This window comes from Schistocerca serialis, chromosome 3, assembly GCF_023864345.2.
Source record: "Schistocerca serialis cubense isolate TAMUIC-IGC-003099 chromosome 3, iqSchSeri2.2, whole genome shotgun sequence".
NCBI classification, from domain to species: Eukaryota; Metazoa; Arthropoda; class Insecta; order Orthoptera; family Acrididae; genus Schistocerca; species Schistocerca serialis.
Window position 1 is genome coordinate 333,400,213 of NC_064640.1, and position 72,089 is coordinate 333,472,301.

At 40.8% G+C, this 72,089-nt stretch overlaps 1 protein-coding gene across 1 annotated transcript; it reads right to left on the reverse strand.

Moving 5' to 3' along the window:
* Positions 1 to 10,208: 10,208 nt before the first annotated feature.
* Positions 10,209 to 47,598, reverse strand: LOC126470813 (cell surface glycoprotein 1-like). Its single transcript, XM_050098825.1, has 2 exons — positions 47,380 to 47,598; positions 10,209 to 10,946 (listed from the first exon to the last, which is right to left on the reverse strand). Exons 1-2 carry the CDS (start codon positions 47,596 to 47,598, stop codon positions 10,209 to 10,211), a joined length of 957 nt encoding a protein of 318 aa, XP_049954782.1.
* Positions 47,599 to 72,089: the final 24,491 nt, after the last annotated feature.

Sequence of the window (72,089 nt, forward strand, 5' to 3'; positions counted from 1 at the left end):
CCGCTTCATCATGTCCCATACATATTCAGTTGGTGAGAGAACTTGTGGTACTGCTCTCCAAGACAATTGTTGTACAACACGAAGAGCGCGTTGCGTAGCTGCTGCCGTATGTGGATGTGCGTTGTCCTGCTGAAAAAGCACATCATCTTTCTGCCGCAGAGCTAGAAGGAGCACGGGGATAATTATCCTTGCAATTTATCGGGTACTGGTTATTTTACCTAGCAGGGACACCGAGTATGAGCGAAAGATGTAAGTGCTGACCTCCCACATCACGGACCCGAGGATGGGACTTGGGTGTCATGAGCGAATTCTTCTGGAATAAGCAGCTCGACAGGTCTACGCCATACTGCCACACACTTGTACGTCCATCCCTCGCATACAGACAAAACCAGCTCTCATCACTGAAGACAACACAGCACCATTCCACTCTACAGTCAACAATTTTACCCCTCCAGAGTAGCCATACTTGGCGGTGTCGTGGTGTCAGTGGTAGTCTGGCCAGAGGCACACGTGATCTTAACCTTGTGGTGCAGTTGTCCATCGCTGTGGACAGTTGACAATGTCGCTTCTTTGACGGTTCTGACCAGGATGAAGGTTTCAAATGCGCGCAAGGCACCGCAGCAGTAGGTTGTATTCGCTCGATTGGATTGAGTGCAATTGTAGCCACAGGACCGACTAAAAACGCGAAAGAAGAGATATTAACTACCATCCACTGCAGTGGACAACTCCACAACAGTGTTAATCCCGCAGCAATTGGGTAGTTACCAACGATCCCTTTTGATACACCAGGTTCAACATATGCCCGGATTTCATCTGTGGATGATGTTCGGTCGGTCACCACGTCTTGCACAATGCGTCGATACCGACGTGTGTCTATACTACGCGGACGTCCAGAACTTTGTCTACAGTTGTGAAAGTGTTTCACATACCACTGCTGAAAGCAGCAGCACACCGCCGATACCTGTACCTAACATGCGCTCCAATGTATCGATACGCACATTCAGGTTCCCGCTGGCCCACAATGCGACTGCGTTCAAATGGCTGCAACTGTTCATCAGAAGTACGTTCTCGTCGATGGGGCCTGGTTGCATACTTGAATGAATGTTTCAAACACTATCCATCTCTGATTCAGCATAGTTACTGCCTGCGAAGCAAAGGCGGCGGATGCACAGACTAGCCTCCTGAGCGCCATCTCATCGCCGATGACCATGACAAATGGATCACTGACCCTACAACCCCTCAGTATGCACATTCCCGGTGCACCTGAACACAGTCCTTGTGGGTGTTGTACTTTTTCCAGCTGTGTGAGTTATAATTACTTCAGTGTAGAGCACCTTAATTTTAAATATTTGATCATTTTGTCAGTCATTACATTTATGTTGTTCATTTTTTTTAAAAATGTAAATAAAAAGACATCTGTCTCAAAGCAGACCAGGGCTGCTTTTTAGCTTCGGCGCTCCGGGCTTCCAAGGGGCTTAGTACACCACTGGTAAAAAAATAAAAACTTCCTCTGCTTCGCCTTTAACTTCTCTTTCTAACGAGGAGTGCTGACAGAAATATGGCTTAGAGTCAATTAATACTTAAAACACTGTAGTCATGTACGGAACTTCAGTCATCTCTGGTTTATGAAACTTCCGTAACAATGGTACTGGCATTTTTTCATCTGATTTATCGCATAATTTGAATAACAAGTGACAGTTAACGGAAAACGCTGCTTCCATTTCAACATGCAATGGAACTGGTGTTCTGCACCTTTGGTATTAATACGTCTTGGCTGCTAATCCAGAGGGTTGCAGTTAATAATACATGGTTGGCCCCAAATACGGATGCACATAAAACACACCACATTAGCATGCGTAATACTGTGTAAGAACGGCATTGACATTCAATACAGGTCTTAAAGGGAATCTTATACCATTCTTCTTGCAAAATAGTGACGAGTTCAGGTAACGATGGTGGAGGCTGATAGAGGCTACACACGCTTCCCTTCAAAGTAGACCACAAAGGCTCAATAATACTCAGATCTGATAACTGTTGTGGCCAGTGGAGAAGCGACTATTCATCGTCGTGCTCACAAAACCTGTCCTGGACGAAGCGAGCTGTGTGAGCAGAGGGCCTGTCATCTCGGAACGCAGCATCACCACTGGGGAACAAACATTGTACCACGGATTGGACCGGATCAACAAAAAAGCTCACATAATAATTGAGAGTAATGCTGCGTTACAGATTAGCCATGGGATGCGTCGAATACCACGATATCGCTGAAGAAACCATCACCGTATTCCCGTCACGTTCCACTCGTGACAGCAAGCAGTCTGCATCATAATCTTCGGACTGCGTACGCCAGACGTAAACTAGGCCAGACACTGGAAACAATGTGAAATAAAACTCATCCGACCAAATGACTTCCCTTCACTGCTGAATAGTCCAAGTTTTATAGCTTCGGCACCCCGTTTGCCTGTTCCGGAATTTTCATCACTATCGGGTTGTTTTGGAATTCTAGCTGTCCTGCAGTTCCCCGTTCATGAACCTCCCTTCGTGTTGTTTTGGTGTTGACAAGATTTGCGAGTGCAACATTCAGTTCTGCTGTGATGTGCGCAGCTGTCGTCCCTTTATTTCATGTCAAAATCCTCTTCAATGATCGTCTGTCAGAATCATTCAACACATATCTTCGTCCTAATTGTGATTTTCGGATGACGTTTTTCCGCTTTCCCTCTATGTGGCATAAATCTTAGAACGCCAAATACTTCGGCTGCGCTGGCTATAGAAGCACCCAATATACGAGCACCAATGATTTTCTTACGTTTGAATTCATTTAGCTCCCACATAATGCACTCTCAGCTACACGGTACAATGTTGTTACAATGACTGACTCTTTCAACACGTTGAGGGCACTGCAAATGTGCCATTCGTGGTCAAATACAACTGTGTCACCCGCAGGATTGGCTAAGAACCGTATTTATGTTCAAGCATACATTTCTTGCTGTGTTTCCATATTTTTGTCGATACCCTGTTTACAAAATGTTCAAATATTCAAATGTGTGTGAATTCCTAAGGAACCAAACTGCTGAGGTCATCAGTCCCTAGACTAATAACAATACTTACACTAACTTATGCTAAGATCAGCGCACGCACACACACACACACACACACACACACACACACACACACTTGCCCGAGGGAGGACTCGAACCTCCGGCGGGATGGGCCGCGCAAACCGTGATGCCACTGCACGGCCGCTATTTACAGTATTCTTTCAGGTAAGACAGTCAACTCGACTGCTACCCTAATGGTTAGGCTTACCTAACATGGAATTTGCCCGATTTTTAGCTTTTTTTTTAAATTTCATATTATCCCATTTTCTTTTTATAAACCGTATCTCAGTCACATACATATGTGTGTGCGTGTGCGTGTGTGCTTATGTGTGGATGTGTGTATGTCCGAATTAACAGAAGTGGTTCTTGGCAATGCTTATTTTCCGAAATCCTCTTAAAAACGAAGTTTTGTGAAAACTTGTGTGCTTTTTACTTTTACATCACTAGACTATTTAAACACTCTGAATGAACAATACGAATATCTATTACAGTCATATGCAAGTTGTGTCACGTGAAAACTTATCTGACTATACATAGGAAAGGGACTACTCGCAGTCCATTATGTGCGTCCTTTTTTTCCCCGTTATTATCTTTCTTGCGTCTAAGGGATGGCCCGACACTGAGTACCACTCCTTGATGGATACACATTACTCTAATTAAAAAACGAGTGTTAGTACATTAAAATACGATAAAATATGGCTTTCTTAGTTATGACCTCACAATCATATTGCAGTGATGGCGGTTTCATTTGCGACTGTCGCAATGTTCATGTTGCTGATGTAGTTGACAATCTTGACATTGGTTCTGCTGTTGGTCAGCCAGCTCTGTATAAAGTAAGTGTGTGGAATGAAGATGAGATAAAGATAGTGTCATTTGGGTGTGAGAAGACCTCTGACTGTAGTAGTATGGGTAACATTAGGGCAAGCACTTACGAGGGCTGCCGTAATCCAACAAGGTGCTTCTGGGCTCATGATGGGATTTGGATGCTGTACGATGGAATATGCTACCCATTATTTCGCCAGACTGGAATTATATTAGGGTATCTACGCAAGAGTAAGATATGAGAGTGGTTATGGGAGTATATGACGGTGGAATTTAAATGTAGAATTTAAATGGCCTAGGGAACGGGCGGCAACTGCGACTTGTTGGACTGTACAGAATCACTCAGTTGGGTCGCTGGTTTTAAAGAAGGTTCAAATAAAAGAGAGAAACACATTTATCGTTGTGAGTTCTTAGGGTGGAGCAGTGTTTCGATGGAAAGGATGGATACACATAGTGTCGCGCGTAGTGCCTGCGGTACTGTTGTCACCTTGTGGCGTTCGCTACGTCTGCTCCTAAAAAATGGCATCATAGGCTGCCATCTATGCGTTTGAGAATAATACCTGCTAAGAGCCCTTTAAGAATGAAGTCGCTCCTGCTTAAATCCGTCTCAACTTGTGATCTCCTCCATGAACTGACGTCATTAATACAATAGACTCTCTAAGCATCTGCAGATTGAAGCCCTTGATTTCTGAAGTTTTTGTTAGCAGTTCTGGTGATGGTCGAGATTGGCAGAGTTACAGAAGCACGAAAAGAAAAAAGATACATTTATGCAGCTACCCGAGGATTTGCTAGATGCCCTCATGACAGGTGAGTGGTGGGTGGTCAGTGGCTGTGAGGGCGTGGACGGGCCCGTGAGGAGCTCCGTGACACCACAGACTTTACTTCTCTTCGCAAGTGGTTTAGAAGGTACATTGCATTGTGAATTCAGGACAATTGGCACTCGTTTATCCATTTGACTTAAATGAATATCGCGCTACCTGAACATCCATCTGAAGACATCTGCATATACATCTACATATGTACTCCACAGGCCACGGTACGGTGCGTGGCGGAGGTTAGGCTATACTATTGCTAGTCATTCAATGATGTTGCATCCGCCCTTAAAACTTTGAACGTTCTTAGCTCTCTAACTAAAATTGATAGAATATTGATTTAAATTATTCTTTGTGCAGTTAAAAATGTCGTGTGACTAGGGTCTCCAGTCGGGTAGACCGTTCGCGGGGTGCAATTATTTCTATTTGACGCCACTTCAGCAACTTGCGCGTCGATGGGGATGAAATGATGATGATTACGACAACACAACACCCAGTCCCTATGCGGAAAAAATCTCCGACACAGCCGGGATTCGAACCCGGGCCTTAGGATTGACATTGTGTCGCGCTGACCACTTTTTTGTATCAGCTGCCAAAAGAAAATCAACAAATTAGTTCAAACACAAACAATTATTCAATTCTGAACGGGAAGACTAATCCATTATCCCACCCATCTTGTCAATTTCTTATGGACATGTGGAAGAGAAAAAGTGACAAAACAAAGCTACAAGGGAGGGGACTCAAGCTCAGGGAAGAAACAGGGATCATAGGGGAGCTTAACCAACACCCTGACTGTTAAACACAGGAAAAAGCGTATTTGCAAAAAACGTTCGATGTCGTGGCAACCGCTGCCATTTCCAAAGCTCAGTTGTCAGATAATGGTGAACAACGTAGGAATCTGAGTCATTCCCGCCTTCAACGACATAGTGAACATAGTAACCCAAGAGCCAGATAATCGTGTTCGTTTTCGTCTGAAGAAAAAAGGATATGTCCGAATGTAAGAGAATGTCGTCTGGGAAAGCGGTTTCAGGCCCTAGAGCAAGGAAAGCTAATAGACGGCGGACCTAGAGCCAATGATCCCGTCCGCAAGCAACAAGCCTGTGAAGTAAGGTGTCAGTTTGATGACATTCCTCACACTGATCAGTCGGACGAAGGCCAACACCTGAAAGACGATCACCAGTAGGTATCAGAGGGTGACCGACCTCATACCATGTCGAAGCAATCTCCATCGACACCGTTTTCCAAGACGTCGACGGGGAAGCAAGTTCAACAGAAGAAAGGGGACATGGTGTACCCCAACGGGATAATACCATGTTGGTGTTAATATGCGTCATAGAAAGTATATCAGCACCTAGGATACCAATAACTAGAAAGTATTCACGAATGTGCCGCAATTTAGGATTAATCCGTCCAACATCAACAGGAGGGGTCAGACAGATCGGACGGAGAAGGGAAAGTAAACGAGAAGTAACCGAATGCGGAGCCCGCGTACAGGTTAAAACACTGCGGCAGGCAAATAAGATGGATGTCTTCATTTTGATATCGGAAAGACCCAGTCCTCCAAGCTTTCGAGGCCTGGCCACTACTTCATACCGGACACGAAAGATATGGCGGCGCCAAAGGAATCGACCAAACTGCTGTTTCAGTCTGCGGGCCATCATCACGGGAAGCGGGAAGACCTGCACAACGCAATAGACTTCACTGAAGACATAGGTTTCTAAAAGCCGTACCTTGTGAAGGAGGCTAAGGGAACGGCGGTCATGTTCAAGGATCGACCCGTGAACACGACTCGTAACCTCACGCCAATTTAGTGTCACCATTTTGATCGAATTGCGATCCACTAAGATCCCTAAGGTCTTATGGCGATTGACGACCGTCGCCAAGGAATGACGACATGATCGAAGCCTCTCAACGGCAGCAACGTGCATTTACGTTCATTAATGCGAGTACCAGCAACACGACAAAATGAATCAAAGGTATCTTTAAGCCTCGGTATGTTCTCGGCATGTCGTACTAAAACCATGACGTCATCGGCATATGCACGGACCGAAAAAAGTTCCCCCAATATTTTCCAGCCACGTAATTGCATGGCGAGGCGGCGAAGTAAGGGCTCTAAGAACAAGACAAAAAGGCACATGGATATGGGGCTTCCCTGGGGTAAACCCCGTCTGATCCATATCCGGGGGGGGGGGGGGGGGAGGGAGGAGTGACCGTTCACAATCACCGAGACACTGATCACTGATACCGGTGAAAAGGCGAGTTAAGACCCGACGAGCATCATTATTATAGCCGACAAAATCATGGCTGACACGATCAAACGCTTTTTGGAAATTAAGAAAAAGGTTGGTTGGCTGGTTTAAAAGAGGGCGAAAGGACCAAACTACGGGGTCATCGATCTCTCGTTCCTAATAAAACAATGCCACAAGTGTGTGAATAAAGTAGACAAGACATGTATCACAGAAAGGAAAGACCACAAGAAAGAAGGAAAGGCAACACTAAAACGAACAAAAGAGGACAAGAGAACAACAGAGAGATGCAAGAAACATTTAGTAGAGAGTAAAACAAGGAGTCAGATTACAGTTTTTGGTCGACCACGAAAATATAAAGGAAAAGCCAGCCACCCTGCAACACATTAAAATCTCCTCCGTAAAAGCACAAGGGTGGAGGACACAGAGGGACAAAGTACATGCGCTAAAACTAAGATCGAATGATAAAACCCACACTCACGGATGTAGCGTAAAACAAAAGCAGCCGATCAAGCGTTGTCTCCTAAAATCAATGATAACGAGACCGGCAACCGAAGATGAAGTCGCAGGGCAGCCAAAGGAGGACAGAGCAGAAGAATATGGGCCACTGTCAACCGGCCACCGCACCGACACTGAGGTGGGTCGTAACGGCGCAGGAGCCGGCCGAAGTGGCCGTGCGGTTAAAGGCGCTGCAGTCTGGAACCGCAAGATCGCTACGGTCGCAAGTTCGAATCCTGCCTCGGGCATGGATGTTTGTGATGTCCTTAGGTTAGTTAGGTTTAACTAGTTCTAAGTTCTAGGGGACTGATGACCTCAGCAGTTGAGTCCCATAGTGCTCAGAGCCATTTAACGGCGCAGGAGGTAGCCGTGGGCCGCCCAGGCATGGCCAATGTGGAGCCAGCAGAGAACCACGGAGTCCCTGCGAGAGGTCCTCGTCGAGGACTTCCACTCATTCATTCGTGGTCCGTGGTCCACTTAATGACTCGCAGTTTGATTTGAGTACTGAGATTTAGCCATTCCGTCTCCCAAAGCTGAAAAACCATGCGGCGTAATAATAAACGCAGATCATTTGCGGGGATGCCCATCTCCAGAAGTGGTTTCCGTGTAGCCTGTTTGGCCAGCCTGTGAGCAAGTTCATTTCCTGAGATTCCGACGTGACCAGGGTCCAGACGAACACCACTGACCGACTGGACCCTTCCAGGTCATAGATGGACTCCTGCATGGACGGTACCAAAGGATGACGAGGGTAGCACTGGTCGATAGTTTCCGGGCTGCTCAAGGTGTCAGTACATAAAAGAGAAAACTCCCCAGGGCATGAACGGAGATACTGAAGTGCACGAGAAATGGCCACGACCTCTGCAGAGAATACACTGCAGCCATCTGGTAAGGAATGCTGTTCAATATGGCCGCCGTCAAGAGGAAGTAAGGCCCCCTGGGATATTAGCGAATTCGAGGACAGAAGTCAGTATCATTCGTCCAGGCACACAGCTTTGGTGGGTGCAATAATGGTATCAAGCAGTTTAGAGAGACGGATATTAATTGCCCGAGCGACAATTTTATATTCGAAGTTAAGGAGAGTAATAGGGTGGAGGGAATCAATCGCAGGACGGTCTGTGGATATTAGGAGGAGGGCCAGTTTACCTTCCTGAAAAGGAGCAGGAAATGAGACTCCCCGCATCACTTCATTTACCATTGACGTTAAGATGTCACCAATGAGTGGCCAAAATTGAACATAAAACTCCTTAGGAATACCGGCTAATCCAGGCGATTTGCGGGACTGAGATCCTGTAAAAACATCATATACGAGTATATCATCCTCGTGAAGGGACGCAGAAAGGCGTCATTTAATCTATGAATGATGACGCGATTCAGTAAGGATGTAAAGTCGTCGAGAGTTTTCAGCCGAGACATGGATATCGAACAGGTCAGTAAAATAGGTGTAAATAAAGTCGGAAATGTCACGGTGAGAAGTGAACATGCAGCCGCCAGTGGTAGTGAGGGATGCAAGGCACAAACGTTTCCGGCGCGCCCGTGAACGGAGTAGATGGTATAGTGAAGTCAATTCGTCTTGTAAAAGGGAACGTGGTTGAGACCTCGTCCGCAGTCCCTCCATTTGAATGCGTTTCAGCTGCAGCAATTTGGCTTTGATGCGCTGTATATCAATAACCCGTAGGGGAGCATGCGTAGCCCTATCGTACAGTTGACGTAAGACTGAGTAGTAAAATTCTTGCGTTCGTCGATCGTCTGGCACCTTCGCAGCTCCAAAACGCGTGGGAGCCCTACGGATTGGTGGTTTAACATGCAGTGTCCACCATGCTACAATAGACGAGTACCGGTCCATAGTACGAGAACAACCAACCCGTACGTCCTCCAGGACGATACCAAGAGAGGTATCTTGCAAATAGGCTATACGGAGCATCCACGGAGGACGAAACAATTTTACGGGTTGCGGCTCGTAATTAAAAGTGACAGCTACGGCGCAATGATCAGTAAAACAGGCTGGTATCACATCAACATCCAGAAGTAGCCCACACAACGAATCGGAAAGGTAAAAGCGATCGAGGCGACTGCTAGACGTGCGAGTAAAGTATGTATGTCGAACAAGTGTAGGATAGCGAGAAACCCACACATCACGCAGGCGCAAAGAGCGCACCACGTCGTCGAGGTCTTTACTGAAATTAAAATTAGGAGACTGATCCACCGGCGGTAGAACACAATTGAAGTCTCCACCTAAGATAATCTTTGTTGGGGATTTACAAAGCAGGTAAATGATTTCTTCTTTGTAGAAACTCGAATTTGGGGTAGTACGACCTGTGCCAGAAGGGGCATTAGGGAGGAGTAAACTGAGATCACAAAACGAGCACCCGATCCCCCTTCCACTGTAGAGTACTGCGAAATCCATCATCGGAATGTCTTCCCTATAAAACAAGGCTGTGCCCGTAGAAAGTTCGGAAGCTACATTAAAAAAGAATGAGAACCCAGGAATGGAAAATTGGTCGAATAAGACTTCCTGTAAAAAAACAACATCTGCCCCAAATTGATATATAAACCATCGCAAAGCGGCGAGCCGAAGCTCAGGACATATTTTGTTAATATTCAGAGTAAGAAATGTGTATGCTTGCATGGAACTTCAACCCAGAAAGAAGAACAAAGAACGGTAGAGATCCGTCAGTTGACGGAGCAACATACGAGTAACCACACGAGAATCGTTCACCGAACCAGAGAGGGAAGAACTACGAAACAGAACCCTTATCTTCCCACTGCTTTTTCTTCGGCCGTGACGCTGCGCTCTGTGGCTGTTTACGGGTTCTACTGCGACTCCGCGGCGCCGACGCTGCCGCGTTCGCTGGCGTGGGAGCATCATGTAGGTATTCCGTTTCAGATTGCGAGGGAGAGGCCTCTACATCCAACTCGTCCGCAGGCATAGGTTCAAGGAGGGACGGTCCGTGAATAACAACGGGATCCACTGGCACTTCAGAATCAATCAGTTGTTTCATGGGAGAAGGCTGTGACCCAGAGGGGGCGACAGAAGTCGCAGAAGGGGGATAGGAAACAGAGTCGACAGGATAAATGTCCGAGAACACCGGAGAAGAAACGTGGGAACCGGAAGCAGGTTCTTTCACGGGCGTCTCCGAAGGGGCGTCCTGGACAACAGGAACAACGGAAGATGTAAAGGTGTCAGGGATCTTCTGCACAGGCGTGAAAGCACCTGTGGCGTCCTCATCCACGATTTCAGACTCAGAAAGGGAGTCCTTTACTAGAGGCCCATCGGAAGGGCGAGCCAATGGTGAAGGTTCATCTGCCGCATCATCCTGTGTTCGGCGACGCTTCTTGTGAGAAATCATGGCGGGCATATCGAAATTAACGGCATCAACATCCCGACGCGGGTACAGCGGGGGAAAATCACGGGCGTTGTCGGTCAACGGATCACTGCGTCCCTCAGTAACAGGGAGCGATTCAGTCTGAGATACCTGCGGGAGATCAGCTAAGGCCAATTTTTTTACGGTGTTCGTATGTAGGTTTTAGTACCACCACAGGCCGCAGACAGTTAGTAGGGAAATGACCGGTTTGGTTACAATTATATGTTCCTTCTTGGTCACTGTATGTAATATGGATCCTATAACCATATACCTGTAGATGAGAAGGAATATGTTTTTTGCCCACCATTTCCAGCGACCGAATACCACTATAGACCTGTAACTGGTGCTGAGCAGACCAGCGTTTCTTTCGAAAATGACGTATTTCCCAATAAAGAAGCAAAACGGGCCTCAGAAAACAGTTGTCTACCTCGGGCGGAAGGTTAAACACCCGGACATTCGTATACATCACTTCTGCATTTGCCAAGAGAACCATACTAGTGGAACCATCACGGTGCATAAAGGGTACCTGAGAACTGTGGCAGGAAAGTATCCTATCAACCTGGAGCGTGTCCTGAAACTTAACAAAAACACCTATAATTCGCTGTCATAATATGCAGTATGCACCTGACCAGTACTGACTTTAATTGCTTCGAGTAACCAGTTATGTATCTCCAAAGAACCGGGCTGGACGTGACGCATGGATTTGGCGAAGGTGGAGCTGACAGTACCTGCATGGGGAGTTTTCGTGGGATCGATGGTGGACATCACGGCGGGAGACGACGCCGCGACAGGAAGGGCCGCACGAACACCAAACACTAGCAGACACGACACTAAACGGACACAAGGAAAACACGGAGCGCTACGGCAGAGACGGAACTAATAGCACAACCTAGTAGTCCGACACGCGAAGCGGGAAAGTGACCACTCAGCTATCGGGGGCTGACATTTGTGAAGTTGAATTATATACATGAGCTACGTAATAGAAAAAAATTATGTTTTATTTAAAAAAACCGTAACTCATCGCTGTAACGATCTGGAAAATAACTGAATACACTTTGTAGCTAACTTTACAGAGTGAATAACTTTCCTTACAATTATCTACCTAAATAAATATTGCATTCCCTTATTATTTTGTACGTTACAGATAAGAACACCTAATCTGAAACTCCCTTTCTGTGCCACTGTCGTCCACAGCTTGAAACGAGTTCCATTCTTCAATCTGTGGCAAGAAAAGAAATGCTTTAGTGGGAGAATTTATTGTTTGTATGAAAGACGCAAAACATCTTTTTTTTCAAAACGTCCGTACCTTACAATAAAAAACGTAGATGTAAGGGTTGAAGATTACTGTAGTGGAGAACAGACTTACAACCTAAAACCTAGGTCTTACAAAATTAAATTTTGGTGAATGAAGCCTAAAACGCGTTTCGTTTAGTGTATACCACATACAAAGTACCACCATGAACCTGCAGTTCCGTTAATTAAAATTGTAAATAAACTATTTTCATAACTCTGCAGAAAGAGAAGCGATTCTTACGTTTACCTTATCTACATAAATATTCCTTTCGCTCATGAGTCTGCAGATATAGAGAAAAACATATTATCTGAAACACCCTGCAGAAAAGAACTGACTTTGTTGCATACTTCACAGTACTGAACGCTTGCTTTCGAGACAGACAAGTAATCCACCAAGAAAACCTATATATTACACAGGTGATAGCACTCACTCTCAAATTTGATTTACGGCAGTTAGATTCAATTAATTAGTACAGAGACACTAAATCCTTCATTCATAACCAAGTGCAGTGTAGGAGAAAGCCACATTTAATATACAGGTGGAAGTTTCTAGACGCATGTTTGTGTGTTGTCCTATTTAGGTACCGAGTCGTACTGCTGTAGTACGTTTGATGACGGTTGTAGAACATAAAATGTGAAATGAGTACTCAATCTGAAGCGAAAGAGGCACTACATCCTCAACATGTGCCCATCCTAGACTGTAATTGCTGTAGCTACAGGCCCACAAGAGCTTGCACAATCTATGGTACCCAGAATAGTTCGCTTGTTTATGTTATTCAACAGCCTCGTGAAACGTTTAACCTCTATTTCTCGAAAACACTTGACAAGTGCTTCATACTGGGAGAGCCTATGTGTGTACTTCAACCGTGTGGAATTCGAGCAAAATCAATGACTTGTGTGTATATGCATCACTTATCAGTGCTGAGATTCATGGAACCGTGATTACTCGAACAGTTGTTAGGAAACTCAGCTTCCATTTCCCAGCATTTACGCCTAAGACACATATCTCACCATGAAACCCCTGTCGATGCTGTACGTTGCTTAAGGTGACGACTGTGGAACTTTTGAAAATCAATTCAATCACGCAGGAGAGCCACCTGCAGTAGAGTAACCCAAACTAACAATAGGTAAACAAAATGTGACAGACAGACTGCAGAAAAAACAACAGATCAAGACAAGGACAGACAACCTTGATTACAAGAAGGCATAACCTGAAGCCTTGATGACAACGAGGACAAGAGCAGCAGAGAGACAAGTCAAAGATGTGTCCAGAGAGAGTAACTGGATGCCAAGCAGGGTAGTTATCAAGCAGTCATAGTACAGCAAAGATAGATCCGACAATATTAAGCATGATCATTGAACTGACGAAGTGAGTGCTGGGCAGCCACCTATATACTGGCTGCACAGTCTGCTGTTTTCCACTGTACTCAGGTTGCTAGATGGTGGTGATCTCCCCATGTTATGACAGCACTGCATGGCTATCGTGCCCCCTAATGGCTGCCTAAGCAGGTATCCTCTGGTGGGGATTCTAGTCTTAGTATTAAATGAATAGCCCAATTAGTGGAGATTGTGGATGACCACTTTGTGAAAATTCACCATGTGTACAACTTTCAGCCTGTGTCAATTGTGGAGATGATCACCATACACAATCCCAGACTGAAATGTGCTACCTTAATTAATGAATATAAAATCTAGGAACTTAGTCTCCATCAACCCACCCCCCTTTCTTTAAAGCCCAAAAAAGGGTGACCACTTACATCCTATAAGAATTCTGGTTACACTGGAGGCACCGGATCTTCCTCCACCAGCAGGCCCAGAACCCATGTTTGTAGATGTTGGCCCGCATCTCGTGGTCGTGCGGTAGCATTCTCACTTCCCACGCCCGGGTTCCCGGGTTCGATTCCCGGCGGGGTCAGGGATTTTCTCTGCCTCGTGATGGCTGGGTGTTGTGTGCTGTCCTTAGGTTAGTTAGGTTTAAGTAGTTCTAAGTTCTAGGGGACTTATGACCACAGCAGTTGAGTCCCATAGTGCTCAGAGCCATTTGAACCATTTTTTTGTAGATGTTGCTCCACCCATTTAGGTGACAGACAGTGATCCTGGAGAATGATCATTCTTCTTGGCCCTGTCAAGCCTAAGTAGGCTACTCTGAACATGATAATGCAATGGAACAGCAATGGATGTTACTGTCACCTACTAGAACTACTACAGCTATGGAATCTTGCAGTATGTACTGTTTCCCTAAAAACACACTTCACTAATGACTGTTCTCCAACCCTTCAATGTTACCATGCCTTATGTCAGAATCATAGCAGCATGGATTAGATCTATGAGGGGTTTGTACATTGGTTTACACAGGAGTTGTCAATGAGTGGATTCCCCTCTTTACCACATTGCAAGCAATATCATTGTGTCTGTGAACAATTTTAATTTTGTTCTGTGCCCAATACACATTTTTGGTTGCCAGCCCAGCAGTCTCTTTCCCCAGTCTACTGGCTTTGCTACAATGATTGCTACATGATGAACCAGTGATAATTACCACTTTCTGAAGATCCTGTCATTTCTTTGCCACTACTAACTAACTAACCAACTTACTACTTGATGGATCATTTTACGTGTTGGCCTCTTGTTAGGGAAAACTGGCAATTGCACCTATGCCATACCTTTCGTCCCCTCCCCGACATTTTGCATCAACTAGGTTGTGAGAAACATATCTGGTGTGATAATTCAAGCTGCTGGAAATGCTGTCCCCCTTTGTATTGACCCCCTCCAATAACGAACAGTGCTGTGTAGGACAAAAGACATTGCAAGTGCGTATTCGGAGTGATCAAAGCCCCTGCAACATCTCAGGTGAAGTATTTCACAGACTGCCCTCATCACTTTGAAGCAGATGTATGCAAGGGTGCAATAGATAATTAAATTGAATAAAAGGGAATGTTGGGAGCAGTATACCTCTTTTTTTGGTATGTATGTCATCTCATCTCAGATGACCAATTAGCTTCACCAACAGGCTCTGCAAACTATTTTAAAGGATGGTAGTCTAATTATTATGCTGGGTTCTCGAGTCACAGAGCCTTTGATTCTCTTATCAGTGGGATTTCTGAGAGGGATGATCCACAACAGACCATCTGGTTAGGGTAGAAACAGCAAACCTACTACATTTATTTTTCATGGCAGGTCCTCACGGCAGTTGTTTTAGAGCTACATTAAGCTTACTACACCATTTAGCACTATCAGATTTTACTTACCTGCCATGACTGGAGATATGGAGGCTACCTTCTGATTCTTATTTTTGAATTTATATCGATCAAACCCTTTTCGATTAGGGTTGGTACATTGCTCAGCTACCACATGTCCAAAAAACAGTGCCCCTTGAGCTCCTTACTAAATGCTATGTTCTTCCTTATAGCCATCAATGCGACAGTGAACATTGTTGGACCAGTGGCTAACCCCACACTGTATTTTGACAATTTTGCATTTGGTAAACTTCCTAATACACAACTGCACTTGAATGGCAGCTGCTGGGACCCAAGCTGCTGGGCGTTTTACCAAGGATTCCAATTTTCTCCCATAAAACATGATCAACCATTTTTCATTGTGCTACAGTTCATCATGTCCCGGAACTCTACTTGGATACCTAGCACTCAGACATTGTTATTCAGCCGGATATTTGGGACTCCTCTTATTTAAAAAGTTGACATAGTTACCCCATATTCGTGAGTTAAAAATGAATGTTTTATGTAGTCTGTCACCTCATCCACACCTCTTGGGGTTGCCTATTGTGCTATGATGCTATTCTGCTCTGTATTTACCAGGTCCTGATATTGTCCCAAGTAGACAATGGTTGCCACGTTAATGGCTCAATGGAACCACCAATTTTGAAGTTACTGAACCCAATACATCAATGTAGATTAAGACTGGCCACTCACATCATCTGGACTAGTCCCACAGACTTTCTCATTCTGGAAGTAGAGATCATAGATTTTCAGTTCCTATGATGCCACATCTTCATCATTTATACAATCACCATACAACAATTTCCTAATCATCCATCAAATTAAATTCTTTTTTCATACAGTGGGTGACAAAATTCAATGCTGGGACCATGTGTTTTTATGGTGGAGCTGATAGCCATTAATAGAGCTTTACAATTTATTTATCAAACCTCCCATTATTGATCAATGCTACTCTGGTCACCCTGTGATATCTGCTAGTCATGCTCTTCTCTCTGACCTTAGCAATACTACCTGCTCAGTTGCCTTCCACTGGGTCCAAAGTCATGTGGGTATCCCATGAAATGAACTGGGCAGCCATTTGACTATAAGTGATTACTTGTCCAATCACCTCTGACAATCCCAGGCATAGACTTACAGGTGCCTCTAACAACTCCACTGACTTGGATATGGAACACCATCTGGTGGACTATTGCCCTCTCTAATGAACTACATACTATAAAGGAGAATCTTGTTGCATGGCAGCCCGTATTCCATTTCTCCCAGAAGGAATCCATTGTCCTATGTCACCTTCACATCAGTCACATCAGATTAACACATAGTTTTGTCTTTTATGAGGAACCACCTCCACATTGTGGTTTCAGAGCCCTATAGCTCACATCTGGTGAGATGCCACCTCCTCTGGATCTCTAGAACAAGCATTACCTTCTGCCTTTTTGGCCTCTAATGTTAGCAAACAAAGTATGAGAAGTTAAGTGGTTATTTGTTTTCACCCAGAAAGTGATTCATATTCTGAGATAAAATGATTTAAACTGCTTTATTTATCTATTTTTTGGGATAGAGGGGGATCATTGTTTTGGCTTTGTGGTGACTCACTCCACAAGCTGGAATGGGACATCCTCAACACCATTTACTACATTAGCCACACTGTTCATCCCTCTTGTAATCTTCTTTCAATTATTTTTGATGCTGTTACCCCATTTATCTGTAGCACCATATTTTACTCTTTTAGAAATGCCTCTTCACATAGTATCCTGAGGAAGGCCAGGTTTTAAGGATTGTTTGTACTTCATCTTAACTGATGATGAAAGGACAATGGAACAGGCTTTTATGGTTCCATCAAGAGAAGATGTTAACACTTCGACTATATCAGATCAGGGGCAAGACAATTGTGGGATAGTGTCTCCCATCACATGTTGAGCCCTAGAGGATACTTAACAGCACTTACATCCTCACTGACCTGACTACTTCCTTCACTTTACTTTATTGTTTCAGTCCCACCAACATCCATTATATATTTTGCATTTTCAATATTACGGACTTCCTCTCCACCCAGCCAGAAAAATTATTTATTCCAATACTGTCATAGCTTTTCCAAAGTTGTGCAGGATGTGACCCTCACTGCAGATGAGGCCCCTACAGTCCACATTTGCTCTCTGGCCTGCAGACCCACCTGACCCATATACTTTTATGCCTCATACAGTTAATTCCTATCCTTGGCATCAATACTGCTTTCAATGCTTCAATTCTACCACTCCTAGATACTATCACAGTTTGATCAGATTTCTGAATGATGTCACTAAATCCAGAAGGACTGTCACATGAACAAGAGACTGATGACTAGGCTGTTTAGTCCTTTAAACCCTCAACCAACAAATCAATCTTCCTCAACTTACCTGTAATACATAATTAATTCAGAATATCAAGAAGACATACATCAATATACCATGACAAATGAAAACTTATCTCAGGTTGGGATTTTAACCTGAACAATATGCTTAACCGTTTGGCTGTTTAAGTATTCCCATTAGACCAAACTAAAGTTTACATTATCATTGATGTTTTCATCTATTAATTTCACCTCAGTGGATTTAATTCAGGTGATGCGTATCTGTATGACAGTGTGAACCAGTGTCCTCCACCAAATCAGCACCCCATTGTTTTCTCATGTACTCCATAGGGGAACTTCCAATTGTAGTGTTCCTGAGCAACAGAAGGAAAGATCAATGACAATGAAAAACTAATTCAGGGCTGAAAGCAAGCTAAAAAAGCTTCATGTTTGCAAGGATTTGAGTTGCAGTCTAGCACAAAGTTTATGTCATGTCACATTTATTATATTGCAGGTGTACCTATTCTGACCAGTTTTTGTTAATATCATTTCATGTCATTGCATCTTGATTACTTTCATACAAAACTACTTCACTCATTTCATTCCAGTGAATTTATTTCATTTCAGATTAATGTATGCAATTTTCATGCCTTTCTATATCAAGGACGACTCAATAAACATCTATAATTCTCCCTCTCAACCTCATTTTCCACTCTATTTGGTGAGATAAGGTGTTCAAGGCCTGCAAATAGAAAGGCACTAATGGCATACTTAGCCAATACTCTTTCATATTTCAGAATTTATGCTCCACTGGGGAAAATACTTATACATTCATTGAGTGCAAAATACTTTTGAACCAAAATAATTACAGTAGCGTCTTCTGTGCCAAATGAAAGGCATTTTACCATTTCTGTAATGAGTTTCTATTAAAAAACTACATTTTTATCGTATGCATGGTTCAATAGAAGACTGCTTCACTTCTTACTTAAGCAACAAGTAGCAAGTTACACCATGCTGTTGAAGATATTCACGAAGTCTCAATAACTCAGCTAACACCTATCCTTGATCTAGAATAATGATCCATCATTTTATATGATTAGTATTCAAAGGAATTACAGGCCTTCCCTGGAAGCATTTGTTAATTGAAATCAATGGGAAAAGTTGACGATTTGTACCTGATTTCCCACTGAGTTCAATCAGTAGCCACTCACAGCCAAGGTCTGTAATTCCTTTGTGTATTAGTACATAGTGGCTGCTTGATCAAAAATGGTCTCTGGTCTTTCAGACATGTCTGAAAGAACAGACAGCATGTATTAAACCAAGAGACAGAACTGCCCCATTTTTCAGCTGATGCAAGTATTACTCTTAACCAATATTGATCCCATGTGTTTCAAACAACAGATCAGCTTCATGGTTTAAAAGTAATATTAATTACAGAAGGGCCAAACATGACCATATCCATCAAAATAAACATTATCCATTTTACCGTACTGAGCCAAATTATGAATGATTAATGGAAAGCATAACACTGTGTATTTAATTTACAATTATGATGTTGAATGGGATTTTCACTCTGCAGCAGAGTGTGCACTGATATGAAACTTCCTGGCAGGTTAAAACTGTGTTCCGGACTGAGACTTTATCTCGGGACCTTTCCTTTCACGAGCAAGTGCTCTAATAACTGAGCTACCCAAGCACAACTCACACCCTGTCCTCACAGCTTTACTCCTGCCAGTACCTTGCCTCCTACCATCCAAACTTTGCAGAAGCTCTCCTGCGAAGCTTCCAGAACTAGCACTCCTGAAAGAAAGGATATTGCAAAATGGCTCTGAGCACTATGGGACTTAACATCTGAGTTCATCAGTCCCCTAGAACTTAGAACTACGTAAACCTAACTAACCTAAGGACATCACACACATCCATGCCTGAGGCAGGATTCGAACCTGCGACAGTAGCGGTCGCGCGGTTCCAGACTGAAGTGCCTAGAACCACTCGGCCACACGTGCTGGGCAAAGGATATCGCAGAGACATGGCTTAGCCACAGCCTGGGGGATGTTTCCTGAGTGAGATTTTCACTCTGCAGTGGAGTGTACGCTGATATGAAACTTCCTGGCAGGTTAAAACTGTGTACCAGACTGAGACTGAAACTCTGGACCTTCGCCTTTTGCGGCAAGTGCTCTACCAACTGAGCTACCCAAATATGACTCACATCCCATCCTCGCAGTCTTGGTCTGGCACACAGCTTTAACCTGCTAGGAAGTTTCAATTATGATGTTGCTCTATCAAGAAAAAAAGAATATATGGTAACATTACCAAATTAAGAATTTTGAAATGTATTTGAAATCTGTAAATCACCTATTTTTCAAAGTAAAGTGGGTTAGCAGTATTTAATAGTTTCGCACAGATGGGATACTTTTAACATGGTTGCAGCCAACTACAAGTTATCTTGTACCTGATGAAGTGTTTGCTGGCACCTGATTTGAGTATCAGCATGAAGTTCAAAATGAAAACCTTAATAGCAGGTACATGCAATTTACTGGTTTTAGGCATCAGGGACAAGTATAGTAAAACATCTGGGCATGGTGGAACAGAATTTTTATTTTCACAATTAGGATAAACTAACAGAAAAACCCATACAAAAGTTCATACAATTATTTTAACTTTAGACGTAAAATGAATACTTTGTGTCACTAATGGTAAAAAATAAAGTTTTTTATTGATGATATGTCTTGAAGCATTCTTCCATGCAAAAGGCCAGCATTGCTTCACAAATAGGACAAAAGTACCATGATTCATAGCATTTCTTTTGTTGTGTGCACACTCTGCATGGATTTGTTGGCCACGCACTTTCTTTGGGATGTCTGGCGTCCTATCCCCAATCGATACTTGAATAAATTTTGTTCTCTAAAAGTTACAGAGTTGATTCTCTTCCTGAAGTTTGATTATAAAACCCCTGGACATTGTGCAGACAAATTTGCATTACATGTAGACCAAGCTTTTATGGCCATTTAATAGCTTTTCGCAGTGCTGAATAATATAACGGCATTTGATCTGACTGATCAGCACCTTTCATGCCATTGTTGTAGTCTCTGACTACGTCTGATTTCAACGGAACTTCACTACTTCTATAATGTACTTCCACCATTTTGTCATGTTGTAGAAATTAGAAATGGTCATGAATTCCCTGTTGTCTTTCTGTTCACAAAACAAAATATTGCAATTTCTTTTCCACACCAACCGACCCTTTTCCAATTACATAATAAGTAATAATTTTGGATTTTTCTTCCTGGTGTTATGTAATGTTCCACACACATAGGTTTTGTAAGTCAACAACAATTTGTAAGTGATACAGAATTGCAAAACTATCCATATGGAGCACATATCCTTTGTTCAAGAAAGCTTCCATCAGGTGTAAAACAACTTCAGATGCATGACCCATCTCAGCCTTCTCCTGTGTCTTGCCACACAACATTTTTATTTTGTGAACTACAAGGTTAGATTCACAAAGTTAAAAAGTTGTATAGCATACTTGTGTTTCTTGTTTCTGATATACTGCCTGAAAAACAGACAGCTGGACCACAATACAATTCATTTCTCAATGCAGAGATTCTTGTCAGGAATGTAATTATTGCTCATGATGCTGCTGAAATGATATAAAACTGGTCTAATTTTGTAGAGTTGGCCATTAGATTGCAATGAGTGGTCTGACAAGTGTAGACATCTCAATATAAGCTGAAATCTGTTTCTACTCATAACATATTTCCATAATCTGACATTGTAACAAGGATGTGTACTGCAGTAACATTCTGTTCATGAAAAGCAATAAGGTCCCATGTGTGGCATGTAATCCACCACTCCCTCACATCATTTGATTTGCTGATTGCCACTGACTTTACAATAAATTCTTTTAATAAACATCAGGAGGAGTAAGATTTACAATTAACTTTTTTACTTATCTTCTTTTCTCATAGTTGGCTCCAGGTCTTCATGTCCAGGGTTTGATTCTTGAAGCTGAAATTTTTTTTTATATAGGTTCTCGTGGTTCCAACTGACATGATAACTACTGAAGAATTGACTGTTTTTATGTGGATTTTTATTCTTTCACATTTTTCTAGATCACACTGTCTTTACAAATTCCACTACAAAATCGAAAATTACATTGTTTTTGTCAAACATAAAAAATATGTTTGATCACATCAGAGGCATGCCCACTACCAATACATTCTGCAAAACTAACAATACTCCAACAAGTTTACAAACTTTCTTGACAAATGACTTTCTGTTATTTTATATTATTATTTTATAAATGAATTCAGAAATAAATTTAATAAATGTCATCCAATTGCACAATTAATAATAGGAATTTTAAATGTGCCAGTTATTTTGTAATTTCTAATGTTCCTACAATAAAAGTAATTTTAACAGTACATGCAGAGTTAGTATATATCAATTGTAACAATGAAAATAAAGTAATTTCTTTTTACTGATTATAGGTTGAAATATACCACATTGAGTAAATAATCATATGAAATTCTTTTAGAAAAACAGGTGAGATAATATTAACTTCTTTAAAAAGCAGAAAGTGTTTTTGGTATCAATAACTTCTGCTGAAGAAAATTAATGTTAGAGGAGAATGTCCCTTGACAGGCAACAGACCCAGAAATACTTTCATTTCCACAACATCTGTATCCATCCATTGTGAGATCCTGGTTGACCTTCTCCTCCCAGAGTTTTTTGCTTCCTGGTTCACATGAAGATTGTTTCTTGAAACAATGACATTGGGGGCTCTTTGGGGAAAAAATAAATCAAAAAGGGCATTGATGCCAAAATTTTCTGAGTCTAATATCAGTGCAACATTGTCATTGAGTGCAAATACTGATGGATCTTGAGGAATGTCAGTACACTTGTCACTGTTATTTGAAGTGCTGCTACTGGGTCAACCTGTTCAGCTTCTTCATTGCACTCACTGTTGTCTGCATCTGAATCTTCACATAAACGTTTAACTGAAGATGATTCATGGAGACCCGCCACTCAAGATTTCATTCATAAACTCTTCCCATTCTACGTCACTCATGCTAGCTGTTCAAGTTCTACATCACTCAGTTTCCTCTTATTAATAGCCATTTCATGAGAAAAATTGAATACAGATAATGATAAATATCACTGAGCTATGTACAATGAAGACTGCACAACTACCGATGCAGTTACAACAAAGATCTGGCTGATTTTTTTTTTTTATACAAATGGACTACAAATGAGATGCCTATTCACTATGTACAAAATTCTTAATACAACTTCTGGGAGCAGTTTACTGATTTTGGCTGCAGTAGTCAATGTGTTAAGCTTTGTGAAAACATTGCTCATACAGATTTGTTCTTCAAAAAATAACCCACATATAGATAAGGTAGAGTTCTAACAATGAGTTATAAACAAGGTAGAAAACATTCAGTTATTGGGTGTACATAATAATGAAAACTTAAACTGCAAAAGACATATTAAAAATTTTGCACATTTTTTTCCATAAGAATAACAAAGAAGTTTTACTACATAAAATCTGTAAATTATAATATTTTGGATACAAATTTTGTGGATATTGTTAAGGATTATATTTTGGGCAACATCTAACTTAAGTGGAATGTGCACATTGTTTTACAAAAGACATTTACATGTTACAGGTATCTGTTCAAGCAGTTGGAAATATTAATAACACAGGGAAGATCCGCTTAATGGCAAGCTGAAAAAGAGAGAGTTAGATAGAGCTGATATAAAGTGCACATGTTAAACCCTTTCCTGCAAATATATCTCTCTTCTTCATACCTGCCCTGTGTTACAGATGACGTGTCACCGATCTCATCTGTACTAAGATCGCAGGACCACAAGGTGCATATTTGCTTCCACCACCCCTGAGTGGAATGCATAAGTTCTAACAAATGTGCACCAACCTGCAGCCTTCTATAGTTGTTGTCCCCTGTGTAGAAAATTAATCCATTATCTTGAGGCTGTAAGAAACTCTTAGTGAGGAAATGTTGTTTTAGAAATGATTATTTCCAATCTGTTAGTTTACATGGGATGCCACACAAGAAACTGCACAATTACATTCCTTTTTAGACTCACAAATGATTTTTATTCTTCAGAAAATTAATGAATTGCATATTTCCATAATTAGTATCACACTGGTCTCAACTGTTGTCCAAATAACCATACATCATTAATAAAGTCACAACTAACCTTTACCACATCAGACAACATGTCTGTCTTCCAACACTGCCCAACCAGCTCTGATTTACAAACTAGACACTGCTAACTAAGTCTTAACTGATACCATGGCAAACAAATTGTCCGTCCTCTGAGACTGCCGAACGAGCTCTTACCTTGCAGCTGAACCACTTCGCCCACCAACCAAGTTAGGCACAATCCAAAGATCACTGAAGTGCTTTTCATTTTGCAGTTGACTGTTATTTTGCTAGTAATTAATACTTGTGAAATAAAGGAATGATAGCACATTATTGAGAGATGTTTTAATTAGAAATTCAAGTAAATACGCTGTTTAATTTTTTAAATACTGTTAATAGAAGTTTATCATTTTGGTGTCCAAGTTCCAAATGCAGCAGCCAATCATGGAGAAGGACCACAATTTAGGCAGTCTTTCTCACGATACCTATTACGTACCAATCATCTGTCATTGGTACCTCACACCACATTATGTCATATAGCCACAGCCAACTTCTCAACTGCTCTAACAAGAGCTTCTTGTAGCTATGGATGTCAGTCGGTGAGGCCTTGCATGAAGTCAGCATTCCAAAATATCACCAAGGTGTTCTATAGGATTCAGGTCAGGACTTTGCTAAGCCAAGTCTATTACAGGGACATTATTGTCATGTAATCACTTTGCCACAGGCCATGCATTATGAACAGGTGCTCGATCATGTTGAATAATACAGTAGCGACATCCAAATGGCTCTTCAAAAGTGGGAAGCAAGAAGGTGCTTAAGACAGCAAGGTAGGCCTGTGCTGTGATAGTGCCTAACAAGGGGTCAAGCTCCCTCCATGAAAAACACGACCACACCATAACACCACCACATCCGAATTTCACTGTTGGCACTACACATGCTAGTATATGACATTCACTGGGTATTCGCTATACCCACACCCTGCCATCGTATCACCACATTGTGTAACATGATTCATCACTCCAAACAACAGTTTTCCACTGTGCAATTGTCCAATGTTTATGCTCGTTACGACAAGCGAGGTGTTGTTTGGAATTTACCAGAATATGTGTGGTTTGTGAGCAGCTGCTCAACAATGAAATCCAAGTTTTCTCCTAACTGTCATAGTACTTGCAATGGATCCTAATGCAGTTTGGAATTCCTGTGTGATGGTCTGGATAGATGTCTGTCTATTACACATTATGACCCTCTTGAACTGTCGGCAGCCTCTGCCAGTCGACAGCCAGTGTCGGCCAGTACGCTTTTGTGCTGAACTTGTCCCTTCACATTTCCACTTCACTATCACATCAGAAACAATGGACCTAGCGATGTTTAGGAGTGTGGAAATCACGCATAAAGATATGTGACACAAATGACACACAATCACCTGACCACATTCAAAATCTGTAAGTTCCACAGAGCGCCCCATTCTGCCCTCTCACAATCTCTAATGACTACTGAGGTCACTGATATGCAGTATCTGGCAGTAGGTGGCAGCACAAGGCACCTAATATGAAAAACATATGTTTTTGTGGGTGTCTGGATACTTTTGATCACATAGTGTAAATATAATCAATAAGACTCATAACTAAGTAAATCATTAATTAACTGTTAGGTAAAGGATACATGAGTAATACCAGTGGTATGCAGGCTGATTTACTTTCTCCTGTCATTTTTTTTAAAATTCTGTTTATATGCTGAGAAACAATTTTTTCCAGAATTAGTGATTCATTTATCTGAGCTAATGAATCCTTTATTTTCACGGTTGCTTGTGACCAGACTATAAATACTGCATACTCAGCTGTCATATAACAGTAGCTAAAACCTGTCAAAGTATTGTTACTCCTTTATGAACTGGATGGAAACCTGAAATCTTTGTGATGTGCATTACTCTATTTTCTGAGAACATTTTAATAGTCCATAGAAAATAGGGAAAGGTACATGGGAAGAAAAGAGAGACTGAGAAAAGGTGAGATGGTCTTGCAAGAGTTTGAGAGCATGTGATAGCAGATTGCCAAAAGTAAACAAACAAAAGTAAATTAAAAACGTACAAATACAAAAATAAGAGTAAATAAATATGAAAGAAGGTACACTATAAAATGACAGAGTGACAAAATAGAGCTAACTTTTTCTTCTTCTTTGTTTTTGTGATCTTATCCCACGTCTTCATGGAGCCAGTATGTTATTCTCACTTAGGCAATGTTAATGCTAGAATATGACTGGATGTCCTTCCTGTTGCCACCCCTTCCCTCAGGATGGAATGTGTGTAATCCATCTGTCTATCTCTTGTATTAGTGGAACTAGAGATGAATATGAGCACCAGCCCAGTATTCACTTAGCTGGACTGGGGAAATTGCCTAAAATAACATATCCAGTCTGGCCAGCACATTGGGCCTCATCAGTAATCTGCCAGGCTAGTTTAATCTGGATCCAGTGTGCCTACCCAAACCCCAGAGGCGTCATGCTATGCACTCAGCAGATAAAAGTGAGTAGACAGTGGAAAAAATAAAGTTAGGTATCAGAAAGAATATAATGAAGCTTTAAAAGGGAAGGTGGAAAGAAGGAGGTTACATGAATAAAGGATATTAAGATAGTGTAGAGAGAATAGGCACGTGTGTAAGAAATTTTATGTCTGGCAGTTGATAGACCAAGAATCTGCAGATTAGGATGTTACTCTATGATAATCTGAAAAGCTTGCACTGGAAGAAAGTATCAGAATGATTAAATAGGTTCTGAAACTATGACGATGAAAAAATGTATTAAAAGTTATTATTGAGTCTGAGACAATGAAGAAGAACATATCAGTTTCATCATGCCAGGCATGCAGAACTTTCATGAAACAGTTACTGTTGATACTTTATTTTATTGCATCATTTGTAATTAATACACTCACAAAGAATGATGCTGTGATTTCACATGAACAGTATAATATGGTAAAATTAAATTTCTGGTAAGTAAAACACCAATGTACTCTTGCAAAGAAATGTGCAGTGTGCAAATGGAGGAAACATGTACTAAGTTAAATGCAAAAATAGTTATACAGATTCAAGTTTAGCATTGTTGTTAACTTTGCCTCTCTCTCTGCCTTTAGTATGTGTAATAACTATACCTATTTTCATACAACAGTTATGGATAGCTTAAGATTCACCCCCTGAATAGGCACACTGTTTTTTAGAATATGAAAGGGCACACAGTTTGCACATTGTAAAAAATACCTGTCTTCAAGTTACCAAGGTAAATATATAAGATTAAAATAACACTTTAATCTTGAGTTTAATGAAACTATGGTAAACTAAACTAACATTATATAAGTTAAAGCACTGTATACTTAAACAATAATAAAATTATATTGCTCTGTTGCCATGGACAGGTGTTACCCCACAGTAACAACCCATTTGAAGCATTAAACATCACAGTTGCATCTATCCCAGCAAACTGCTTATTTGATTACTAATTGCCTCATTGTGGAACTGAGCTGCTAGTGCATAATCTGGATCATTTTCCTCTGTGGGACATAATTGTTTTCTTGTGCAGCTCACTGTTTATTTTATATTACTGCTGCTCACTTGGATGTATGACAACACAATTTATCACTGTGCTACTTGAAAAAATACTGAAGGGATATGTATGGGCTCCCAATTGTGAAACAACAAAGGAATGGTGCAAAACACTATTATTTGTGTCTGGTGCACTTTATACATAGGCACACTGGCTCTAAGATTAAATAAAGGCACCAGATTTGATTTGCTTCATGCTTTAATTGCACATTAGTTGTATGGTACAATGTATGGAGATCTTTAATATTAAATAAGAGTAAATGCCTGATGTCTTTTTCTTGTCACATGTTTTTAGATAATCAAACATGAAGAGAAATGCCAGTGCAATTTTGTATGGTGCTGCTATTGTGAAACTCAAGTTGATTGTCACAGGTGCAAGTGATTTAAGAGATTTTTGTGTTGGACATGCGATAATGTGTGCCAACATTTTTCCTACAAGTATTTAGTCATGCCATTAACTGTCTCCTATTGTAAATAGCACATAAATCATTTTAATTTTTTTCTTCATCAGTCTTTCTGTTCAAACTCTAATACCCAATGTAATATTAAAATCGAATACATTACTTTATTTTAAATGAATAATGTACATGCATTCAGTGTGCATTCCATCATTTGTAACTATGACTGACTGTTAACGGCTCATTTGTTATCTAAAACTCATCCTTGGTGTGTTGCACACTGATTGTTCATCCAGAAGTGCAACTTTAGCTTTGTTGTTCACCCAATACTTAATTAAACATTTAATACTTACACAAGAATAGAGTTTATTCAAGAAGCTCATTGTGTAGTACAAATACCAGTATTTGTTTCAGTTATTTTGCTGTATAGATTTTGTTTAAATGTAAATACATACATTATTTTTATTTTTATTATTCCTAGTATTATTATTTTGTTACTTGTGAACTATTGTTATTTTCATTTGAAGTCTGGGCATCTCAACAACACATCTTAAACTGTGAGCAAAGATTTATTTTTTAGGAAGTACTTGTCTAACAGCAATAAATTGCTTACAGTTTTGTCATATGTTGATAACTGCAGCTATATGGTGTGAGCATACCACATTCTGTCTCCAGTTAAATTTTATCAGCCTATTATTCTTTACAATGTTCACATGAAGAAATAAATGTGTAAATTAGGTATTAGCAGTGACTAATATAAGAAGATGTTGTAGTCACTGATGTCCCTGTTGTCATGTATAGATAAATGGAACTTTCTTTTGGATACTTTGTGATCAGTTTTCTCTTACAAGTATAAAAAAATATTAAACTTACTGGCAGATTAAAACTATGTGCCGGACCAAGACTCTAACTGAGCACCTTTGCCTTTTGCAGTCAAGAGCTCTACCAACTGAGCTACCCAAGCACAACTCACACCCCGTCCTCACAGCTATACTTCTGCCAGTACCTCGTCTCCTACCTTCCAAACTTTACAGAAGCTCTCCTGCAAACTTTGCAGAACAAGCACTCCTGAAAGACTCACGCCCTGTCCTCACAGCTTTACTTCTGCCAGTACCTCGTCTCCTACCTTCCAAACTTTACAGAAGCTGTCCTGCGAATCTAGCAGAACAAGAACTCCTGAAAGAAAGGGTAGCTCAGTTGGTAGAGCACTCTCCCACGAAAGACAAAGGTCCCAAGTTCAAGTCTCGGTCTGGCACACAGTTTTAATCTGCCAAAAAGTTTCATATCATTGCTCACTCTGCTGCAGAGTGAAAATTCCATTCTATAAAAAATTATAATTTTGGTATAAAGAAGACTGCATTTTAACAAGTGTATATGGCATTGTATGGTTATTACAATAAGCCTGTGGATTCTCTATTTGTAACATACAGGAAGTCCTGTAGTCTGAAGTGATAATATTGATTGAACTGCACTATCAGAAATAGAAATATGTGCAGTGTTATTTCAGAGATACTGCCTGTTTGCAACACAGGTTCATGACACCTCTTAGTTCAGCACTGGGTACTCTTTCTAAAGTAATAATATTATTTGTTTATTAATTTGTTACATCCTGTGTACACTGAAGTCATTAAGATACACAAACTCAACTGGAATGAATGAAGACAAGAATTAGCCGTGACCTTGCTGGAAAAAAATCTCAAATTTATCCGGAAGCAATTTTAAGAAAACAATACGAAAAAACTTCATGTTTGAACTCTGTGAGTCCAATGTCACAACCACTGTGCCTTCGCTAACTTCCGCCATTTTTCTCTCATTTTTTTTTAACAAACATTAACTGTGCAGGTGTAAAAAATAGACACCAGAACATAGATTAATAACAAAAATTCTTAATTGTGGAATGTATTGGGGAGGAATTACGGAAGCTCATGAAATACACAAATGCAAACCAATTTGTCAGAAAATACTATTCCTGGAATGTAATTTCTCACTGTTTGAAAGACATACACTGTTTTTAGTTTGTTTCTAAGGAGTCTGATGCTCTCTCATCCATATACTTGTTGCAGCTGTTAATGATGCTGTTCCTATGTGATCCTAGTTATACATTCTGTCTACTAAAAAAGGGTGCTTCAGTCATTTAATCAATACATCATTACAAGGATCTGTAATTCTGTGTGAAACGTTTGCTACTTGCATGTTAAAATGATTATTAACTGAAACTTCATGGCAGATTAGAACTGTGTGATGGAGAGAGACTTGAAACTGAGACTTTTGCCTTTCATCAACAAATGCTCTATATGAGCTATCCAAACATGACCTGCCTTCACAGCTTTACTTCCATCAGTGTCTCATCTCTTATCCTCCTGAACTGTGAGGTTCAGTCATTAGTCATGCTTGGGTAGCTCAGTCACTAGAGCATTGAATGGCACTAGTCCCAGGTTTAAGTCTCAGTCCTGCACACAGTTTTAATCTGCCAGGAAGTTTCAAATCCATGCACAATCAGCTAAAAAGTGAAAACTCACTCTGGATGCTTCCCTTGAAATGGATGTGGCCAGTTTTCTTCCTTATTCTTGTCCTATTTGAGTTTGTGCTCCATCTCTAATGACCGCATCCTTGAGGGAACATAAAATCTCAATTTTCCTATGTTTTCAGAGAAACATATTTTCTCTGTGACCTCATTTAGGATATCAATGCAGAATATTCATTTTATTCTCAATAGCTATTCAGATATCTGGAGCTGAATTTGATGTATTTTCAAAATTTGAACTTGCTGCTCTTGAATTTGTTGTGTTTGTAGTTAAAATTCTTGGATATAAGGTCCACCTGTTAATGCAAAGCACAGGTTTTCCATGTGGGGTAAACAAGTTTCACCACCTGTGTGCCATCATCAGTGGTTTTTTATAATTAAAATATATGAAATGTAAACACATTTTAAGTGATAACTAATCTACAAAAATTACACATAAAGACAGTTTTATTTCCTTTTGTAGTTATCTTAATTTTATATTATATGGTTACACAGGACCATTTGTCCATTATCATACATGTTAATGTGGGATCGGTTGGTGAGTTGATGCATAGGTACAGATTTAAATGTAATTTGGTTATATTCTGATATATCAACTCACCAAATTAATTTATAGTTTTTTTGTACTGGACTTTATGAGGACATTGTTGAAAACTTTGTCTCATGTGTACTTTTGGTATGCCTTCTAGAACATACTCTCTCAACAACATTCAAGATGGTGCACTAATCACTTCTTCAATGGATTTGAGTGTATTTCCTCCTCTCATTTATACACTAGGCTTTGAACACTTTCTTTTATTTTTATTGCCTCTGTTATGGAGTATTCTATCTATCCTTCATCCTTCTCACCTACCTTTCCATTTTAAACATTTTTTCTGTCAGTTTTTTTTTTTTTTTTTTTTTTTTTTTTTTTTTTTTTTTTTTTTTTGCATTGAATGAAAGTTTTTTCAGCTGCTTGTATTGACACTGAGATTCATTCTCACTTAAACATCTGTGTATTAATGTTGTTAACAATCTCCTATGTGTCTGGAGGTCATGATCCTTCATTGACTTTCAATAATTTTGAATTCTCATTTATTATTTTAGTCTTTGCTATAACCTCTGGTTTGGACTGCTTGTATTCAGCCAAAAGTTAAGTTTTAAAGTTTAATCTCTTATGAAACAGCTATTTTCTTTTCATCTTGCTTCAATAGGGCATCCAAACCACATGGACTGGATGGTAAATTTTCAGTATCTTACATACAAGAAACCTGAAGCACTTGTTGCCTCCTTAAGACAGCATAGAGATCTGAAATACCAAATTTTCGTTTTACACAAGATATGTTTACACATATGCTGGTATAGCTAGCATGCTGTGTATTGCATTTCTCAGCAATAAGAGAGGTTAGGCAAATTAACACTTGTGAATCATTGCTACAAACCAAAGTGAGATTTAAGAATTATATGTAAAAAAATGTGTTCAGTGCAGTTCTTCTTCTTCTTCTTTCTTTATTTTTGATATGTCACTTTGATAGAGACTGATTAGTCATTTCCAGTAAGCTGAAACCTTCGAATACTTTCTCTCCCTTATTTAAATTATGTTGTACTTCCATATCATGCCCTTATATTGTAAATGTGTATACACAACTCGGTAACCCCTCCTACAGTGGTGGCCTACATTTTAATCCTACACTGACTCTTTTGTGTGGACCTGCATTTATGTCATTAATGTTTACAGTCAGTAAAACGGTAGGATTTTTAAATTCAGAGCATGACACCATATTCTGACAAGTACTTGACTTTTTATTTGGCACATCAGAGCCCTACTGGGATGTCTTTATAAACATATATTACCTTAGATAAATGTGTAGGACTGACAAGCACTCTCAGTTAATTATAAAATAGGATTTTATGTTGGAACTTAAAAGTCAAAACAAGTATATATCCAAACAGGACTGCTAACTGTGATTCCCTTAGAAAAAGCTAGCCCTTTTACACACTGCCTGCGTATTGATACCTGAGAAATTTGTGTAACAAAAAATATATACATTTAATGTACACTCCTAATTTGAAATGTCAAGATTTTGCGATTTTCAGCATCCTGTACAATGTACAACAGTACGAAATTAGGAGTTTCTTTCATTGTTCAGGGTAATTTTATAAATCCCAAACATGTTGTGGTTGTTGTGGTCTTCAGTCCAGAGACTGGTTTGATGCAGCTCTCCATACTACTCTACCCTGTGCAAGCTTCTTCATCTCCTGCAACCTACATCCTTCTGAATCTGTTTATTGTATTCATCTGTTGGTATGCCTCTATGATTTTTACCCTCCACACTGCCCTCTAATACTGAATTGGTGATCCCTTCATGCCTCAGAACATGTCCCACCAACCGATCCCTTCTTCTAGATGAGTTGTTCCACAATTTTTTCTGCTCTCAAATTCTATTCATTACCTCCTCATTAGTTATGTGATCTACCCATTTAATCTTCAGCATTCTTCTGTAGCACCACATTTCAAAACCTTCTATTCTCTTCTTGTGTAAACTATTTATCGTCCACATTTCCCTTCTATACATGGCTACACTCCATTCAAATACTTTCAGAAACGACTTCCTGACACTTAAACCCATACTCGATGTTAACAGATTTCTCATCTTTAGAAACGCTTTCCTTGCCATTGCCAGTCTACATTTTATATCCTCTCAACTTCGACTATCATCAGTTATTTTGCTCACCAAATAGCTAAACTCATTTTCTACTTTAAGAGTCTCATTTCCTAATCTAATATCCTCAGCATCACCTGATTTAATTCAACTACATTCCAATATCCTCGATTTGCTTTTGTTGATGTTCATCTTACATCCGTCTTTCAAGACACTGTCCATTCCATTCAGTTGCTCTTCCAGGTCCTTTGCTGTCTTTGGCAGAATTACGATGCCATCAGTGAACCTCAAAATTTTTATTTCTTACCCATGGATTTTAATTCCTACTCAAAATTTTTCTTTTGTTTCCTTTACTGCTTGTTCAATATACAGATTGAATAACATTGGGGATAGGCTATAACCCCGTCTCACTCCCGTCCTAACCTCTGCTTCCCTTTCATGCCCCTCAACTCTTATAACTGCCATCTGGTTTCTGTACAAATTGTAAATAGCCTTTCACTCCCTGTATTTTACCCCTGCCATCTTCCGAAAGTGAAAGAGGGTATTCAAGTCATCACTGTCAAAAGTTTATTGGGTCCCTCCATATAGAGCAAGAAGGAACAACTCATACTCAAAGACATGTGAGCCAGTTTTGTGTCAGTCCTTATAATCCACTGTCCACTTACATGGAGAAGGAAGTGGCTTTTATCACAGAGCTAAAATCATCTCTTTTTGAGAGGTGTTTCCACAGTTTACATGAATATGTTAGTTTACAGGAATACTAGGTCCTCATTTGTTGTCAAGTTCTTTTGATTCTGTTAACTGATCAACCACCTATGCTGTGTGTTTCTACAATTTCAATGAATATGTGAGCTTACAGGAATACTAGGTCCTCATTTGTTGTTAAGATTTTTTGATTCTGTTAACTGATCAACCACCTATGCTGTGTTTGTCTTCGCAAAAGAATGTTTCTGCCATTGATTTTCTGTGTTCTTTGTTTCAAATTCAGTGCAATATACCTCATCAGAGAATGGATCTGGTGCTAGATTAATTGTGATAGGTGTAGTGTCAATAGGTTTTCGTGTGTTCATTTGTTACATGTTTCAACAGTGTTATATAATGTGTTAATGTATTTTTACTTCTTTGGAAATGTTTTATATTAAAGTTTCATGTTGTATTTACATCACTGATTTACTTATTGTGTGTGTTTCAGTCTGAATGTTTATTATGTAATTCCCCCTCCAATCATGTACTGGGTGAGATGGCTATGTCAGTCTTAATGCACGGGACTCTGATTCAGGGAGAGCAGTGTGTGTTACTCTCCATCTGGCCATCCTGTCTTGGGTTTTACGTGGTTTTCTGAAACTGTTAAGGTGAATGCTGGGATGGTTCCAATCATTAGGCCATGGCCAAATTCCTGTCCTGTCCTCACCGAATTCTATTTTACTTTGTTTATACTTCAAATATGTATATATCATTTCGGTAATGTATATAATATCTCCAGTACTGTTGTATGGAAATATCTAAGGATGAATAAATAAATAAATAAAAAATAAACATATTCCACAAGCCACCATACAGTACAAGGTGGCAAGTACCTTGTACCATTATTAGTCTGTACACCTTAGTACAGCCTTAATCTCGATTATCTTGTTTTCTTGGTCCTGAAGTGAATTGCACATTGATAGTACTAGAATTCATCTGCAGTAAGCAGCAAATGCTAGTTTTCTAAATTTTCTCTGTAGTGTTTCACATAAATGATACAATCTTCCCTCCAGGGATTCCCGTTTATGTACATGGGGCACTTCCATATTACTAACATGTTGACAAACTACTGGTAACAAATCCAGCAGAACAATTCAGAACTGCATCGATGCCTTCAACTGATCCAACCTGGCAGGGATCTCAAACACTCCTGTAGTACTGAAGAATCCCTCCCAGTGTCCTCTTTTAGTTACCTGGTGGCCTTAATATCAAATTATAACAGCACTGGAAAGGCTATGATGGAAATGGTACAAGCAGGAGACAGAGCTTATTTAGCAAAATCACAACTCTTCAGGAAAAGCCTTGTTACAACTCCCTAGAGTTGCCTCACCAGTAGTAATATATGGATCAGAACTATGGATGCTGACAGAAGATGATGCGAATGCTCGAAGAAGCTTTGAGCAAAAATTAATAAGTCAATGTTATGGCTTAATAACTCTTTCATGGACAGAATTAATGTGCAATAATTTTCAAGAAATTGGAAGCAAATAATAGTTAACAGATAAATATATTAATCATAAAAATGCCACATTTGCTGTGTTTTTAAAAGTGAGTCCATGCACGAGATGGGAAATATTCTTCCCATTGCCCTCCTTCAAAGTTAAATGATTCAATATATTCTATATTTATTTGAAAATTTTACTTCTTTTGTTATAATTATTGTTCACAATTATTTTCCACAGAATTTTCTAAAACATGTGTCAATGAAAAGTTAAATTTCACATTATGTACAAACACAATGAGTGCTCTTTTCTGGTGCTTTGGTACCGGTATTACAATGACGGCACTACCTGTACGTGTATCCTGAAATATATATAAATGACCTAGTAGATAATGTCGGAAGTTCCATGCGGCTTTTCGCGGATGATGCTGTAGTATACAGAAAAGTTGCAGCATTAGAAAATTGTAGCGAAATGCAGGAAGATCTGCAGCGGATAGGCAGTTGGTGCCGGGAGTGGCAACTGTCCCTTAACATAGACAAATGTAATGTATTGTGAGCACATAGAAAGAAGGATCCTTTATTGTATGATTATATGATAGCGGAACAAACACTGGTAGCAGTTACTTCTGTAAAATATCTGGGAGTATGCGTGTGGAATGATTTGAAGTGGAATGATCATATAAAATTAATTGTTGGTAAGGCGGGTACCAGGTTGAAATTCATTGGGAGAGTGCTTAGAAAATGTAGTCCACCAACAAAGGAGGTGGCTTACAAAACACTCGTTCGACCTATACTTGAGTATTGCTCATCAGTGTGGGGTCCGTAGCAGATCGGTTTGACGGAGGAGATAGAGAAGATCCAAAGAAGAGCGGCGTGTTTTGTCACAGGGTTATTTGGTAACCGTGATAGCATTACGGAGATGTTTAATAAACTCAAGTGGCAGACTCTGCAAGAGAGGCGCTCTGCATCGCAGTGTAGATTGCTCGCCAGGTTTCGAGAGGGTGCGTTTCTGGATGAGGTATCGAATAAATTGCTTCCCCCTACTTATACCTCCTGAGGAGATCACGAATGTAAAATTAGAGAGATTAGAGCGTGCATGGAGGTTTTCAGACAGTCGTTCTTCCTGCGAACCATACGCGACTGGAACAGGAAAGGGAGGTAATGACATTGGCACGTAAAGTGCCCTCCACCACTCACCGTTGGGTGGCTTGCGGAGTATAAATGTAGATGTAGATGTAGACTGGTGTGCCCCACAGAAATAGGGTTTTCTGACATCTTTTCCATAATGAGAAGCCAGCAGTCAGTTGCCTTTTCAGACAGGATCTGTATATGAACTGATCATGATCTCCACTTTCTATTTTACTTATGTTTCATAGTATATAGTAGTTTACTATATAAAATATTTACTATATAAATTTTCTGTGACACTACTTCTCAGAGCATCTGTCAAGAGCATATCTGTGTCATAGTTTATCAAATTTATTGATGCCGCCCATTACTTTGATGTATCCTGTCACAACTTCAAGATAGGGAATGTCTGTACTAGAACTAATCTTTTTTCTTCTCCATCACTGTTGCTGCTCTTGGGTCATGAACAGAGGACAGGAAAGTGAATGGATGGTTGTCCATCAACTTTATAACAGAAATTGCTCCTTTCATCTCAAACTGAAAGTCCTCTCTTCCACATTTGAAGTTTTCCTTCGTAATTTTGGGTAAATCTGTCCTATTGGTCATCACATTCTCGCACTTCTTCAGAAGTGTTGACATTAATTTCAAAGTGGTGGAAATGAAAAATCTATCGAAAGCAACTATGTTATTTTTATGGTGTATTTCCTTTATTAGATGTACAACAACCCTTTTGCCCTATGGAATGTTACTGTTTCACACTGGCCTGTGTGAAGGTAAAAGTTCATTACTTATTGAGAGAATAAATGTCACAAACACACACTTTGCAGCCTCATTTCATCAGCTTCATTGGCAAGTACTGTTTCACTAAAGATTTTTCTTTTATGAAATCACTGAGTCACTTACTGATGTAAATGATGAAGGCCAATAATTGTGCTTAGAATTCTATAAAATTTTGATATCAATGGATGCATTTTCTGTAATTTGTTGTATTCTGCATGATTTCTAGGTTTTGCAGCTTCATTATTATTGTACAGAATAGTCTCCGCAACCTTTCACTTGTTGTAACATCAGTAATTGGCTCACCTTTTAGTATATGGTCTGAATTCAAAAAATCTGAAAGTGAGAGAACCGGACATTGGTGAATGCCCATTATAATAAAGTACCCTCAAAAAGCTTTAATTTCTTGAATGGTTTTGCCCATCTGAGTTTTTAATGGGCTTCCAATAACATGATTTCATTTTGCTTAAAATTTTATTTAATTTACAATGAAAGTGAAAATATCATCACCAAAGAACTCAGAAAAAATAACTGAGCTTTACTGGCACTAAAAATAAATTTTAGTTTACCTTCCCTGCTTCTTTGAATGTTGTTCCTCACATTGTCAAAGTAAGAATAATATCTATTCCATTCCTCTTCACTTTCAATTTCAATTTCAATGTAACTTCCACTTTCAATGTCCAAGTTATTGTTACTGGCATTTACAGGAAGGACAAATTATTCAGTGTCAAGTTTACCAATATAAGCATCTGCTTCACCAAATGTAACTGAATCACATGCAGTTATACCATCTAAAACGTTCAGTTAATTGGCAGCACCTTCATCTCTACCTGTTCCTAAATCACTTTTATTGTGTAATGAAAATAATATAATGTAAATTTCTGCAACATTTTTAGGTTTTTTAATTCTTCATGTTTTCCTAGTGAGGCATTCTAATGTTAAATAATCTGGTTTCCACCAGTTATTCATATCTTTCTTGCATGATATTTGAACTGTGTGACTCACAGTCTTTTTTTTCACATGCTGTCTGATAACAGTGTCTGTACTGTTTTCTTCTGGCCATGGCTCTTCCAAATACTGCCTGTGTACCTTGGGGTTATTATACAGTGTCAACCATGCTTTATGAAGTTCTGGATGACATCCAAGTTGTGCTAGACATTTTGTCTTCTGAATGCTGTCAGTTAAGCCCTCCTGTGATCTAGGACATTCTGTTACAATAGCTCGCCGTTTCAGGTGTTCCAGTCAAGAACCGCGACCACCAAGAGCTGCTGTAGTGCTATTTTCAGGCCACTGGTGTTCAAGTTGCCACTCTAGACTCAGTAAAATGTCCTAAGGTATTGGGTTTGTTGTCTGAGGTACCATTTCACATTTGCCCTTTGTACCTCTACTGGGCTGTTATCTCTAACTTCATAATCGTACTTGTGTTCCCTAGGACCTTGATGTTGCCTCCATTGGGTCTTCAGAAGATCGAGTGCTCGGTTCCAGACAGATCTCAACTTGAAACCAGTGTTAATGTTAATGAGATTCCCTATGACATGAATTTCAATCGATTCTTTGATGATGCTCTCCCAATACTTTGATGTTTGTGTTAGAATTTTGGTATGATTATAATCCATAGATTGACTAAGCTCTAAACAGTGCTCAGCAACCACTGACTTGGTTGCTTGTCTCAGTGTGGTGTACCTTTGGTGTTCTTTGCACCTAATGTCAACAGTCCTAGTTTCTGGCTGATGTATCCCATATCAAATTGACATGGTAAGTGGTAAATGGCTGGTTTCTGTAGACCCAGGACATCTTTAGCACTCCTTAGCAGAGTCTTAAACTTGGTGGGTGGATGAAACATACTCTTGATGTAATATCTGAGGAGAATTCTGCTGACGTTGGCAGATATCACCCTGATGTATAACAAATATGTAACCACCTTCGCCGGCCGTGGTGGCCGTGCGGTTCTGGCACTGCAGTCCAGAACCGCGGGACTGCTACGGTCGCAGGTTCGAATCCTGCCTCGGGCATGGGTGTGTGTGATGTCCTTAGGTTAGTTAGGTTTAAGTAGTTCTAAGTTCTAGGGGACTTGTGACCTAAGATGTTGAGTCCCATAGTGCTCAGAGCCATTTGAACCATTTTTTTTGACCTCCTTCATTTCTTCTTGCACCCCTTGAGCAACATCTGGCAGGGAAGCAGGACACAGTGCCTTTTGAACATCTTGAGTAGAGTATCCATTTTTGTATAACATAGATCATAGGTGTTCTACCTCTGTCACTAAATTATGAGAATCTGGCAGAGTTCATGCCTAGTGAACTAGAGCTCTGAGTTCACCAATTTTCTGTGCTGGGTGGTGGCAACTACTGCCTTGCAAATACAAGTCAGTGTGAGTAGGTTTGTAATACACACTGTGACTGAAGGTACCATGTGCCTTTCTCTTGACTAGTACATCTAGAGATGGTATTTTTGTTGATCTGCGGCTGATGCAGGTGTCTCTTCTTCTAATCTCCCCATAAAGAGATTGGCCAGCACCATTTAGAGAGAGCTGCCCATTGTCATGCCTTCCATTTGCTTGTAGAACTGACCCCCATATAGCAAGTACAATGAGCTCCCTATGGCCTGTATGAGTTCTGGGGCTCAAGTGAATCATTCAGTGGTATGCAGTAAACAGGGAGACCATGTCTAAGCTGATCATGATGTCAAATTCAGTGATCTGTAGCTGCCTGATATGACATAGGAAATCCTCTGACCTCCGAATGGGATGGGCTCACTTGCTCACATATGGCAAGACCATCTTCTTAAGGTGCCTTTCCCTGTGCACCTTATGGCGGCCATCAAGTCTTGGTGGTACTGGTGCTTCTGGTCTTTGCTGCTTAATGATCTTTTCTGGAAGACTTATTTCCTTTAGCAGAGCACTAGTCATTTTATCCACCTGGTCTGTGGGGTCTCTTTCCAGTGGATGCCGGGTCATCCAGAAGGTATCACACCTTACTGTCATAATCTACCTTCTGTAGGATGACAGTACAATTCCCATTATCAGCTATTATCTTCCTGGAGTTGTTTGAGGGCCATGGTTTTGGTGAATGCCATACATGTGTCTCATCAGACTTCTTCAGCCTCACTGGCAGGATGTTTCAGAGCCACCTGCTGCACTGCACTGAAAAAGGCTAGAGCTGGAAAATATCTGGGACTACCTGTGAAATTAAGACCCTTGCTCAGTACCTTCAAGATGGTTGCATTGAATTCCTTCTCACTCAGCGTGACAACCATGTGAGCATCCTCATACTGCCATGCCTTGTTGTTAAGATGTTCAAACTTGGCTAGTTGGCAGTAAACTGATTTCTTTTGTGTGCACCCTGCTAGGGAGCAGGAAGTATTGCCAACTTGGCCCCAGTTTTGTCTGGTTAGAGGGCTTTGCTATAAAAAAGTGTAAAATTAGGAACTCTCTGGATGTCACATCAAATTGGTGGTGCATGGCACATACTCTCTCTCTGACTAATGCTAAGCTCACTGAATGCTTAATTCTGTTGATCACTCTGGAATTGGTGTGATGTTTAATTCTAGAAAATAATAGAACTTTAGTGCAACCGAGATAAATACTTGACTCGTTTCACATGGGGATCAGTATCACAGAGCACCCGAACAAAACTGCGACTCACTTGGTAGAAATATCATTCACGAAAACCTTGAATAACCAGCAGTAACCTAACTGTTCAACATGTTTAGGATTGTTGAGATTTAGAGGATGAGCCATCTGATAGGGAAGTGTCCAGACTATAGAGAAAGGGAGGGATACCTCCCACCAACGAAATGAAACATTGCAGGTGATGCCGACAAGGTATATAAATAAAACATTTTACAATTAACAGGAAACACTAAAGAATAAGTTACAGTAACAAATATCAAAACTATCTACCTCGTGCTAAAGCAAGGAGAACAAAAGCGAAGAAAGTCAAAATAATTGCACTGAAAAGCTCCACTACAGATCAACAGGTGATGAAACAAAGCCTCTATGAGTTGGTGCAGCTATAATGGTGGGAAATTCCCAATGGAATAAGTACCCAGTACTGTTTGTTAGGTTGCACTATCATACAGAGCTGGGAATAGTGTATATCACAGGGCCTGGAACAGTGTTCTTGAAGTGGGAAGAATTTTTTCATTTGTCGACAAAAGGGATAAATGAGGAAGAAGACTGCAGGATATCCTGAAACATGTAGCTACAAGCATTAATACCAAGAAGACATATAGCAGAACTTGTCAAATCACAATGAGTATGATGGCTAGGACATGTGGAGAAAATGTTGGAGGATAGAATACAAAAGAAAATTATGAAAGATATGATCCACTAAAGCACTAAAATACCACAGACTAACACTTGAACCCTGACTAACATGGAAGCCCAATCTACTCACCATTCAACAGAGAGCCCACAATGGACTAAAATCACTAAATTACTAACTGGCCAAACATGGAGATTGCATCCTTCCACAATCCTTCACACCTGTAAATCCCTGATCTGACCCATCCTCTGCTATGCAAATGTGGCATGGACTTCCACTCTTCCATCCCTTTATCATGCCATTCAGATTCTCAAACACCATGCACTATACTTAGCCTTCTCAATTCACATACATTCTCCCACCACCATCCTCTAGCAGCTTATAATATCCCCCCCCCCCTCCCTCCCTTAATCACCCACCTTTAAAAGCTCTGAATATCCTGTGTTACCCATAAATTTGACACTATCCCCACCCCACATAGCTTCCCCTCTGCTCACTACTCGTGGTACTCTGCCATGACTCTATGACCACATTACCCTAAAGCTACACTTCTTCACCCTCCACATCCTATTCCAATGAAACTGTAATCACCTTCCCTAACCCAACCATGATATCTGCCCTGATATGTCCATTCTACCAGATCTAGACAGAACTCACTTGGCCTCCCCTGGTCGGGACTCCATCCTCTCCACTCCTCTCCGTCCACATCCTAAGGCTTGGTCAGGAACAGCAGCCCTTGTCATTCCCCCAAATTCCTCCTCCAGACATTCATCCATGCAGACACCCTCTTACGCACTAACTTAACTGCTTCATTCCAATGAGCTATATATTTCTAGAATTCACTTTATAAACTGAAACTGATGATTCACTTTCCATACCACTAATTCCCTTTCATATTGCTTTACAAAGTTATGTCTAAATATTTAATTGACATGACAGTGTAAAGCAGCACAGCACTAATGCTGTATTATTCATTTATTCATCCTTTGATCACCATTTAGAGTGATAAAGGATATGTCGGTACACATTTACAATTTCAGTTACAGTGCAAATTATATTTTGAACACATATATTATTATTTTATTATAGACTTACACATATATGTAAATTAACTGAACACCACAGGATTCTGTTTCCTATTCATCTGCATTCATTCACATTTTTCTTCATTTTGAGCAAGCTGCCATTAGTCACACCAAACATAAATTCTGTCCAAGTATGCTGTATCCAGCTACTGTCACTCAACACAGTGACACTTTCCTCTACACTACAGTTTCATCAGCAAGGAATTGCAGATTACTGCTGACCCCATCCATCTGTTCGTTTATGTATGTGGAAAACAAGAACACTCCAACCACACTTTCCTGGGGCACTCCTGCTAATAGGTTGTATAACTCAACAAGTGTGCGATGCTTTAAAATTTTCATTTTTGATTTGCATACAGAACCTACACTGAAATAGAAAAATGCATACATGAAGACAACGAAGTATGACGGTGTGCTCAGTATTTCAGTGCTATGGCCCAAACGTAAGGTTAAACATGGTAAAATTACTACCCGGGTAGACTAGAGTAACGAGTTTATTGAAAAGAATGTAAACCTTCCAATATCCTTCTTTGGAGCTTAACTTCAATAAACTCAAATAAACAGTTCTCAGTCAAGTCTCTGTCTTGAAATGGGTGAGAGCCAGAAGTCCAATGCACTGCCACTCACAGAAGACTGTATTGCAATTACTAGAGTCACAGTAAATGTCTCACACAGTACACTAATTGTTTGTTTTTGCATGAACACTATGAAGTGCCATATTGTGAGAATCATGAGGTCTCCTCTGGCGTAGACCAACTTCCACCAGAAGTCTGGTGGTACCTCCATGAAGCATCAGAGGTGAAAGTCTGTGGTCAGTAGACTGGCTTGCGTCAGAGAGCAGGCCACTGAAACTTCCAGGAAAGACTCTGATTGATGGATCATGCCAGGAGTCAGTGTAAAGCTGAAAGGATTCATCCATATGTAGCAGTTGACCCGCTTTATTTCTTGGTTTTTTGTCCTCACCGAAAAAATAGGGGGGGACAAGCAGTACTGTCTGTTGTAAATGATGTAGCTGACAGATGCACAGTCACATTTCACAGTCCTTTACGTTCACTTTTCGCAACCCCCCCTCCCATAATACACAGTTACATATGGCCAGTGCACTATTGTTCTAACTTCCCATAAGCCTCATTAAAGTCAGAAGGCGAACATCCACATACTGCTACAAGAGTGTCCCGATGAACATCAGTGAGCAGTAAAAACATAACCACATGATTCACAGTTCTTTCGGAATAGTCAGGTATATATGGAACAGACACTGTCATTGCTTTAACACATATTTCACTGTTAAGTTGATCTATTGTTGTCGTTCTAACCAACACAAGTTCTTTGTCTGAAACTTGTCCTTAGACAGACTGTCTCGAAACCAAAAATCGTGCCCTTATACATCAGCACAATAATAGGTGCTGAAACTACACATTGTTTGAAGTTTAATTTACAGAAATTACAATTAAAACATAACTCACTTGTTTAACTGAATGCATCGAAAAATTTGTCCTTTTCAACAGTTTCTTCTACTACAAGAGTTAGTCCAAATTATTTGTTTAAATCATGAAATTAACAAATATAAGTATGCAAACAATACTTTTGACAAAACTGTTAATTACTTTGGAATTAATGAAGGGCTGGTTTTGCTAACATGTTTTCAAATAGATACCTTAAGATGACTAGTATTTCGTCTTCCAAATGTTTATAATAAATATATAATTTATATTTTTTCATACACCAACAATAGAATTAAGTTAAGAAACAATCACTGATTGCACCCTATAACAAAAGATACTAATTAGGCATAGTAAAAATACATTAGAAAATCTATTACATACCTAAAAGTAAGCACAAGATTAGATAGTGTGCTATATTCTTTAAAACTGAGGGACAACCTTTTTCTTTTAGGAAAATGCAGATTATATTCATGTATGATAATGGTAATAAGTTAAAAGTGAAAAAAGAAATGAATTTTAAGGAGACAGATGGCAAAACAAGATGGGAAGCAAAAATATCCCAGCTTGCTTTGTCACATTGCCCGCTCATTGGACTGACCAGATAGATATTGCAAATTGCTAACTGGACAATTCAATGACCACAAGTGACGCCAGTAATTGGGTTTAAAATCTACACACAACAAAATATCACGTAAGAAATCTTATCAAAACTTCAATACATATGTTTTTTTAAATTTATACTCATATGAACTGGCCACGTGAAAATCCCCATACAAAATATTTACATACAGTGCATTGTACAATGTCAGAAAAGATCCACAAGTTATACTTTTAACAAAATTTTGCATTTTCATCATAAGTGATGGTCTTTTCAGGTAAGTGAAGATTACATTTAAAGATACATATCATTTTATGCAAGTCCTGTTTTGCTTAACAAAAAATTAATCATCATGGTTAGAAAGAAGTTAAATTACACTGCCCATTGCAGTTCATGTTTAGACAAAAAAATTAACTTGCTCAATGTTTAGTCATTTTCACAAGCTCTTTCACTTTTTCAATGAGCTTTCACATGTTTCCTCGCCAAGTTGTCAACAACTTCAACAGGTCCAAGTGGCAGCTAGTAAGGAAATGCACCACTTTCAGTTCCCTAGGAGGTGGTACTCCTCCACCACAGTAGTGAAAAAATCAGACAAAATACCCTAGTTTAGTACACTTTCTTTCTACTTCTAACTGAAGTCTAAGAAAAACTGTTTAACACTAAAACTGATAGGCATTACTTCATAAATACATATATTGCGTAATTCTCATAACATTACAATTATTAGCACTAAATTTGACTATAGAACAAAAGATGTGGACTAGAAAAAATTTTTAAATCAAGTGCACATTACACTACAAAACATTAATCAAAGTCATAACTCTGTCTGAAACTGGTGAAACTTGAAATATTTGGGTTTCTTTCCCATTTCCAAAATACCAAAACTCAAGATGTGCAGTAGCATAAATTTACTAATCATTCTATTATGAAAAAGGAATAGAGTTGTGGCATTGATAGGTCATATCGAACATAGACAACATTTGATAATTGTCAAAATATATATGTGTGCAGTTATTATTGGGGACAGTTTATTACATACATCATTATTCGTATCCTGTTCCCATAGAGTCACCATGATGTAACTTAATTACTATTCAACTCTAAATTAAGGTGAGAGCAGTTGTACCACTTTTCTACTGAACTATGAGCACTTCTCTCATTCATACATAAAATTAAATCCTCACAAAAATCACAAAATGTTACCAAATGGTTGACCTGTCTGAATATTCAAATCAGTCTAGCACAACAGTTATCAGTTAATCAGCAAAATTACTTTTCTTTGTCCCAGTAAGCTCGTAATTCCTCAAAACACAAATAGAAGTTTTCAGATAATATATAGATTCAATGATGCTGCATTATGTGACATGTACCACACTTAAATATGGTTCTTTTTGTTAAGCTCTCTTACCCATGTACAGTGTCATGAATTGCACAGTATACACAGTATCCAATGTTGCGTGGTTCACAATTAGATCATCAATACAGTTACACCACATTTATTTGTAAACAGTTATCTTTTTCATTACTCACATCTATCAGCTCCATTATTTTACTTACATTTCTTACCTTATTAGCTAGTGGAGTGCATTCTCAAATAATATCCCTACTGCAGAGACAGGTTCTCTAGTTCATTATTTTATTATTTCATTATTGTTTCATTATCTAATAAACACCTGCTTTGCTTATCTAATGCAAAATTGACTCTACTGAAAAACACTCCACAGTAGCAGATCCATATGCTAAGGCAAACTTAGCTCTCATTAACAACCAGACAAAATTATCACTAAGAAAAACTATTATTTGCTTCACATTCTAGCCTGAAGGGCGATATACATACAAATCTCACTTTCTCTTTCCACACACATTACTCCAGGCAATTATGTTTAATGTTGTAATTCCTTAATATTAGAAAAGGTTGTATCATGATATTTCTATATGCAGATGTCACATATACTGATTACACTGAACACAAACACTTCTAGTATACCATAATTAATATTCATCCAAGTTGAATTATACTGCATATAGCTTCTGCTGCTACACCAATAGCTGATTACTTCAGATGTTAATTATCCTCCACATATGCTGACACCTTTCATTTTCAGTTTACCTTCCATTTGTTCGACAGAAATTCTTCAACCATGGTACCACTTTATTTTCTTCCATCCTTTTATGATTACATTATTTATCACCAACACAACATAATACACATAAATAATAGTGGAGGAACTTTTTTAACACATCTCTATAATAAAGTATCCTATTGCACAAAATCACATTGAAGTCGAAGATAGAATGTGTCTGATTGACTTACAAACGACCTATAGGCCTCCAGAAACATGAAAAATGAGAGAGACAGCTGGGGTAAGCACATAATTAATCCAACACGGAATGCTGTACCCACTACTTGCTAATTGCACAGGAAATTAGTCTCAAATATTACATCAATGCTGAGATTTGAATCATAAGACATTGCACTTCAACAACTGTCCTACTAATTCCACAGTTAACAGTACCTCTTGTTTCACACTCTTTGATAGCTTACCGGTAACACCAACAATTTTTGTTCCCAAAACATGCATCACTACTATTCCCTCTGTGTTCGAACAGACTCAAAATATGCTTGTGAACTGCCATTCAGATCACTACCACTGTCCAGTAAGCACTTACCATGTTTACCTGATACACTTGCTGTTATTATAGGATGACACACTTCCTTTTCAGTTACCAGGTGATCCTCATTTATCCTTTCCTAGTTGCCAACATGATTGTCAGACACAGTCAAGTGACAGATAGTAATGGTCTTCTTCCTCAATACCACTCTCAAACACTAACTCTTCATTAGGCCTAATATTATCCTCCTTTATTCTCTCTTTACTTACCACATTGCCATCATTATCAATTATAAATTCAAATACCTTATCCTCATCACTACTGGATTCGTCACTGCTATCATCATTACAACTGCTGTCAGAATCAGACCCACTGTCACTTTCACTGTCCTCATATATTTGGCCAATTAGTTGATCCTTGTTTCCAGTATTAGACCACGAAGCAAAACACCTTACTTCCTTATATTCTCTCAAAAATTTAACATCCATTTTGACACTTTGGACATCCCGAGCAACTTCAACACACTCTGTTTAATTATTTAATTTTTTTATAATAAGTTTCTCCACATCTTTTATCGGATACACATTGCTACCAACACTAACATTCAACATCTCACTAGAATTAGAAATTACATTCGTCTTGCTACTGTCATTTTCATTACCCTTACCTGTGATTACAGCACATTTATATACAAGTGGCTCTTAATCATTACCTGCTCAAGTGTGAGCCAAAACTGCAGCATTTTCTAGTTTAAATGGTTTGGCCCAGAATTAAAGTCATCTCCACCATATCTTTTACTTGAATTTCTCTTACCATTTCCGTGCCCATTCTGGCTATCCTCCACCCAAACATTATTTAGATATCTATTATAATTGGTCCTGTTAATCCTACTTACCTGAAATTCTCTCCCTCATTGATTATTGTCATCAAAATTCCTCCTACGATCTTCCACTGAGGGCATCACCCTCACCACTCTATCAACATAGCCTTTCAACGGGTGGCTAAATTGGCGAAGGCGGCCTCCATCTCTCGAGGGATGGAAGCCAAGCTGACGATCTGCAGCATCGTATCCAGGGTGGACCGGGGTCCTCTGGTTTGGAGTCGAGTGGAGAATCTAAACCAGACGGTATGTCGACTATGTGATGAAAATGGTTGTACATTCCTCGACCTACACCGTGGGATGCAACGTTGTAGGACGTCCCTTAATAGATCAGGAGAGTACTACACACAGGAAGCAGCTACATGGGTGGCACAGAACTTGTGGCGTGCACATGGATATATTTTAAATTAGGCTCCTCCACACACGGAGACAAACAGTTGGTCTGAAAAATTACCAGTTCATGACACTAATTTGTGTGTACCAACTGTAAAAATTGTTAGTTAGACCAAACAGGTCATTCCAAAGAATTTAAATATGCTAAAAATCTCATGTTAGTAAATTGTCAAAGTGTCTGTAGCAAGATCCCCATGTTACTCTCTGAAATAACCAGTAGCAAGGCCAATATTGTATTAGGTACAGAAAACTTGTTGCATCCAGACATAAATAGCAGTGAAATTTTGAACACCGATTGCACAATATTTACGAAGGATAGGACTGATGCCATGTGAGGTGGTGTGTTAATTGCAGTTAAAAGCTACTTAAAACCAGTTGAGATCTATACTGAGTCGGACTGTGAAATAGTCTGGATAAAGCTGTCAATCAGACAAGGATTGATCATTGTATTAGGACGTTTTTATAGACCACCAACATCCACAACAAACGTCGCAGAACGTTTCAGGAAAAGTCTGGAGTACATAGGAGCCGGCCGCTGGTGGCCGAGCGGTTCTGGCGCTACAGTCTGGAACCGCGCGACCGCTATGGTCGCAGGTTCGAATCCTGCCTCGGGCATGGATGTGTGTGTTGTCCTTAGTTTCGTTAGGTTTAAGTAGTTCTATGTTCTAGGGGACTTATGACCTCAGCAGTTGAGCCCCATAGTGCTCAGAGCCATTTGAACCATTTGAGTACATAGGAACTAAATATCAAAATCATCCATTAGTTATAGGTGGAGACTTTAATCTGGCACACACTGACTGGAGAGATTACACGTTTTTCACAGGGGGCAGAAACAAAGATTCGTGTGCAGCTATTCTAGGAGCGCACTCAATATACAACCTTGAGCAATTGGTTAGTAAACCAGCTCGAGATGGGAACGTATCTAGGCGACAAACAGACCTGAACTTTTTGAGGAAGTTAATCTAGAAGAAGGTATTAGCGAACACAGTGTCGTTGTGGCTTCTATATTAGTGGAAGTTGCCAGAAAACCAAAGAAACAGAGTAGAGTTTTCTTGTTTGGGAAAGCAAATAAAAGTGTCATCAATGAATATCTTCTTAGTCAGCTCCAAGCATTCACTGCAGGACACAAAGAGCATCTTTGGTCGTAATTTAAAAGTAGTGTCCACCCCGTGCTAGAGAAGTGTGTGCCTAGAAAAAATATAGAGGAGGGAAAGCACCCATCTTGGTACGACAAACATATATGGAAGTTGCTGAGAGAGCAGGGAATTTGGCACAGTCGTTTTAAAAGTAGTCACTGCCCCACTGACAAACAGAAATTATGCGAAATGAAAGCAGCTGTCAAAAGGTCAATGTGAGATTTTCTTAACGAATTCGAAAGCAATATTTTATCTGCGGATTCTAAAAATAATCCCCAAAAATTTGGTCGTACATAAAATCTATGAACGCTACAAATAATTCAATGCCTTCTCTTGCTGACAGTACAGGTAATGTAACGGATGATGATAAAGAGAAGGCCGAAATTCTAAATCTAGCTTTCAAAAACTCGTTTACACTAGAGGGCTGCAGCAACATTCCCCCTTTCAACTACCGAACAAACGCAAGGATGGCTGACATAGTGCTTAGTGTAGCTGGGATTGTAAAACAACTAAGATTCTTAGACGCCAGGAAGGCATCTGGTCCAGACGGTATACCTGTAAGATTATATGTTGACTATACTACAAATATAGCACCATTCTTATCTATCATCTATCAGAGGTCATTGGAACAGTGGGAAGTTCCACGGGACTGGAAGAAGGCCCAGGTCACAGCAATCTATAAAAAGGGTAGAAAATCGGATGCACATAATTACCGGCCAACTTCACTGACATCGATTAGTTGTAGAGTCATGGAACATATTTTGTGTTCAGATATAATGACCTTTCTAGACTCTGAGAAGCTAATCTGCAGGAACCAGCACGGTTTTAGGAAACAGCGGTCATGCGAGACACAGCTGGTCTTCTTTGTGTATGATACACAACAGGCTCTAGATACCGGCTACCAGGTTGATGCTATATTTCTTGACTTTCGAAAGGTGCTCGACTCGGTTCCACACGGTTGTTGCTCCAAAAAGTGGTCGTTTACGGTCTATCCGATGCAATACGCGGTTGGATAGGAAGTTTTCTAACGGACAGAGAGAAGTATATCGTCCTGAAAGGGGCGAATTCAACAGAAACAAGCGTAACTTTAGGTGTGCCTCAAGGCAGCGAAATAGGTCCTCTGCTTTTTACGATTTACATAAACGATGTGGTTGATGGTATTGACAGTGGCATTAGACTGTTTGCCAATGATGCTGTAGTCTACAGGAAAGTATTATCACACGAAAGTTGTGAACAAATCAATGAGGATTTGTAGAAAATAAATGCTTGGTGTAATGACTAGCAATTATCTCTTAATATTAGTAAGTGTAACCTACGGTGTATAACAAGGTGAAAATCCCCATTAATGTATGAGTACAATATAAATGTCCAGTGTTTGGAAGTGGTAATATTCGTCAAGTATCTGGGTGTGACTATTCGAAATGATATCAAATGGAACGATCAGATTACACAAGTAATGCGCCAGGCAAACTATAGACTGCCGTTTACTGGTAGAATCCGGAAGGGGTGCAGTCCTTCATCGAAGGAAATTGCTGACAATACGTAAGTTCGTCCAGTCTTAGAGTCAGTGATGGGATGGTGAGGCGCGGCGATTCGAGCGCACCGCGAATTCCTCGAGCATCTAGTTCTCAAGCAATTCTCGAGAAGCTCACGAGAAACGGCTCGGCGGCGTGTGCCGCTGCGCGCCAGCTGGCTGTGACAACATACGCCGCGCCGCTGTTGTTTCATGAATTGAATGCCGCCGCTAGACAAACACGCTCGCTGCTCGCTGTGCTCGTAACTAGTATGTCTCAGGTTTCATTCGAGTAAAGTTGTTATTCAAATCAATATGGACACTCGAAAACGAACATCATGGTGCTGGCAATACTTCATGGAGGATGGAGATAACGTTACTTGTAACATTTGTCGTAAAAATCTCCGTAATGTATCAAAAAGTACAATGGGCATAATTAGACATCTTAAACTGCACAATTTATCGAGCAACGAAACAGCGACGTCCGTGGATACAGAGGCTCATTCTTCCAATAGTACAAGGCAGACAAAATATCCAGGTACGTATGGTACAAAAGGTGAATTCCGTGCAAAAGTTCGAATAGTGTCCGAAGCGGTCCGCCAAGCTTAAAAAAACATTGATTTTTTAATCGTACTCCGATAACATACAACATACCCCAAAATCAAGCCTATACTATCCTAGCTTATGCACGATACGATATGTAATTTTATTGTACTAGTTGACGAGCATAACGTGTCCCCTTGCAGGAGCATTGATCTTCATAGAGGGAAGTAAACGGCAATAACAGCTAGATGAAGCACTAGTGGCCATGATAACAGACAATTTTCAACCGTTTTCAATCGTCGAGGACACTGGTGTTCGACGTTTTGTTTCACTGTTGGACCCACAATACTCGATACCAAATCGAAAAAAGTTGTGCCTCATGACTGAGAACGATTACAATAAACAGAAAGAGGCTGTAAACTTGTCCAAGGAAGACTCTACTTGTGTTTCTTTAACGATCGATATTTGGACCTCACTCAATAGTAAGGCATATATTGCTGTAAGTGATCATTTCATTAACACTAATTGGTGCCTGAAAACTTTAGCTCTCGAGACATTCCGTTTCCCAGAAATGCATACAGCACTAACTATTAGTGAGGCGTTAGATAACGTGATTTCAAAATGGAACATTGAAAACAAAGTTGTAAGCATCACAACTGACAACGCCAGTAACATGACGGCAGCCGTACAACTTATTCACAGTGTCAACATAGATATGCAACATGTGCCTTGTTTAGCACACACCATCAATTTAGTTGTGAAAAGTTCTTTGAACAGCAACCGTGAGCTCTGCATAATGCAGGAAAAGGCCAGAAAAAATGTTAGCTATTTTAAAAGAAGTTGCAATGCTAATGAAAAACTCCATGAGATCTCGGATGTAATGAAAAAACCTGTTCATAAATTGATTCAGGAAACCAAAACCCGATGGAACAGTACGTTTTACATGCTACAAAGTCTAGTGGAGCAAAAGGAATGCATTGCAGCCTGTTTATCATCTTTGTATTCAGGTGTAGAGAACCTCACAGCTGACGAGTGTCGAATTTTGAGCGAATGTTTATGTGTACTGGAGCCATTTGAAGAGGTAACAAGTGAAATCTCAACTGATAACTATACCTCTCTTTCGAAAGCTATTCCAATAATAAGACAGCTAATCCGAACCTTATGCAAAAGGAAGTGGGCTACCATGACAGCGCAAGAGGTACAGCAACATCTGCACAACTCACTAATAGCCCGGCTAGGATTAATAGAAACAAACAAAGTACATGCCGTTGCCACAGATCTCGACCCAAGTTAAAACATTACCATTTACGAATCCTATTCATTCAAAACATGCCTTTGCAAGCCTAATTGCAGAGTGCACAAACGTGGTAGACACCGTACGATCTACTCATTCGGCTGCTTAACGACACTAGCCACGAGTACCATTTCGTACAAAACTCCAGTAGTTCCTTATGGGCTTCTTTCGATGAAGAGGTTTCCTAGAAAAATCTAATGAAAAGTCGTTTTGATAGCATAGACCTGGAGGTACAACGATATGTGGAAGAACCATACCTACAACGAACGGATAATCCATTACACTACTGAAAAAAAAAATGAAAACAGTTGCCCAGGTCTAGCTGTCGTTGCAAAAAAATATCTTGCAATACCTGCAACTTCTGTTCCCAGTGAAAGAATATTTTCGAAAACAGTACTACTTATAAACAAAGAAGCAGACTACAAGGCCAATTGGTTAATAAAATCATGTTTCTAAACAAATATCGACGGCAGTGCAGCAATGGGATGTAAAAATGCCTTCTGCTGAACAACTTCTGTTTCCTTTCTTTCTTCAGTAAGTAAACGCATGTACGCAGTTTCTGTGTATAAAAGGCTATAGCACTTCTCTTTTACGTTTAAGCATGCATGCATACATGCAGAATGTACAAGGTAATTTATTTTGTAAGAATAAAGCTTCTGTTTCATGTGAATTCTGTGCTTTGTTTTAAACAACAATTCTATGATTTTTGTCTTATGAGACATATACTAATAACTTCAGTACACATTAATAACGGTAGTACAGTTGATATCAATCATAGAATTTCAAAGTTTTCCGTGCATGGACGTACGACGAGTACGACTGCTGCGGCTTAGTGCTTCGTGTACTGAAGGTTTGCGCAATTTCTCAGAGAGCGCAGCACTGTCAACATCTCGAGCGTATATATATATATTATTACCACCAACTTTTAGATCACGCAATGATCAGCATTCAAAGATCAGGGAAATTAGAGCTCGCACTGAGGCATTCAGACAGTCGTTTTCCCCTCGCGTGCTCTGCGTGTGGAACAGAGGGGGGGTTGGTGGGTGGGTGGGGGGGGGGAATATGACCTTGGCGCGAATTGTGCCCTCCGCCACACACCGCTTGGTGGCTAGCGGAGTATATTTGTAGATATGTAGATGTAGATAGTTCAAGAAATCACTAATATTACCTCTATGAGCAGGTACAAGCAATTCTATAACTTTCTGAGGCAACTTAATTTCTATACCAATATTTAATTATTGATTCACTACTTGGCTCTTTGTCCAAATATTTCAGTTATCCAAAGCTGACAGAAACCTTTCACAGTACCCTTCGTAAAGTCGAAACTCTCTCCTCCCCAAAATTCACTGAAAATTCTTTGCTCCTTCTCTTTGGACCAATATACATCTAAAAACGTTTTCTCAAAGCTTTGCCACGATGTTCAACTATCAGCTACCTGAGATGCCCATCCATCCGCATCCCCTTTCAAAAAATCTCTCACAAATTACATTTTCTCTTTGTCATTTCATGTTTCAGGCAAATCATTAAATTCTCTAATGAAATCTTGTGGTTGCACATCCCAATATCGTTCAACATTAATAAATTTCTTACAAATACCACATGAAGGACTGTTTGGGACACTACATACTGTAGATATTGTACCTCTTCCATCTTTTTCTCTGTTTCAGCGAATTTTGAATCGACTTTTTTATTTACTTTTACCACTACAGCACACTTGGTTTCTACCGCCGTTTCAAAATCATTTTTAATCTGATCGATTTGGTTCTCAATTTTAACCCTGTTTTCAGCACAAAATTTCCTGGCAGCTTTGGCTTATTTTTACACTGTTTCTCAGAAGCCTCCACCTTCCTACTATAGTCATCACAAAGCTTCTTTTTCTCTTCTACACATTTAACATTCATTAATGTTAATTTCTCGTTGGTGTTATGTACTACTTTCTTTACCTTATCATCACAATCTTTAGCCACTGCCTCAATCTTGTTATTTAATTCTGATAGATTATATCTGACTACATGAATCTCCTTTTTAATTTCTTCCTTCAGTTCGTCCTTTAAGCTAAACATGTCAATTCTAATGCTATCAGTTTTCTTTCCCACCATACTAATGCCTTCTTTCATATTATTTTCCACCCTACTAATGTCTGTTTTCATGTTATTTTCCGCCCTACTAATGTATTTTTCCACCCTACTAATGTCTTCTTTTGTACTGATATTATTCCAAATTTGCGTTAACATCGCTTCCAAATTTTTGTCTGCCATAAAATTTTGGCCTTTCTGATTTTCGCTACTAGATTCCTCCTCATCCACTTCAGTACTGATTTTGTCCATTTCGCTCGCCTCACCATACACCGTACATTATGCTTTTATCATTTCATCCACAATAGTATTTTCGTCCCCATCATTCAAAGTTACATTCACATCAGACTGAAGCGCACTGTTGTCTACTGGACCAGTCGCCCTTACATCCTTCTGTTCATTTAAGAACTTAACCTCTACAGCTTTGTCCTCAGTCACACTGTCTTTTTCGTTAAGGTCACTCATTATGTATCTCTTAATACAAAACAGATTTTGCTATGAAGTACCTTATTTTTCAATCACTGGTCTCCTGTTGCTGCTGTTCCTGCAGTTGTCACCACTTCGTCATCTCCACGGATGGGGCAAGTTGCAAGGCTCTTTTGGCAAGGCGTGTTGTTTATCTCCGGTCAACTGTGTCCATCTGTGTGCTGGTCTGCTGCCCCTGTACTCAATGGCTGCTTCCACAGAAAACTCTCGCTGTTTGGCTGCTGCACCTTCTTCGTTATGAAACCAATGCACTGATTGGCTGTATCGTCTCTTCCGTTTAAAACCCTACTGTACACCACTCGAGTTCTCACCTCACTGTCAAATTTCGTGAGTTCTAGTTCATTGTGACCACATACTATAGTCCTCACCAGGGGCACCATACGTAGGGGTTCACCCACTTTGTTCCTTCATTTGTTGTCTTCGGAGTCGACGTAATGGCTGAAAAAAAAGGAGGTGGATGTGCAATACTGTCTACTGTAAATAATGCAGCTGACAGATGCACAGTTGCGTTTCACAGTTTTTTATTTGCACATTTGACAACCCCCAATAATGCACAGTTATATATGGTCAGTGCACTATTGTTCTAACTCCCCATAAGCCTCATTAATAGTCAGCAGGCGAACATCCACATACTGCTTCAAGAGTTTCCTGTTGAACATCAGTGACCAGTAAAAACATAACCACATGATTCACAGTTCTTTCGGGATAATCAGGTATATATGGAACAGACACTGTCATTGCTTTAACACTTACTTCACTGTTAAGTTAATGTATTGTTGTCATTCTAACCAACACAGATTTCTCGTCTCAAACTTGACCTTGGACAGACTGTCTGGAGACCAAAAATCGGGCCCTCATATATATCATCACAATAACAGGTGCTGAAACTACACATTGTTTGGAGTTTAATTTACAGAAATAACAATTAAAACTTAACTAATCTGATTAACTGGATACATCGAAAAACTGGTTCTTTTTAACAGTTTCTTTGTACTACAAGAGTTAATCAGAATTATTTGTTTAAATCATGATATTAAGAAATATAAGTACGCAAACAATACTTTTGACAAAACAGTTAATTACTTTGGAATTAATAAAGGGCTGGTTTTGCTAACATTTTTCGAATAGATACTTTAAGATGACTAGTATTTCGTCTTCCAAATTTTTGTAGTTTGTATAGCATTTATATTTGTTTATAAACAACAATATAATTTAAGTTACGAAACAATCACTGTTTGCACCCTATAACAGAAGATACTAACCAGGCTAGTCAAAATAAATTATAAGATCAATTAAATACCTAAAACTACGCACAAAATTAGATCTGGCGTTATATTCTTTAAAACTGAGGGTCAGCCTTTCTCTTTTATGTAAATGCAGATTATATTCAGGTATGTTAATGGTATGCACCGCTTGTGGTCTCACGGTAGCGTTCTCACCTCCCAAACATGGGGTTCTGGGCTCGATTCCCTGTGGGGTTAGGGATTTTCATGTGCCTCGAGATGACTGCGTGTTGTTCTGTTGTTATCATCATCATCACTCATCCCCATTATGGTCGGAGGAAGGCAACGACCAACCACCACCATTAGGACCTTGCCTAGTATGGCGGTGTGGGTCTCCTGCATCATTCCCCTACGCTCTGTCAAGAAGCATGGGACAACATTTCCATGTTAATGGTAGTTAGTTACAAGTGAAAAAAATGAATTTTGAGGAGCCAAGTGGCAAAGCAAGAGGGGAAGTAAAAATATCCCAGCTTACGTCGTCACACAAGGAGAGATCAGTATGAACTGGCATTCTGTGACTGTGCACCAGCTTAAAGAAGGTCACAGCACACATACACAGTATGAAGAAAATGTGGGCACGTGACATGCGGAGGTGAAATATTGCATGTAATAGCAGTGACTTGTCAGTATAGCACCCACTCCTGTTGACAAGCCTTTCACACATTGTGGTGGCTATCGAAGATACTGTGGACAACAAACCTGCCTGCCTGGTTGCTGAGCAGGATAATCACTAATATACGAAGCAAGCTCTGGTTGGTGACCAGCATGTAACTGGCTCTGGAGGAGACGCCTGACTCTTTGCCAACTGCACAAAGTGGGTGTGCAACTGGTTCCTGCCTAGTGGGCCCATAGCTGAAGATGTGGCAACCCTTTCCCTCAGGGAATAGACGGCAAAGCCATATTGGTGGAGAGTAATGACACTGGCTCCATTGTCCGCTAGAAAACGATGGTGGCACAGTTGGGAGATGGTGGGCAAGGCACCAGTGTGGCATCTGCCCATAGATAGTGGCCTGGGGTCTGAAAGACGACAGTCTGTGATCTACTCTGTGGGCTTTTATTCTGGTCCCATCCTGAATCTGGAGTTGGCAGACCCAGAGCAGCTGGGGAGAAATTCATCTGGAGAATATCTGCTGAAGTAACAAAAATAGTAACATAAAATCTCTACACCAGGGAGACCGAAAATGGAGCAACAGCACCTGGGAAGTTTGCACAGAACTATCAGAGAATGGACAGCAGTGTGAGAGCACACTGGAAAAACATGATAAAAACACTGGGCCCAGAGGGTGGATATAAGGACAAGAGCACCAGACAAGTAACGATGTTGCGCCAGGAGGTTTTATAAGGGTGTGGGAGCACTTAAGAAACAGGAATATTCCATGTGGAGGGTGTAAATGAGTGTGAGAGCACCTTATAAGTATTCCTATAACCAAAGGGCATGTAAGTGTGCAAAAGCACCTAGGCTACAGAACGTGACAAGGAGAGAAGACCAACAAGGAGTCCTGGCACATTGGTAATAATGACTCCAATGACCAAGCACCTGGCAGAGCATGAAAAACTGTAGGTAAAAGCAGCATGGGGTTGGGTCATGTTACGAGGAAGAGTTTTGACTGCTGAGGTCAATCAATGACACTGTTGAGTGATGGCGGGCGGGATAGCACAGTTGATGATCACCTGATGGAGGGTGTCGTTGGAAGGTCTGTACTGATTAAGTGTATGTCCAAGCCTGGAGCAGAGACGTAACTTAGAGCTGGTGCTGCGACAGAAAAAGGAGGCTGCAGTGAAGACATCTGGCGTCCATGCACCATGAAGGCACTTTGGGGAATCCCATTATATCCCTTTGAAACTGTAGTGATGCCAGATATTGTTTCCAGCTACAGGGCCTGCTGTATGCATCACTCAATCTGCTGGATGTCACGCAATATTAACATGGCGTGGGGAGCCACATCTGAGTCAATGACGAACATACTGCAAAGAAAGCTGAAAGTTAGCACACAAAGTTGTGAGAAAAGTAGCTGGTATGCCCCATGTACCTGGGAACTAGGGCAAGTTCAGATTGAGTTCAAATAAAAACTCACTGCTACCATAAGTGGATGAGACACTCTGAAACTGTTGACAATGATAGGCAAAAAATTATTAAATCTGTGAAGCTATCATCAATAGTGGAACAAAACTTGAAAGCCATCAACCAACTGATACAGGTTGAGAAATGTGGAAGCAATCAACAAGAACTAATACAAAATTGGAAACCATTGCTAATGTGGGATGAAAGTGGAGTGGGGAAACTGGAGCCAGGAAAAAAATTCTTATTCTCACCACCAATTAGTGGGATGCAATTTTCATTGGTGGCTGTGGAGCTGGTGAAAAATGTTTATTCTTATAGCTAGTTGACCAAATGTAAGGTGGGGAAATCACTGCCCAGATAGACTATGAGTAGGGAGTTTAGTGAAAGGAACATTAAACTTATATTTTAATTTATTGAAGCTCAGTTACACAAACAGGAGAATTAGTTCTCAGATAAGTCTGTCTTGAAGTGGGCGAGAGCCAGAATGTCTGATGGACTATCAGCCACAGAAGACAGCATCACAATCACTAGAGTCACAGCTAATGTCTTACACAATGCAGTAATTGTCTCTGATTGCAGAAGCACTGTGAAACACCATCATACAAAAGTGCTGAAAGGTGCAGCATGGTATAAGTCTAACAATAGTGTTGATTAGATTAGATTAATTATTCGTTCCACAGACCCACAAAAGAGGGAATCCTCCTGGGTGTGGAACATGTCAGATAAACACATTACAAAAATGTAGCCAGAATGAGAAATTTTTCACTTTGCAGCGGAGTGTGCGCTGATATGAAACTACCTGCCTGATTAAAACTGTGTGCCGGACCGAGACTCGAACTCGGGACCATTGCTTTTGCGGGCAAGCTTGGGTAGCTCAGTTGGCAGAGCACTTGCCCGCGAAAGGCAATAGTCCCGAGTTCGAGTCTTGGTCCGGCACACAGTTTTAATCTGCCAGGAAGTTTCATACAAAAATGTAATTAAAATAACTTGAGTTCCATTAATTTCAATGATCCTCAGTCAATAAAGAGTAAAATTATGCACATGAATTAAAATTAAACTCCTAATATTTACTGGTTTAATACCTACATCTGCTGTCATTAAATCCATCATTCACACAGTAGCTAGTTACTTGGCTATTACAGCCAAGTATTGTCAAAAATTAAAGTAAATTATTCATTTCAATGATACTCAGTTAAGAACAGTCAAATTATGTACAAGATTTAAATCCGCTCAGTCTTCTGCACAAACCAGTGTAATCCGCCTGGGTCTCGCCACCATTTGGCGGGTTCGTGCTAGTCTACTACAATGCCCCGGCCTTTGCAGCATCTTTCCCCTTCCGTGCAACATGTCTATCCTCTTGCTATCCTTTCTTCCCTCCCTCGGGGAACATGTATGGAGTTCTGTGTGTGATATCTTACGGGGCATAACTGCTAAGATCATCAGTCCCTAAGTTTACACACTACTTAACCTAAATTATCCTAAGGACAAACACACACACCCTTGCCCGATTGAGGACTCGAATCTCCGCCGGGACCAGCCGCACAGTCCATGACTGCAGCGCTTCAGACCGCTCGGCTAATCGCGCGCGGCGTATGGAGTGTTATTGGGAATGTTCCACATTGTCTGTCGCTGACGTAAGGACAGTTTCACTGACGTTTTCCGTTCCCTTTTCCTTTTTTTTCCCTTCTCCTTTCGTTCCTCCGATCCGGCGTTTGGGTTTCCTCTTTTTCTTCTTCCTCCCTGTGCTCTCTTGAAGGCCAGTCCACACGACTGACATGTAAGAGGTGACTGGGTAACGCGTAATTCCTAGCTCCAGGTCGACAGGTAAGATTTGCACGTACCCCCTGGTACAGGGAGGGGTGATTGCCTCAGCTGCAAACTTCCCAAATTGCTGATTTGTCCCTCTGTCAGGTGTTCAGGAGGTGTGAACTGAGATGTGAACCATCACCTAAGGCAGGTGCGCCCCCTTGTGAAGGGGGCCCCAGTTGGAAGGAGTGCACCATTAGAGATGCTTGTAATCATGGGGGACTTTCTCGCAATGAATCAATCATCTTCATTATCAATGTATACGAAAGGTAAACGTATTGAGGCTAATAATTCAAAGACGCTTCCAGCAGCACCACGGTTATTTGTAGTCTCGCGTACTGAAGACAATCAGTCCTTCACCACAGTAACTACATTTACTATTCAGAAAGGTGTTGATGTAATTGCCGGCTCTGTGAAATCCTAATCTCGTTTATGGAATGGTATTTTGGTTTTAAAGACTACTTCTGATTCTCAAGCACAACAACTGCTTGCCCTCTCGCTTCTCCAAAGCTACACTGTTCATGTCGAGGCCCATAGAACTCTGAATTCTTCCTGTGGTGTTATTTACACAACCCATCTCGCTACCAATAAATCTTCAAGCTGTTGTTGTTCGCCCTTTCCTCCCCACCTGACTTTTTCCCTATGTAGCATTTATGTCCCTCCGTCACTCAGTGTCACCAGGATAGACTTCCTGCAGCTTATTCGGCAGCTACCTATACCATTTCTGCTACTCAATGACTTTCAAGCGCATTATCTCCTTTGGGGTTCTCCCAGAACCTGTCAGAGAGGTGCCCTCTTGGCTAATCTTTCTAATCAACTCAACCCCTTCTGCCTTAACAATGGAGCACCCACATTCCTTTCCGATTCCTCATACACATTTTCCTGTTTGGGCCTATCCTTCTGCAGTGCCGAGCTTTTTCATCGTCTTGAGTGATCCATTCTTTCTGGCACCTACTCGAGCGACCATTTCCCATGTGCTATCTATTTGATGAGCCCTACTCGACCTGTGTGCACACCAAAATGGCAGCTTACTAAGGCTGACTGGCGGCTCTACTCCTCCCTGGCGACTTTCGAAGAACAGAATTTCCACAGTTATGATGACCGGGTGGAATATATCACATACATTGTCCTTACTGCTGTAGAACGTTCCATTGCTCGCACTTCCTCTTTACCACACAGTGTCCCAGTCCCTTGGTGGAATGAGGCATGCTGCGACGCAGTTCGCACACGAAGATGTGCTCTCCGCGTTTTTAACTATTATCCTAAAATGGCAAACTGCATTAATTATAAACAGATATGTGCGAAGTGTGGTCACATTCTTCAGCACAGCAAAAATATCTAGCTGGATTTCATTCACTAATTCTTTTAACAGTTCCACCCCTTCCTTTGTCGTGTGGGCCAATTTCCAACGGCTCTCTGGGACCAAGATCATTCACCAATTTCCGGTTTGACAGTAGCAGACGATTTATCATGGGCCCTACTGCTATCTCCAACATTTTGGGCCGCCATTTTGCGGAAATTTCGGGCTCTTCCCACTAACACCCTGCCTGCTCCATAGGAAATGAGTGGAGGAGGCTCGAGCAATATCCTTTTCGTCTCAAAATTGAAAGTGCTAGAATGGCGCCTTTACGATGAGGGAGCTAGATCATGCTCCCAGTTCATGACGATTCTCCATCCCATGGCCAGCCGCTGTCCACATTCAGATGTTGTAGCACCATTCTCTTGTGGGAAAGCATTTTCTGCTTAACATGTACAACCGCATCTGGGATGAAGGCACATTTCCCGGACATTGGCGTGAAGCCACCGTCTTACCCATCTCTAATACAAATGACAAAAACCTTTCTTCAAGCTACTGCCCCATCTCTTTCACCAGCTGCATTTGCAAGGTGATGGAATATATGATTCATGTCCGGCCGGTATGGTGGCTCGAGTCTCGCAATTTACTGAAGACTGCACAGTGTGGATTTCGAGCACAACATTTTGCGGTTGGCCATCTCCTTACTATATCAATCCATGTCATGAATGCTTTTCTGGGCAAATCACCGATTTTGGTCATGTTTTTCGATTTGGAGAAGACCTGCGACACCTGCTGGCAAACTGGCATCCTCTGTACTCCTTACATGTGGAGCTTCCATGGCCGCCTGCTCTGTTTCACTCAGAAATTTTTAAAAGACCGAGTTTTCAAGGTGTGAATGGGTTCTGCCTTCTCGGACACCTTTATCCAGGAAAACGGTGTACCTCATGATTCTGTCGTGAGCCTCATCGTCTTTGCTATCGACATTAACCCTATAATGGATTCTCGCCTCCTGAGCATCTCTGGCTCGCTTTTTGTTGACGATTTTGCCATGTGTTACAGTTCTCCACAGACACGTCTCGCTGAGCAGCTTCTTAAGAAATGTCTTCATTGTCTTTACTCCTGGAACCTGGGGTGTCGATCGAACCGCCCTCCTCCGGTTGTACCGATCCCTTTACCATTCGAAACTCGACTATGGGTACTGTGTTTATGCATTTGCACGTCCATCTCTCTTACGCTGTCTCAACATTACTACCCACCATCGTGGCATCCATTTGTCCTGTGGCGCCTTCTACGCCAGCCCGGTTGAGAGTGCGTATGCTGAAGCTGCTGAACTACCACTGTCCTACTGCTGTGACTTTCTCCACAGCACTTACGCATGCCGTTTGTCTGCCATGCGTGGCCACCCAGCCCTTACCTCCTTCTTTGATGATTCCTTTGATTGCCAGTATGGGGCGTGCCCTCTTGCCTGTTACCTCCTGGTGTCTGCTTTCAACACTTGCTCTGTCAGCTTAACTTCACACTTCCTGCAACTTTCACGGCGTGTGTGAACCCTTCGCCACCTTGGCTTTGTGAAGTGGCCTGTGTTAACTTTGTCCCTCATTTGCTTTCTAAGGACACTACTCCAGCCTCGCTCTATCGCTTTCAGTTTCATGACCTTCGCATGGAATTTAGCGATAGTACCTTTGTGTACCCTGATGGCTCTCGGACTGACCAAGGTATCGGGTGTGCCCCTTTCATCGGTGCACTTTTCTTTAGATATCGTCTTTCGGCACACTGCTCGGCCTTTACAGACGACCTCTTTGTCCTGTATCAGGCTATGGAGTACATCCGGTGACACTGACTTTTCAATCGTGTTTTCTGGTTCAAATGGTTCAAATGGCTCAGAGCACTATGGGACTTAACATCTATGGTCATCAGTCCCCTAGAACTTAGAACTACTTAAACCTAGCTAACCTAAGGACAACACACAACACCCAGTCATCACGAGGCCGAGAAAATCCCTGACCCCACCGGGAATCGAACCCGGGAACCCGGGCGCGGGAAGCGAGAACGCTACCGCACGACCACGAGCTGCGGACAATCGTGTTTTCTACTCAGACTCTCTCAGAGCGCTTCAAAGTCTATGTGCGCTGCACACTGCCCATCCCTCAGTGCAACGAGTCCAGGAAAAATTGTGATTTGCTCATTCTTGGTGGAGCCACTGTGCAGTTTATGGGGGTTCCTGGTCACGTTAGTCTGACAGGAAACGAGGCTGCTGATGCTGCTGATGCTGCTGCCGAGGTTGCAGTCCTCGTACTCAGCCCACTAGTTCCTATATTCACTCCAATGATCTCTGTGTTGCCGTCTGTCAGGAGGTGATGTCCCTTTGGCATTGCCATTGGTCCTTCCTTCATAGGAATTAGCTCAGGATTATTAAGCCTCTTCCAGCGGCTTGGACAGTCCCCTCGCGGCCCTCCCGCTAGGAGGAGGTCATTTTAAGAGGTTTCGTATTGGGCACTGCCTTTTTAGCCATTGTCATTCGATAAGTGGAGCTCCTCCAACGACTTTGTACACATTGCGCCAAAGTTTTAATTGTCTAACATTTCCTGATGGAATGCCCATTTTTTAACCGTTTACATTCCCGCTTGAGTTTGCCACTTCCGTTATCGGCCGTTTTAGCAAATGATTCGTGGACTGTCGACCGCATGTTACTTTTTATCCATCAAAGCGATATGGCGAATGCCATTTAATTTTTGGTTTTGGACCTCTGTTTCTGTATGGTGTCTTTAGTAACCCTGTCTCCACATCCCTTTTTTTTTTAGCTGTCTTATCTTATGTCAATTGGAATTAATGTTTAGTTATTGTCTAACTCCTCTCTGTTTTCGTGTTCTATAATTTTGATGTGGGCGCATGTGACCCCAGTTGTTTTTGCGCCGTAAAGCAAAACAAACCAGTGTAACGTTCGATCACCTGTACTGTAGGAGGACCATATCCCACAGACTGTTAGTTGCAAGAGAGTGTCTCTGCGCTGTTGTCTGACACGGTGTTGTTTCTGCTGTATCATGGCTATGAGCACTATGGGACTTAACAACTGAGGACATCAGTCCCCTAGAACTTAGAACTACTTAAACCTAACTAACCTAAAGACATCACACACATCCATGCCCGAGGCAGGATTCGAACCTGCTACCGTAGCAGTCGCGCGGTTCCGGACTGAGCGCCTAGAACCGCTAGACCACCGCGGCCGGCTTCTGTGTCATGTCCAAGTAGTGTACGACCTCAGCTTTGTTCACAAACATACATTTTGTTTTTCCACCATGTCTTCCAGGTCTGTGTCAGGTTCAAAACTGACATTAAGACATTTAGATCCATTGGCTTTCACAGAAAACTGGACATCGCATGGTGTAAATTATACTGCTGCTCCCACAACAGACACACAGGATGACTGAAATAAAAGACAGAGGCGTTGTTCATTATTGACAAAAATGCAGAAAATATCACAACATATTGACGTTGGAAGAGTTTTGTGACATTGTGGAACTCTTCCAAATAGCTGTCTGAAGGTGATTGATGACCTCTACATTTAAATTCCTCTTTCACAGTGGTGGGGTAGCAGATGGCTTCGTGTTCTGTTTCCACTGTTTATTCATACTGGTGTCATGTATGTGATCACTGTTTCAGTGCTAACTGTCAGCGGAAGTTGCTGCCACTCCACCAAGACTCTTTCTTCATGTTAAACAAGTGAGGTCAGTCAATCATTATGTGGTAATTAAGAGCATACCAGTAGATAAGATGGAAAACACACTGTTGAAATACAGTAACGACCATCAAAATTGATAGCGCAATCAGTTTTAACAATTTTACTAGTTTTTTTCTAGAGTATCAACACTGACCAGTGCCAAAGCAGTTCCTGTACAATTTCTAAACGTCCTCTAATTTGCAAGTGCCATATATTAGATTGTGAACGAACACACATACACGCACACACACACACACACACACACACACACACACACAGTGATTTTCTTACGACCTCAATCTAGCGTTACGTTTTTTTTTTTTTTTTTTAAATGATTGTCACATGGTACACCATATAACTGTATCTCATAATTCTCAATCAACCATCATCCTCCCTCGCCTATAAACCAGTTGATATATCACAGAAACTCTCACAGAGATAGAACGCGTTACAAATACTGTTAGCACGAGTATTACATAGCGGCAGCATAAAGCAGTTGCAAATATATGCTTCGTACCACATTCCTTAACAGAAGCACATTTTAATATCGGTGATTTTATTATGGACTTACGCTGCTGGCGACGTGCACCTGTCCTTTCGGTCCGTTAATACACATCCTCCGATCGGAGTCTGTTATCAATGGCTGCCGTCATCGACTGCGCGGCTGGTCCCGGCGGAGGTTTGAGTCCTCCCTCGGGCATGGGTGTGTGGGTTTGTCCTTAGGGTAATTTAGGTTAAGTAGTGTGTAAGTTTAGGGACTGATGACCTTAGCAGTTAAGTCCCATAAGATTTCACACACATTTTTTATAATCAATGACGAGGTATTTGTGTGGAAGACCATGTCATTTTTAAGCAATACCACACTTTGATTTATAAAGCTTGTATTAGTAGTTAACATGGATATCGTCAGCGATATTTGTGTGCACCAGTAGAATAAAAACAACTTTCTATGTAGGGAGACAGTAATATAGTCGTTGCGACAGTGTTTTTAACATCTGGGGGCTTGTAAGACCATTACGTCATTCGTCCTAAATGATTGTCACATGATACACCATATAACTGTATCTCATAATTCTCAATCAACCATCATCCTCCCTCGCCTATAAGAAACAGAGAAACAGATGAGGAATATCCATCCATCCATCGCGGATTTTCGCTCAGTAATGTTTGGTATCGCCAGCATTCAGTTACTGGCGAAGTATTACACTTAGTAGGGATTGTGTGATAGATACACTGCGATCACACAAAAAAATCGTCGCGCAGCTGAATAGCACGATGCGAATTGTCAGTGGAACCGTGAGATCAACCCCAACGCATTGGCTGCCACTTCTGAGCCACATACCACCTACGGGGTTTGGGACTTTCCGATATTCAAAGGAAAGTGTCTGTTATTTGTTCGGCGCACTTCGTTGACTCTCTTTCACGCAGCTCGCACACTTACATCTCGTCTATGAAATTCCATTTCAAACATGTCAGTGAATTTTATATTGCTGTCAGTTATTTGCAGCTAATACTCAATGGAGGCAGCGTATAACTACTATATCTTTGTTAATGGGTGGGAAAGTGACTGTGCGACGACTGTTGAATGGGCATCGACGCAAACTTCTTGGAAGACATTGTGGTTTCATCCTAGCCTTTCAGTTTTACCTACGACGGTATCAAGTGGCACACAACAACTTATCCACGAACGAGCCTCTATTTAGTGTTGGACGTAGTGTCATGGTCAATGTAGTCACTGTCCCACCATAGACAAGCCACAAATAGATATACCTGTCATGGTCACGAAGAGAATTGACACTAGCTTAAAAAACAATTGAGTTTCTACTTCGATCTGTTGAGTTCAGACTGTCTTTTCGACAGATATCCTGTTCAGTCCAGACTCTAGTGTGAGGCAAACTCAAACACAACTGCATGGCTGTTGTGCCACTATTTCAGCTGAAGGGGCACCACAGATCCACTCGCCTTCCGATATATGGCCACAGCATACAGGTAGTGTTCGCACCTGGCACGGTATCGTGAATTATGCGTCAATATGTTGAACCTCGTATTTCATAGTCAAGGTATCGGTTGAGTTAGAAAGTCCTTGTAGCATTCTAGTCCTGACCACTTTTCACGTATATTGTTTCACAATTTTTCATTTTAGTGGTAATGCAGGTGGTGTTCAAAATTATAAGTGGAGATGTCGCAAGTACGCAAGTGCAAAGATAATGACTGTGCTGTCATAAGGGACGGCGTGGATTAGACTTGGAAAATTTCCATAGCTGTAAGGGGAATGAAAGACTTTTTTACGTAGAAAATTATGTCCAGTCATAAGAAGGATACAGATTTCCATATTTTTAGAACCACAGCTGTCAAGAGGGGATATTTCCGGTGCTTCGCTCGTTGTCGAATGTCATCTAATTGACACTGCAAACGTAATATTTAATTATAAGTACAGTGATAAAATACAATGAGGAACCAAAGAAACTGGTTCACCTGCCTAACATCGTTTAGGGCCCACACGAGCACACAGGAGTTCTGCGACAAGACATGACATGGACTCGACTAATGTCTGAAGTTAGCTGAAGGGAACTGAGTGCAGGGCTGTAAATAAATCCGTAAGATTACGAGGGGGTGGAGATCTCTTCTGAACAATAGGTTGGAAGGTTTACCAAATATGCTCCATAATGTTCATGTCTAGGTACTTTGGTAGCCAACGGAAGAATTTGAACTTAGGAGAGTGCTAATGGGATACTCGTCCGACCAGGCAACATGTTTCCAGTCATCAATAGTCTAACGTCAGTGTTCACAGAGCCAGGCGAGGCGCAAAGCGTTCTGTCATGCATTCATTAAGGGTAAACGAATGGGCCTTCGGATCTGAAAGGCCGTATCAATGATGTTTCATTGAACGATTCGCATGCTGCCACTTGGTGATGGCCCAGCATTGATGTCTGTAGCAATAGAACTGTAGAACTATTCCATTCAGTCTTCGTTGATCCCGTTCTTGCAGGAACTTTTTCCGGCTGCAGTGATGTCGGAAATATGATGTTTTACCGGATTCCTGATATTCATGGTACACTCGTGAAAGAGCTGTGCAGGAAAATCCCCACTTTATATCTACCTCGGAGATGCTTTGTCCCATAGCTCGTGCCCTAACTATAACCCCACATTCAAACTCAAATCTTGATAACCTGCCATTGTAGCAGCAGTAACAGACATAACAACTGCGCCAGACACTTGATTTATGTAGGTGTTGCCGACCGCAGCGCCGCATTCTGCCTGTTTACGTATCTCTATATCTGAATACACATACCAATATCAGTTTCTTTGGCCCTTTTGTGTCGGATGAAATTTATCAGTTGCTGCCTGACAATAACTTTTAGGAATTAACATAATTTTGCCAATATTAAACGAGTCGGAATCTGAGCTTGCTATCAACACTTCGTTCTAAAGCAATGTAGTAGTAGTAGTAGTAGTAGTAGTAGTAGTAGTATTAATAATAGCTGCACCCAACAAAGGGCAAAAATGCTCATGAAACTACATCTACATCTACATCTACATTTATACTCCGCAAGCCACCCAACGGTGTGTGGCGGAGGGCACTTTACGTGCCACTGTCATTACCTCCCTTTCCTGTTCCAGTCGCGTATGGTTCGCGGGAAGAACGACTGTCTGAAAGCCTCCGTGCGCGCTCTAATCTCTCTAATTTTACATTCGTGATCTCCTCGGGAGGTATAAATAGGGGGAAGCAATATATTCGATACCTCATCCAGAAACGCACCCTCTCGAAACCTGGCGAGCAATCTACACCGCGATGTAGAGCGCCTGTCTTGCAGAGTCTGCCACTTGAGTTTATTAAACATCTCCGTAACGCTATCACGGTTACCAAATAACCCTGTGACGAAACACGCCGCTCTTCTTTGGATATTCTCTATCTCCTCCGTCAAACCGATCTGGTACGGATCCCACACTGATGAGCAATACTCAAGTATAGGTCGAACGAGTGTTTTGTAAGCCACCTCCTTTGTTGATGGACCACATTTTCCAAGCACCCTCCCAATGAACCTCAACCTGGTACCCGCCTTACCAACAATTAATTTTATATGATCATTCCACTTCAAATCGCTCCGCACGCCTACTCCCAGATATTTTACAGAAGTAACTGCTACCAGTGTTTGTTCCACTATCATATAATCATACAATAAAGGATCCTTCTTTCTATGTATTCGCAATACATTACATGTGTCTTTGTTAAGGGACAGTTGCCACTCCCTTCACCAAGTGCCTATCCGCTGCAGATCTTCCCGCATTTCGCTACAATTTTCTAATGCTGCAACTTCTCTGTATACTACAGCATCATCCGCGAAAAGCCGCATGGAACTTCCGACACTATCTACTAGGTGATTTGTATATTTGGTGAAAAGCAATGGTCCCATAACACTCCCCTGTAGCACGCCAGAGGTTACTTTAACGTCTGTAGACGTCTCTCCATTGATAACAACATGCTGTGTTCTGTTTGCTAAAAACTCTTCAATCCAGCCACACAGCTGGTCTGATATTCCGTAGGCTCTTACTTTGTATATTAGGCGACAGTGCGGAACTGTATCGAACGCCTTCCGGAAGTCAAGAAAAATAGCATCTACCTGGGAGCCTGTATCTAATATTTTCTGGGTCTCATGAACAAATAAAGCGAGTTGGGTCTCACACGATCGCTGTTTCCGGAATCCATGTTGATTGCTATATAGTAGATTCTGGGTTTCCAAAAACGACATGATACTCGAGCAAAAAACATGTTCTAAAATTCTACAACAGATCGACGTCAGAGATATAGATCTATAGTTTTGCGCATCTGCTCGACGACCCTTCTTGTAGACTGGGACTACCTGTGCTCTTTTCCAATCATTTGGAACCCTCCGTTCCTCTAGAGACTTGCGGTACACGGCTGTTAGAAGGGGGGCAAGTTCTTTCGCGTACTCTGTGTAGAATCGAATTGGTATCCCGTCAGGTCCAGTGGACTTTCCTCTATTGAGTGATTCCAGTTGCTTTTCTATTCCTTGGACACTTATTTCGATGTCAGCCATTTTTTCGTTTGTGCGAGGATTTAGAGAAGGAACTGCAGTGCGGTCTTCCTCTGTGAAACAGCTTTGGAAAAAGGTGTTTAGTATTTCAGCTTTACGCGTGTTATCCTCTGTTTCAATGCCATCATCATCCCGGAGTGTCTGGATATGCTGTTTCGAGCCACTTACTGATTTAACGTAAGACCAGAACTTCCTAGGATTTTCTGTCAAGTCGGTACATAGAATTTTACTTTCGAATTGACTGAACGCTTCACGCATAGCCCTCCTTACGTTAACTTTGACATCGTTTAGCTTCTGTTTGCTGAGAGGTTTTGGCTGCGTTTAAACTTGCAGTGAAGCTCTCTTTGCTTTCGCAGTGGTTTCCTAACTTTGTTGTTGTACCACGGTGAGTTTTTCCCGTCCCTCACAGTTTTACTCGGCACGTACCTGTCTAAAACGCATTTTACGATTACCTTGAACTTTTTCCATAAACACTCAACATTGTCAGTGTCGGAACAGAAATTTTCGATTTGATCTGTTGGGTAGTCTGAAATCTGCCTTCTATTACTCTTGCTAAACAGATAAACCTTCCTCCCTTTTTTTATATTCCTATTAACTTCCATATTCAGGGATGCTGCAACGGCCTTATGATCACTGATTCCCTGTTCTGCACTTCAAGAGTCTAAAAGTTCGGATCTGTTTGTTATCAGTAGGTCCAAGATGTTATCTCCACGAGTCGGTTCTCTGTTTAATTGCTCGAGCTAATTTTCGGATAGTGCACTCAGTATAATGTCACTCGATGCTCTGTCCCTACCACCCGTCTTAAACGTCTGAGTGTCCCAGTCTATATCTGGTAAATTGAAATCTCCACCTAAGACTATAACATGTTGAGAAAATTTATGTGAAATGTATTCCAAATTTTCTCTCAGTTGTTCTCTACCTTGTCAAGCCATCCAGTCCTGACGATTTACGTGAAGGCGATCGATAATAAGGTCATAGATATCGTCACACTGCCAGCCGGTGTGACCGAGCGGTTCTTCCCTCTTCAGTCTGGAACCACGCGACCGCTACGGTCGCAAGTTCGAATCCTGCCTCGGGCATGGAAGTGTGTGATGTCCTTAGGTTTGTTGGGTTTAAGTAGTTCTAAGTTCTAGGGCTCCGATGACCTCAGATGTTAAGTCCCATGTGCTCATAGACATTTGAACCAGTTTTTTATCGTCGCACTGAAAAGCATCTGAAAACGCAGCACTACAAGCAGATGGAAGTCTACGATTCAGAGTCTGAATAAACAAATCGGATGACTTGTAGACATCGTATGTCACCACATCAAAAACATTCATCCGAAGAAAGCAGAAGGCCCAGGCTTCATCCAACCGCAACTACTACATCACCCACCTCCAGGAACAATCAACTTCTTGACGTCCATATATAATGCCTGTTTGAGACTTCACTACTTT

Coding starts and splice junctions, on each gene's coding strand:
- LOC126470813 (XM_050098825.1), bottom strand. CDS start 47,598: ATGGATGTTAAATTTTTGAGAGAATATAAGGAAGTAAGGTGTTTTGCT. Junction 10,947..47,379: donor TTGATAATGATGGCAATGTG/GTAAGTAAAGAG, acceptor GATCTCCCGCAG/GTATCTCAGACTGAATCGCT.